This window comes from Physella acuta, unplaced genomic scaffold (assembly GCF_028476545.2).
Source record: "Physella acuta isolate Inbredline_101_S28 unplaced genomic scaffold, ASM2847654v3 ptg001415l, whole genome shotgun sequence".
Taxonomy (NCBI): Eukaryota; Metazoa; Mollusca; class Gastropoda; family Physidae; genus Physella; species Physella acuta.
The window spans coordinates 9,796-81,884 of NW_026732930.1; the positions used below are offsets into that span (position 1 = coordinate 9,796).

Consider the following 72,089-nt stretch of genomic DNA (forward strand, 5'->3'; position numbering starts at 1 on the left):
TTTCTACTTTTTTTGGTACATTATTATATAAAAGTTCGTTTTTAAAACGTTTTTTTTTTATGAAACATTTTTATATGACTAATAAAAGCTTGTTAATAAAACGATTTTTAATGAAACTATTTAGTACTTTACATGTTTTTATTAACAATATAGTAACATGACTAAAAACCATTGCGTAGCTATTGAACTTGATTAGGCACTTTTGCCGTGATGACGCGTCTGGATAGAACTGCCTACTAATTTGGTCAAAATTTTAACTATTTCATAAAAAATAAATCATGCGAACAATTAATTCAAATTTAATGTCATGATGCATTGTCTTCATGTCTTGACCCAGGTACCAATTACAAACCATATCTGTCAGTTAGAAGTGCCTGCAATTTCGCTCGGCCGTTCCGATCTAGACAGATAGACTGACGACAGAGGAAGTGAGGTTAATAAAAGCTTGTAAAAATCATGTTTATTTTCCGATTTGCCATCCCTGTTGTTTGATATAAGAATATTCGAGAAAGTTTAGGGGAGAGCACTCCCGGTTTACTAAGTTGAGAATCCTTCAGATCAAATATTTTCCTGTGTAGCCTAATTCGCTCTTAAAAAGAAACGTTTAGTAAGAGGGATTAAAAATTATCACGTGTTTAAAATATCACATTTTTTTTACATCTGGATGCACGTCTTAAAGATTAAATACGGCTTAATAGATTTAATTTTACTTTCAGAAATAAAATGTATTTATTTAAATAAAGGGGATAAAACCCATCTGCAGCAGACATCATTTTGATATATTTAAGTCTCCAAGTCGCGTTTACAGGCACACTTCAAATATAACAATACGGCGGATATATGTGTCTGGACGAAACGTTCACATAGAGAGATGTCCACCCAGCTTAATAACTGAGCACTTTTGTGCTAATTGGTGTATTAACACATTACATCAACAACGATTACATGTTTAATTAGGATTTAAAATAAGTAACATTACTCAAATTTAATATAGAGAATCACCATTAAACTTCCAGATTCATTCGTCTCCCACGATATCGCAAAAATATATCTAATTAAACAAAACGAGAGTGATTTCGCATAATCTTTCTCAAATATGTTTATACATAAAACTATGGGGATTAACAACTGGGGATTTAGGACATGATTTTAATAAGTTTTAAAATATTTACATTTTAAAAAATAGAATAGAATCTCGTAGAAAAAAAATTGCGCGCCAAGTAAACAGCAAACAATGTGTGTATCATAGTGGGCTACAGGACAATATCCCCCCCCCCCCCCGGAAATTATCCCCCGGACATTCCCCCCCCGCATTTACTCCCCGAAGCAATTACCCCCCTGTCAAATCCCCCCCCCCCCCCCTTATCAATTACCCCCCGCTCTCAAGTTAAAATCCTAAATCTAAAAAGAATTCTATAACTATATACTACATTAATCCAAACCTTAAGAAAAAGATCAAATCCTAAGCATCCACCTTAGCCTAAAACTTCACACAAAACCAAAACCAACACTAGACGCAACCCTAACCCTAGCCCTAGCCCTAAACATAGCCCTAACCCTAACCCTAACCCTAACCCTTAACCTAACCCTAACCGTAAATCTAGCTCTAACGCTAACCCTAACCCTAACCCTAAACCTAAACCTATCTCTAATCCTAACCCTAACCCTAACCCTAACCCTAACCCTAACCCTAACCCTAACCCTAACCCTAACCTTAACCCTAACCTAACCCTAACCCTAACCCTAACCCTAACCCTAACCCTAACCCTAACCCTAACCCTAACCCCAACCCTAACCCCTAACCGTAACCCTAACCCTAACCCTAACCCTAACCCTAACCCTAACCCTAACCCTAGCCCTATACCTAGCCCTAACCCTAACTGTAACCCTGTCCGGGGTAATGTCCTACTGGGCGGGGGGTAATTGACAGGGGGTAATTACTCCGGGGGGTGGGGGGGGAGGGGGGGGGGAATGTCGGGGGGGGGGGGGGGGGAATGTCCGGGGGGTAATTGACAGGGGGGAAATGCCCTGTTCCCATCATAGTGCCTTGTATATATATATATATATTATATATATATATATATATATATATATATATTATATATATATATATATATATATATATATATATATATATATATATAATATATATATATAGTATACATATATATATACATACATACATACTATATATATATATATATATATATATATATATATATATATATATATATATATATATATATATATATATATATATATATATATATTTATATTTATATTTATATTTATATTTATATTTATATTATATTTATATTTATATTTATATTTATATTTATATTTATATTTATATTTATATTTATATTTATATTTATATTTATACTTTATATTTATATTTATATTTATATTTATATTTATATTTATATTTATATTTATATTTATATTTATATTTATATTTATATTTATATTTATATTTATATTTATATTATATTTATATTTATATTTATATTTATATTTATATTTATATTTATATTTATATTTATATTTATATTTATATTTATATTTATATTTATTATTTATATTTATATTTATATTTATATTTATATTTATATTTATATTTATATTTATATTTATATTTATATTTATATTATATTTATATTTATATTTATATTTATATTTATATTTATATTTATATTTATATTTATATTTATATTTATATTTATATTTATATTTATATTTATATTTATATTTATATTTATATTTATATTTATATTTATATTTATATTTATATTATATTTATATATAATTATATTTATATTTTAATATTTATTTTATATTTATATTTATATTTATATTATATTTATATTTATATTTATATTTATATTTATATTTATATTTATATTTATATTTATATTTATATTTATATTTATATTTATATTTATATTTATATTTATATTTATATTTATATTTATATTTATATTTATATTTATATTTATATTTATATTTATATTTATATTTATATTTTATATTTATATTTATATTTATATTTATATTTATATTATATATTTATATTTATATTTATATTTATATTTATATTTATATTTATATTTTATATTTATATTTATATTTATATTTATATTTATATTTATATTTATATTTATATTTATATTTATATTTATATTTATATTTATATTTATATTTATATTTATATTTATATTTATATTTATATTTATATTTATATTTATATTTATATTTATATTTATATTTATATTTATATTTATATTTATATTTATATTTATATTTATATTTATATTTATATTTATATTTATATTTATATTTATATTTATATTTATATTTATATTTATATTTATATTTATATTTATATTTATATTTATATTTATATTTATATTTATATTTATATTTATATTTATATTTATATTTATATTTATATTTATATTTATATTTATATTTATATTTATATTTATATTTATATTTATATTTATTAAGTGCTCTGGTGCCCGATAAGGCACTTCCCTGCGCCGCAGTCGCTTCGAAATTAGGCAGGATCCTGCCTTGGGTAGACAGAACACGGGGGCCGGTGCCGGTTAGCCCTAAAGTCTACGAACAGTGGGGTCAAAACTGACTTCGACTGACCGGCGCCATATATGGGCTATGTATCGAAAACGAATTCCCACGTAGGAACATTTTCAGAACTTCTGAAGTTGTAGACCGACCCTCGGGGGTGGCAAAAAAAAGTATATGATCCGGAAAATTCCTGTAGAACCTTAGAACTGACCGGTCTGAATTTTCCCTATATAAACATTGCTGATTTTTTGAAAAATTATGACTATTTTCAAAACTATCTTTTGGAACTTTGGCTCTGAACATCTGGCTAATTTTTTGCATAGTCCTGGCTAAATGAATCGGCCTCATGGAAAAACTATCGATAGGCCTCTGCTCGCACGTCGAGGGCTAAAAAGTGACCGCGAGTGAAACTCTGCTTATATGAGCTATATATCGAAAACAAATTCCCACGGAGGAAATCTTTGAAAACTCTTGGGGGTGTACATCTGTTCCCGGGAGTCAGGAAGAAATACTGCTTCTCTCGGGAAAATTCCGGAACAAAGTTTTAACTGACCAGAGGCCATAATTGCTTAAATAAACATAGTACTGTTTTTGTTTTAAAAAATACAAAAAAACAAGCCGTACAAATCCAATCATAACTCCTAAGGTCGTAGAAATATCCGCGGGTGTCAATATACTGTAGGCGTTATCTTTTCCGGTAAATTCCGGAAGGGCTTTAGAACTGACAGGTCCGAATTCCCTATGTAAACATTGATAATTTGGTGAAAAACGATGACTATTTTCAAAACAATGTTTTAGAACTTTGGCTCTTTAGGCCTACATCTTGCTCATTTTTTTGCATAAATCAGAGTAAATGAATCGGCCTAATGGATAAACTATTGGTCAGCCTCTGCTCGCAAGTCAAGGGCTAAAAAGTGACCACGTGTGACATTCTCCTTACATAAGCTATATAAACAAAATTCGGAACGATCCCCCTGATATTTTGTGAGGTCGTAGACCGACCCTGGAGGGTAACAACATTTTTTTTTTCACGTTGGAAAAAACCTTTTATGGTCGTTAAATATGTCCAGATACCGTATCTATGAACAATAATATAAGCGGGCTTGTAGTGTGTCAGTCCGTATCGCTATAGATTTTGGGAAGTCTCTCCCTAGGTGCGGACGGCCGGGTAAACGTTTCGTCCGGTGGCCGTTTAGATGACCCCTGGACTCTACTTCACTTGTCCCCTAGACCGTCAGGTTTCAAAAGGAAACTTTACTTACTTTAAGCAAAAAACAATTGAAAAAAAATAAAATAAATTAAAATAAGTTAAGTTATAAACACATATTGTACATCTTATATGCATACATTAATTATACTATTACCGGTAATATAAAATAAATAGCAATTCATTAAGTTTTCCAAAAATAAAAAGAAGCATTATTATATTAAAAGACCATAATTTAAACAGCAAATGCATCCTAATATAAAAAAAAAACCTATGTGCGCACTTCTCTCTCTCTCTCACACCAGAATCTTCTGCGATATATGGAGAACTTGATACGGACTTTTGTTGAAAATAATATAGTAGATGTTTTAAATGTATAAAAAAAATTTTACTTAAAGAAGAAAAAAGAAATTAAAGGAATATTTGAATGTAGAAAAACAGTTTAAATTATTCAACCGGAAAAGTGTTCATAGTTATGAAAGTGCGCACAATGACGTCACATGCCAATTGCTCTATTTAATATTGTTCTAAACATACTGAAAGTATATTCTAAACACAGTCTGTCTGTGTGTAAACACGATAACTTGAGTACCGTTACAGCTAGGTTGATGAAATTTCATATATAAGTATTTTATATATATCGTGGATCCGTATCGCCTTTTGGGTGATTTCTGATAACCGGAAGTGGTACTTTTTCTACGTTGAATTTTTCAAAAGCCTATAACTTGAGTATTATTTCAGATAGATACATGAAATTTCACATGTAAGTAAAAGATCTAATTGTCAACCTTATGGTCGTTGTAATCGCTGTCGAAAGAATGATGGCGATGTTTTGTGTTAGTTGTTTATCTTTTTCCCAGTGCTCTTGGTGATATAGCAATGTACCTCGCTGTATTATATTGTATCCTACGTCCAGCACGGCATCGTTTTTTAACAGAAAAGAAAAATAATTCAATACAGTGCGGAATGGAAGGGAGATCACTACGATATCAGATTGTTGCTAAATGATTTTAATACATTGCTTCCCTTGTTAGATTTTTTAAAAAGTCCGTCCATCCATCCATCCATCCATCCATCCATCCATCCATCCATCCGTCCATCCGTCCATCCGTCCATCCGTCCATCCGTCCATCCGTCCATCCGTCCATCCGTCCATCCGTCCATCCGTCCATCCGTCCATCCGTCCATCCGTCCATCCGTCCATCCGTCCATCCGTCCATCCGTCCATCCGTCCATCCGTCCATCCGTCCATCCGTCCATCCGTCCATCCGTCCATCCGTCCATCCGTCCATCCGTCCATCCGTCCATCCGTCCATCCGTCCATCCGTCCATCCGTCCATCCGTCCATCCGTCCATCCGTCCATCCGTCTATCCGTCCATCCATCCATCCATCCATCCATCCATCCATCCATCCATCCATCCATCCATCCATCCATCCATCCATCCATCCATCCATCCATCCATCCATCCATCCATCCATCCATCCATTCATCCATCCATCGATCCATCCATCCATCCATCCATCCATCCATCCATCCATCCATCCATCCATCCATCCATCCATCCATCCATCCATCCATCCATCCATCCATCCATCCATCCATCCATCCATCCATCCATCCATCCATCCATCCATCCATCCATCCATCCATCCATCCATCCATCCATCCATCCATCCATCCATCCATCCATCCATCCATCCATCCATCCATCCATCCATCCATCCATCCATCCATCCATCCATCCATCCATCCATCCATCCATCCATCCATCCATCCATCCATCATCCATCCTGCGTCGTTCCATAAGTCAATACTGCGTCAATCCATCCATCCATCCACTCATTAGTCTTGCCGTGCAACCGTCTACCCATCGATCCTTCGAAATTTTTATCCGTTAATACGTCGACAGGTCGATCTGCACATCCTTGCGTACATAATTAATGTGAAAATCAAAGCCAATAAATAATTTTTGTTTTGAATTGTTGTTTACCTTTATGTTTCAATGACTACTGCATATGAAGAGATCGTGTGGTGACGCTATGTCCCGAGAACTTGGTGTTCCATACGTGAACCAGGTACCCATCAGAGCTGGGTGGACTCAGCGACGTCCAGCAGTCTCGAGTCTTAACCGAGATCCGCATTTGAAACCTTCGGGCTATTAGCCGAAATCTCCACAATTTAACAACACAATCTCTTAAAACTAAGTAATGAATATTAAACAGTAAAACAAGCAAAAAAAAAACATAGTTTCTTTACAAAGGATGGTCATCTTTTTTTTAAAACTAACTTAAATTTTGATTAATCATTTAAATTTCTTTATACATGAAGGCATATGAACAAATATATGAACAACATATTTGGTTGTCTCGCTCCCCACTTGTTCTCCCTGCTCTACCTTTTAATACAGTTCACTACATAAGAGCTTGTCAGGTTCTGTAAACGTTTTATTTGACCTATCCTACCATGAGCCAGTATTCGACAGGTCAGTCTCGACCACGTGTATATTGGATCTAACACGTGATCACTTCTTGATTTACGTTTGATCACTTAAGCTTGAAACATTCGATGTAAGCCTATGAATGATCGATAATCGATTAGGTTTACCTTACAATACCATAATTTTAAAAATATTTTAATCATTAAAAAACAAATTATTTTAACTTCAAGGAATAAAGAATGTTATGTTTCACTTTGTTGGGCGGCGTGATCGATTGGTAGAGCGTTTAGTTGCTAGCCCGTTGTTTTTGGGTATGGATTTAGGTTCGAACGTGTGACTGTAAGACGTCCTGTATTTCCTCCGCCGAGTACCGCTTACATTTGGATAGTGATAAATGCATAGCCTGATAGTTATACAAACTGAGACTTACTTTGACTTTTGTTAATAGTTAATACTTGATCAACGATTTACACTGATGTAAAACCTACGTAAATCTACAAGATCTAGATTTACATTTAGATCTAGAAATCTACATTATTGACTAGAGAGAAAAAGTTAAAAGTATGCCTGGTGCGTGGAAAGTAAATGATAGAATCTAGATCTAGAGATCTAGTAATTTTTCAGTAGCACTAGTATAGATTGACTAGATAGAAAGATATTATAAAGATAATTATTTCCGTGGCATATCTGTCCTTGAGGATCTATTCAATTTTAAATCTCTTCTATTTCAAATTGTTTGTAGATCTATATCTACAAGCTTAGGCTTAGGTCTAAATAGTCTAAAAATATACCAAAGCTACACATTATTCCTAAACTCTAAACTTAATGCCATTAATGGCTAAAATTCACTGAGCATTGCTGCACTTAAGACTTAAACGTAAGGCCTAAATACTAAATAAAATTATTACGTTAGCTTAATTTTCGTGACAGCTTTTCTCTTCTTTTTTGCCATGCTTAATTTAAGTCACTTTCAATTCATGTGCTGGTAGCTTAAAATAAAACTTGTTTAGGAAGTTTATTTCTTTCTCCCTTTCGTAATGCTGCAAATATGAGTAAGACGCTTATTATTTTATAATTAAATAGCTGCGATAAATAATCATTTGCATCTTTTTGGGGGTATTTCTTTTCCATGAACTGTGAAATATGGTATCTCAAATTTTGCGCGTAACTCAAAGCGAAATATTACTCGCTCAACTGCTCGTATTTAAAAAATCTGGTATGTCGCGGCACTAGAATGTTGAGGTACCACAGGATCCACTATGTATTGAAAGAAAACATAAATTAATTATAGAATAATAGGCCAATATAGTAATAAAGTATAGCTTTAGATTTTATTCAGCCTACTAATAAATAATTAAATAGGCCTAAAGTAGTACTAGATATTAGATAAATCACTAGTATTGTGTAGGGTTATTTTTATTAAAAAAAACAAATCACATCTTATACATTAAGGCGGGCTCCATAAAATAAAAATAATTTATTTAGGACCTAGGCCTATGTTTTGGAGATCTAAAATTCTAAATGAAAAATAAATTATTAATTAGACCAACAATAGGCATAGTATGCTAAACCTATTTTAGTATTTAAATTTAAGGCTCGGCCATCTACTAAAAATTTTATAACTGTCATAAAATGGCCTACTTTATTATAATTACTAATTATTATTAGGCCTTAGTTAAAACTAGACCTAGCCTATTTTATTAGTAGAAAAAGTATTAGCCGTTAGAGTTAAGATGTTATGGCCTTAGCCTTATGTAAATTAATGTAATCAGTGTTAGATTATGATATCGATCAAGCATTTATTATATAATATCGGAAAGGGGCCTAGCACTCTCTTAGTCATTAGTCTATTAGGTCAAGTAGTTTAGCCTGTTTATATATTATATAGGCTGTTATTTAAATTAGGCCAAAGGCTTATTAGGAAAAGGCTTAATAGGCTTTAGTTTTTAATTAGGCAACAAGGCAGAGGCTTAATGTTGCTTATAGATTTAATTTGAAATTATTATGATATACGCTACTCTGCGGCTATCACTTAACTATATACTACTATAGAGTATATTATAGCCTAGGCCTATCTAAATAAAATAATTCAACTCACTTAGCTTACCATAATTTTAAAAAATGTTTAGTTAAGTATTCAGCTCTCTATGTCAGCTAAGGCCCATAATTGAAATTATCCTACTGTTAGATCTATTAATTATTTAATGATTAGTAGGCCTAATTATAGGAATTAGGTCTGATACATTAAGTCCTATACATTGGTCGTAGAGTAATACTATTGGGCTTGTAATTTTATACAATATCTATACAAGCCTACTTATCGTTAATTTGGGAGTCTTTGCATTGACCTTAGTTTTCAGATGAAGCAGCCTAATTTTTTATCAGATTATACCATAAAATCAAAAGTAGACTTGTAGATCTTTTTAAAACAAGGCATGAAATATTAATTTAAATAATATAAACAAATAGCCTAAATAACAACTACACAAAGTTAAAGTCATAATAACTTTTTATAAAGGTATCTTGAATTTCAACTGGAGGTAGTTTTGATAAATATTAGTATTCTGAACATTAAAATAGGTAGACTTAACATAAATTTGTTCTGAAAACATATTTAGAAATTGGTTTTAAAAAATGAGGTTAGGATTGGGGTGATAACTAGTTGAGGATTAGATATGAAATTCATTGTGTTTATCCATGTTGTAATTTCTCTTTTACAGGTTCACCCAAAAATAAATACTAAATGACACAAGATGTTCTTTCTCTGTTACCTCTTACATTTGACATAAAAGCAGGAAAAGGTATGACAATTATTAATAAGCTGCTTTAAATTTTATAATTTGTTTTTTTATAACTTAATTGTACCATTTTTATTTCCAATGATGATAAATATAATTTAGTGTCATTTAGGCCTATATTTTAAAATATTTATATTATACTTGATATAATTTACTTCTATAATATTACTATCCAGGTCTAACAGTCTATGCCTACAACATAGATCTCCAGGACTAAAAGTGCAAAAAATTGCAATCAGTATATCACAAGTGTTATAACACACGCATCTAATCTGCTTCAGTGGCGAGAACTGGGTGAATCCTCTCAAACATTAATCAGGTAAGTTATCACAAGTTTGCTTTGGTTTATTTTGAACATGTTGATTGAGATAGATTTTTATTTGTATAAATATTGTATTTAAAAAGTATTTTACCTAGTAAAACCAAGTCAGTGGTGATGATTGATACAATATGTATTTTTTTAAATATTTGTTTTGCAAAATATGCTGATTTGCAGGAAGTATATATATATATCTATATATCTATATATCTATATCTATATATATATATAGATATATATATATATATATATATATATATATATATATATATATATATATATATATATATTACATTATCATTTAGTGGTTTGTCTTACAAATTTGAATTATTTACTTAATCTGTTTTAACTGCTCAACAGGAACTAGGCATACCTAATGAGCGTCAAGCTGATACAGTAGATGTACAGAAGAATTTTTACACAAGGTAAATATTGCTAAATTTTAAGTTTTCCTTTTTTAAGGTTACATGTAGTGTTTTGGGAGAAAGGAATTAAATTATTTAAATTAGGCCTAATAGTTTATTTCTCTAGCTTATGTTTCTCTTAAAATAACTAAAATTTTTCCCCCTTTATCACTAAAGCAAAATTTATAGATATCTATGCCATGATTGATCTCATTCAATCACTTTTTTCTTGTTTTGTTTTGATGTATTAAACTAATTTAAACTAAAGATTTTTTTTTTTGCTAATTTTATTATTTCAGATGGATGATTAAGAAAATCATTTTGTTTTGTTTCAGGAAGTGAAAAGTGATGTAGAAGGCAACTAATACTTCCATCTACCATAGTTAAACAAGAATCTGCAAATGGTGATAATTGCAATAATCTTGATATATTAATGTTTGGCTTTATAATTATATGCAATTGTCAGGTTTCATAAATAAATTATTTCTCAAAATTTGATGTATTTGGTTTTCTTACTTTGTACATAAGATGCAAGTGATTGAAAGCTGAAAAGGGTTGTATGTAGTTATAGTATTCCCAGCACAAGTTGACATTAAAACAGCTGAAGCCCTTTAAAAAAAAAAATAATAATAATCTAGGAATGCTGTTTCTATTAGCTGAGCATATATTTGGAAAAGAACTTAATTGTTTACCAGAGAATACTGTGACCCAGTTTGTACTCCAGGCAAAAAGTGCCTATGGTTAATATTATTAAGTTAAAGAAAAGTATCAAACAAACAGGATAATATTAATAAGCAAGACCTCCACACTAGAGAAGTATGGAATGAGTGTTGCATGGAATTCAAATCAACTTTGATGTTGCTAATTGCTACACTGGCCATAATTGGCCTACATTGACTTTTGCTGAGGTAGGCAACTGTTTTGTTTAACTTTAGATGTCGACTAAATAAAGAAGAAAACTGACACGCCAATGATCAATCAAGAACTTGTAAATTTCGTGGTTGCTAAACTGAGAAGTCCTGAAGTCCATCTCCGGTGTAGATGAGGCTCTATAGTTGGGGATAGCAACCCATCTTGGGGATACATCACTTGTTCTTGGATTGACAAAGAATAAGAAAAGAAATCTAGAAAGAAAAGCAGCTGAACGAAGAAGAAAAAGGCTGGATATATTCGGTACCAACTGTACAATTTTAACAGACACAGTTCAAACTACACATGCACTTCAATGACAAAGTTCAGTGAAGCCATAATGTTGAGTTTGACTGAATGAAGAACAACGATATTATTATCTCAAGCAAAGTTAAGGTTTATTGTCTTAAAGACATTATCGTGGATTGATTTAGATTAAGACTTCCAAGAAGTTGGTAAAAGCTCTATCCTCCCTGTTAAATAAGCCGGCAACGATGGCTCTTCTTATTTCTCTTGTCTTTGATGTTGCTTTCAAGAACTTGCATGAGCTTAGATTACCTACATAAGGCTACAAAGTTTAGAATCTTGGCTTTCTTAAAGTGGACCTGGCTACAGGACATTACCCCGCCCCACCCCGTCAATTACCCCCCCCCCCTCACGTATTTACCCTCCCGGAGCAATTACCCTTGTCAATAACCCCCTTGAAGAATCACAACCCACCCTCCGGCCTCAAGTTATGATCCTAACTCAAACTCTATACCTATGTATTTCCTTAATCCTAATCGATAAAAAAATGACCAAACCCTAAGCATTCACCTCAGCCTAAAACTTAACACATAACCAAAACCAACTTTAGGCTTAGGTTTCAGCCTAACCTTGACCATAACGCTAACCCTAATCCTAGCCCTAATCCTAACCCTGACCATAACACAAACTCTAATCCTAAATCTAACCCTAACCTTAGCCATAAGGCTAACCCTAATTCTAACCCTAACCTTAGCCCGAACGCTAGCCCTAGCCCAAACTCTAACCCTAACCCTAACCCTGGATATTTCCCCCCGGACATTCCCCCCCCCCGTATTTACCACCCGGAGCAATTACCCCCCTGTCAATTACCCCCAGGGGAATTACCCCCCCCCCCCTCTCAAGTTAAAATCCTAACCCTAACTAGAATTTTATACCTATATACTACTTTAATCCAAACCTTAAGAAAAAGACCAAATCCTAAGCATCCACCTTAGCCTAAAACTTCACACAAAACCAAAACCAAAGCTAGACACAACCCTAAACCTAATCTTAACCCTAACCCTAGCCCTAGCCCTAGCCCTAATCCTAATCCTAAACCTAAACCTAAACCTAAACCTAAACCTAAACCTAAACCTAGCCCTAGCCCTAGCCCTAGCCCTAGCCCTAGCCCTAGCCCTAGCCCTAACCCTAACCCTAACCCTAACCCTAACCCTAGCCCTAAAACCTAACCCTAATCCTAACCCTAACCCTAACCCTAGCCCTAACCCTAACCCTAACCCTAAACCTAACCCTAACCCTAATCCTAATCCTAATCCTAATCCTAACCCTAACCCTAACCCTAACCCTAGCCCTAACCCTAACCCTAGCTCTAACCCTAACCCTAACGCTAAACCTAAACCTAAACCTAGCCCTGTCCGGAGGGGGGGGGGGGGTAATGTCCTACTGGGCGGGGGGTATTGACAGGGGGGTAATTGACAGGGGGGTAATTACTCTGGGGGTAATGTCGGGGGGGGGGGGGAAATATCCGGGGGGGGGGAGGTAATTGACAGGGATTATATGCCCTGTTCCCCCCTAACCATAACCCTAACCCCAGCTGTACCTTAAGAGCTGTGTCTGCCTGTGTGTGTGTAGGGGTGAGGATGCAGTGGCGTAGGCAGGGGGGGGGGGTTATGGGGGTCATAACCCCCCCATAGACCCCTCGGTATATATAAAAAGTATGAGGGGGGGTGCAAATCGAAAGTTTGAGGGGGGGTGCAAATCGAAAGTTTGAGTAAGGGGGGGGGGGGGTGCAAATCGAAAGTTTGTCCCCGGGTAAAAATTGGAACCCCCCCCCCCCTTGAGACGATCCTGGCTACGCCACTGTGAGGATGTCGTCCTTGGCGAGGGGTAAATGACAGGGGGTAATTGCTCCGGGGGGGGGGGGGAGAACTAATAATCTGTAAGTTCTACTATTCAGTACATTTGGTTAACACAATGTAGTCACACATGTACAACAAAATAAGCAATGTTTTATTATTTCTATCCTTAAAAAAATGCAAAATAAATGCTACGCCATTAACTCAACCCTCTTTCCCCTCGTTACCTATCATCACATAAAGCCACCGCCCAAAATGATGGTGACGTCAATTTACAATCATAAAGTGATCACCCGTTAACGACGACTTACTCTTCAGACGATTTTGCACCCAACCCCCCCCCCCCCTTTCTCTAATTGTAACACATTTTCACAAAAAAGCACCCCTCCACTCTCTTTAAAAACATCACATCTCAACATATAACCCCCTCCGCCGTTCCACTGAAACTGCATTTTTTGTTTTATAGATTCTTTTCTATAATATGTACTGACCTCGATAAACATTGAAATAATCAATGAATTAATACCAATCTTTTAAAGCTAGAAATAACGGATGAAAGCAAAAATATGTCGTCACACTTTCTGATCACCCCTTCCCATAAATGAAAAAAAAAAGTCTGAACCCCTTCAATACTAAAGGAGAGTATGGACGTTGATGGAGGATCCCAACGTTAACAATTAAAACAGCGCAAAATTTCAGGAATCCATGTTACATATTATTATTTTCCTTAGGTATAAATAAGGTATTTACAATGTGTTTTATATTTTACAAGCCAACCCGCGGCTTGTCATACGCCGCTATTTAGTTGTTTTATTTTCTACTTTTCAGTAATTCATAATTTGTGAATTCGACAGTAACAATGCTGCCACTGAAAATATTTGCTTTAAAACACTATGAGTAGCTCGTTAAGGACGATAACACCCCTCCCCACCCTCCTTTCCCACAAACACTTACTCCCCCCCCCCCGTGAAAGCAGCCTCCTCTTAGTTACCTCCACTAAGTTTAAATTCGTTTCAAACTAAATTATCTGCCCCTAATAGCCGTCACTAAACCCGGCTCTACGATTGTAAACATTTAGCGTAAACCACAGCTCACCAGACCATGTGGGGATGGGGGTGGTAGGGATATGCCTAGAGAGGAAGAAAGGGGGCTGCTAGGCGCGCTTACAGCTTGGTGTTTTCTATGGTATCCATGAAGAGAATTATATATATATATAGAAGGAATATATTAAACCAGCGTACCCGTCCCGCGCGTTGCTGCGGTCTCAGAAGACAAACTGACGCAATATTTTAAGAGGATTCCATAAATACATTAGCAATCACGTATTTTTTTACGCTTGACCTTGATTTCTAATTTAAATTTAAATGTAATCAAAGCCGGTGTTATATTGCTTTCATCATAGTTGTTGCGGCGCAAATTCTACCGCACACAGTAGCCCATTGTATCCATAAAGTATCGCACTCTTTAAAATGAACGTAGGCGCAATAGTGTTTATGAGGGACCCACACAGGGGCGCTGGACCACACGCCAGTGGTGTTATTTCACCCCTGTGCAGGATGCCCAATCGTATTCTGTTCCCGGGCGACTAACGACGACACTTTTTTTCATTTTGTCATTAAATACAGTAGACAAAAGTTTCCCTACTGTAGGGCGCTCTTTAAAACTCATAGTGTTCCTCTGGAAGCGAGGGGCGCACCAGGTCAAACGAATTGTCATCGAATGTCGTGTGCCACGGAGTCAATATTGCAGAGTGCTCTTTAACACAACCTTAGGATATCCCAGGGCGCCAAATCGCATTCTGCCGGGGCGCCGGCAGACGCGCCTGATTCCATATAGTCAACGATTATTGTTGCCCATCCTGTCTTTAGTTTATAAATAAAAAAAACACGAACGTAGGCGTCATAGTGTTCACATGGTAGCATGGGGCGCTTCGGGTTACGTAATATCCGGGGCGCCGACGGGTGCGCTTACTGCTGCTTTTTTACCGCTGAGAATAGTAAGGCCCCTTAGCTCAAGTTTTAATATCGCCGCGCTGGAATTTTGGGCGCCAAGCCTTGTATTAACAAAAATCGCACCCTCCAGGGAAACGCCCATAATAAATTATAATTTTTGTTTTCGCAGAAACCTTCTCGCGAGTTTTTTCATTAACTCTCGAAAGTTTAACGGCACTCAGATGAACGATGTAAAACAGCATCCGTTTTGTTTTTTACAAACCATGTAGAGAAAAATTGAACCCTCCAGGAACGCCGCCCTTGTAAAATAAAAAAATAAAATTCTTACTGTAACCTCCCCTGAAGTTTTATGGCGAACGGATGAACGGGATTAAACCGCAATCTACTTTTACTTGTATATACCCTATATAGAGAAGAATCGAATCGCGCCCTGCTGGGGCACCGTCCATAGAGGACATAAACAAACCCACAAACAAACAAGCAAAATTTCATATATATATATATATATATATATATATATATATATATATATATATATATATAATATAGCTACATTTGGTGACTTCCCATTTTGCCCAATGGCGACAATTTTTGCACATAATCCACTTATTAATTCATGTGAAAAAAGCATTGTTTTGATCGTAAATTATTAGATTTTGGTATCAGCCCCTTTCCTGCCGGCGCTTAGCAAATCTGTTATCCTAAAACTCAACAAGCATGTATTCATCTGTACATTTTGCAGCTCGTGTCATCTCCCCTCACCCCCTCCCCCCCCCCCCCACCCTTGGGTGATAGTTTTTAAACGTGCACAGTTAATTGTAGATTTTTATCTGCAGTCAGTTATTAGTAGAGTTAACTCTCATTAGTCATTTATTGAACTGGCAAAATGCATACTTCTTCTATATATTTTGCTATTTTTCGCCATGGTGTCTCGCGAGTTTTTTCATTAACTCTCGAAAGTTTAACGGCACTCAGATGAACGATGTAAAACAGCATCCGTTTTGTTTTTTACAAACCATGTAGAGAAAAATTGAACCCTCCAGGAACGCCGCCCTTGTAAAATAAAAAAATAAAATTCTTACTGTAACCTCCCCTGAAGTTTTATGGCGAACGGATGAACGGGATTAAACCGCAATCTACTTTTACTTGTATATACCCTATATAGAGAAGAATCGAATCGCGCCCTGCTGGGGCACCGTCCATAGAGGACATAAACAAACCCACAAACAAACAAGCAAAATTTCATATATATATATATATATATATATATATATATATATATATATATATATATATATATATATATATATATATATATATATAATATAGCTACATTTGGTGACTTCCCATTTTGCCCAATGGCGACAATTTTTGCACATAATCCACTTATTAATTCATGTGAAAAAAGCATTGTTTTGATCGTAAATTATTAGATTTTGGTATCAGCCCCTTTCCTGCCGGCGCTTAGCAAATCTGTTATCCTAAAACTCAACAAGCATGTATTCATCTGTACATTTTGCAGCTCGTGTCATCTCCCCTCACCCCCTCCCCCCCCCCCCCCCCCACCCTTGGGTGATAGTTTTTAAACGTGCACAGTTAATTGTAGATTTTTATCTGCAGTCAGTTATTAGTAGAGTTAACTCTCATTAGTCATTTATTGAACTGGCAAAATGCATACTTCTTCTATATATTTTGCTATTTTTCGCCATGGTGTCACCCCCGAAATTTTGCCGCCTTGCGCAATCCGCAGCCCCGCCCCCACCTTGTGACGCCTCTGTTTAGGGATACTACTTGAGTAAAGGGGGGGGGTATAGCCCCTTGGCACACCTTGTACCTACGCCACTACATATTCATGTTCTAAGATTATATAGCACATTCTATGCATAAATTCCATAAAGATAGTTATTACGTATTCTGCAATTTTATATTTGTAATAACATATTGTAAACAAAATGAGTCTTAAATTCGATTAAAAAATGGGCTTTTATATTATGTATTTTTTTGTATTTTGCAATCATATCATGTATTACTTGCTGTAGAGCCTAGATTCTATAATAATATACTAATTTATTCTATATTCCGAAATCCTATATTTTATCGTTTAGTAATCTCTGCCCTAATGTTTTCTATACTGAATAATCAATATTCTGTTTCTAAATTCTGTATACATTAATCATACAATCTCTAAAGTAATCATAACTGTGATCACAATTAAACTCAGCAATCCACTGTATTAATTTATATTGCTAAAATAATTTAATTTTCAATTTTAAAGACAGAAGATACATTTTGTATAATATAAATGATTATTAATAATTTATTAGCTCTGTAAAATGAATGGTTGTTTAATTTTTCTTATATTAAATATCTTAAGCGTTTAATTAATCGAAATGGTTTTATTCCGTCAGCTAGTTTTTACAGTTTATAACTATAATTAGAGTCTCAACGACAGAATCAAATGAGAAAAAATCTATAGGCTTATTATATACCGACACTGTCGAATAGCAACTCAACGACACTGTCGTTGAGAATAGTGTAGGATCGGCTGAGCAGGTAGAAACAGATGCAACTGATGTTGACTTGCGCGGTACTCTCAACTCGAATGTCTATTATAGGTTGATTTGTTAGTAAATAAAATGGGCGAACAATTTATAAACAGCTAAATTGTCCATAGTAGGGGATGTAACTTGAATAAATAACACATCAATTGATTTGGAAATTGTGTTTATATATTTTATTATTTTGGAACGGTTAAACAATGGTTAATTTAGATTATAAGTTTAAATAACAGCAAAGCCCACAAGAATATGTTAAAAAAACACGTACAAAAACCATCAATAATAAAATAATAAAAAAATGTTCTGCTTTATAATCAAAGAATATTTCCGTTCGGCAAAAGAAATAACATTAGGTATTGATTATGTGTATATCATACAAACATATTAGAGAATTCAAATGTAAAAACACTATCAAGAACATTAACGACCAAACATTAATCCAGATGTCAAAGGGGTAAATAGGATAGCATTATATCAACACAAAAATTAACACCTTCAGACTAAAACATTTAAATAGAAACAGAAAACAGCCACACTACCACCCAGTAACACACTACTACATAGGACAAAGAATTCACGCTGTTCTAAAAGAAAACATTACTACAATACACTATGAGTGCCCATATTTAGGCCCATTTTATTTGCTGGCCAGCAGCCATTTGATCGGCCTGAATTTTGTTGGCCAGAGTTTTAAAATGAAGCTGAAATTGCTTCTGGATTATTTGACTAAACACGTATAACAGCAATCCTCTACGTAATTTAATTTTAGAAATTGGGTCTACAACACGTGCACATACTGATGTTCAAGGTGCCTAAAGACAAAGTCTGTAAGAATGAAAAAAAAATTCTTTGTGCAGAAATCCCAAATAAGCTGCTCACCTACGTCTAAATGAAATCGAACATATCTAAACACGACTCGTGTGTCTAGCGGCATAGCTACCGTAAAGTTAGTGTAAGTAATGCATAGAGTCCCAAGAAACCTAGGGCCCTTTTCGTTCTTAAAAAATAAAAAATAAAAATTGAACTGTATTATACAAAAAAATCAAATGAAAACCCAGTGTATTTTCTACAGAAGAAAAAAAATAAGATCCCTAGTTTTTTAATAGTGTATAGTGTGGTCGGGGGGAGGGGGGAGGGATCGAACAGGACCCATTCGGAATAATAATCTAAAAGCGTTATTCCATTGTTGGGCAAGCCATTGAGATAATTAACCACTAAATAAACTTAAAATTTAACTCTTCTGAGACAGGCATTTAGCACCCATAAATTTAAATCGCTACAAACATCACCCGACTTTGAATCTACTTACTCCATTCCTAACGACCTGTACCTCCCTTATAACTGCCTGCTCTCTCCCGAAATTCCTACCTACTAAATATAATTTACGACACTTGAGCCATTTTTTTGGGATGCATATCTCACAAAATTCAAAGTTCAAGTTTATTTATGAGTTAATTCTCTCAATTGCTTGCTCGACAATGCAATAAAGTCTGTAGGGTTTTTAATACGGTCCATGCTACAGCCTGATTCAATGGTCAAACCGAACAAGCACATCATGCGACCCGGTGCTTCCCAATGAGCACTACGACGCATATATTAGATTTAATGAGCGTCATAAATAGGTATACGTATGGCTACTGAAAAAACCTAGATACGCCACTCCACGTGGTTTGTTGTACACCAATTTAACATGAATGGAAACTGATACACGCAGCAAAGAATATCTCAAAAGATTTATGTGCTGAGACTAACAGCGATGTCAAGAGACAATCACAATATTATCAAAATCACCCGACTTTGAAATTCCCTACCCCACCCCTACAGACCTTTTACGAAGTTCTAAAAGTAAAAACTAGGTACAACTGTTTTTTAGATAACATTTCTTGTCAAAACTATAAAAAAATTTAACTCTGTTCAGTTATACAATTCTTATTCACAACTTGTATCACTTTTCAGTTCACTGTACATTTCTTGCATCTCCGTCGGTGTGTAAGGATGCCCTGAGATTCGACTCCTCATGTCTGATACATCATACATTTCGTAAGTAAATCGATCATTGTCTATGACCTCAACGCCAGCTTTCTTGGAGCACATCCCTGTGACGTACACATCCTCCCACCGGAACAACGGCAACCTGAGGGACGCCTCGAACAGCAGCCATGACGCCTGTGTAGACATGACGTAGGCCCCACCTGACACATAATCCGGATATCTGCTCTTAGGGTAATCAGCTTTAGATATGTACCACTTTGATTTAGTAGACCTTATTGGGGGTGGTTTTGGTTTGACGTATTTTGTTCCCATCACAAAAGCTTGTAGTTTAGGTTTTTTTTAACTTGATTGTTTTTTCAAACTATCAATTAAACAGTTGAAATTTATATACATGTCTTCGTCCGCTTTGAGGATATATTTTGCCATTGAACAGTAAGTAGAAACATACTTGATAATAGATACCGATTTTAGACTTAGGTTGTGATAACAGTCCAAGTAATCCTCCTGCAAAATATCACCATACTTGGCTGATTCTTTAAGAAGTAATTTCTGTTTTAAGCTTGCTTTTGGGTATCCAGGCTCCGGTTGACCAATGAAAAAAACTAGAATTGAGTTATGGGAGCTGACGTTAGCATAACTACCCCAGGTCTCTCGAATCGCCTGGCGACCTTTGAAGTTATCAAAGCGCGTTGCAACACCGATGAATAGTTCTATTTCGTCGCGGCCTTCACAAATAACATTGGGAGAGATGATATATTTGTAGTTATGTGAGTTAATGACTGGTTCATTAAGGAACGGAAATTTCTTGAGATCTTGCGCACTGTAAGTTGGCGGTGATTTTGTGGCGTTTTTCGGCTTTGTTTGGTTTGTTTTCACTTGGTTGAACCATACTCTTTGTGTAATATTACGCTCTAACTCCCAGATTGCATTGATACTTCACACTGAGAATACGGATAGGGGACTTCTTTTAGATGTATTGTTGATCAAAGCAGCAATGCCGCAGGCAAAGATTAAAGCAAAGCTAAGTTTCACATATTTGAATTGAAGCCGAGGTCGGATACCCAAGGAGATCATTCTGAAAGGAGTAGGTAGAAACGTGTGTCAGTAGAGCATGTTCAAAATGAGCTTTAAAATTTTAATTATCACAAAAATTACCATCTTAAACCAGGCGGTGTGGTCGAGTCGGTGAAGCTCATGGTTCGAACCCTCGTGCAGATGAGGCTCGATAGCTGAGGACAGCACATTTTTCTAGAAATAGGTCCCCAACCAACCTGACCTGAGATGTAGATGTGTGGAAACAAGTAAAGAGATACCCTGTTGTTTTAAGGCTAAGGCTAGGACATAGGTCCCTGATCTGGCTTTGATGGACTGAGACAGAACATTTTGTTTTTTGACATGAGGGAGGTAGAAGTGTTTTTAGTGATCAAGCCTGTAAGATAGAGTTAGAAACTTTGGAATCCTAGTCTTCTCTTGTTTGTTATAATGGTTGGATGTGTATCTGTGTAGGACTTAGAAAGTCTCGATTTGGTTGTGATCAAGTTAGGGTGTGTTAAGAAAACTGTCTTCGTCTTTTTTAAGTAATAAATGAGCGATCTGCAGACCAACTTTGGAATCATACTTACATTAGTCAAACTTATAGACATACTGATTTCTAATAGTAAACTATCGATGCATACAACCATTCCAATGTATGATGCCTATATGACATTCAGCCTTATGTCATGCCACATTTACTTTCAGTAAAGGGTTTCGGGTAGTTATCTTACCTTAAGACATTCCAATGCATTGCGACTTATTTTTCTTTCACAAATCACAGTTGTTTTTTGTTTGATTAATGAAACAGGCGTGCTATAAAAAAATAATAAATAGCACATATTTATAGACAGGACTAATTGTGAGGATTGTGACATTAAAGTAAAAACAAAAAATATATGCTCTGTAACCCAAACGAGATAGGTATAAACATTTTCAATGGCCGGATAGCAATATAATATTTTTATTCAACAACCACCCCGTCTCCCAACTATTCCCGATACCTAGTATCTTTGATTTTGCCCCACTGTCCATTGTACCAATACTTTGTTTGAATGTTTATGTATGTATATATATATATATATATATATATATATATATATATATATATATATATATATATATATATATATATATATATATATATATATATATATAAATGGATCCTCTTTAAGCTTTTTGCATAGTTATCAATATACCAAAGACAATAGTTTCAGTGCAATGGATACAACGTTAAATTTAAAAATAATCTCATGTGTCTAAATAATTTAAATATTTTCTCGATTTTCGTCCATCAGATTCCAACATTTAAAAAAAAGTAGAACAAAATTACAAACACGTGCTTATGGGAAAAACCATTTTAAACATGCATGAATGATCGACATCAGTAAGTAACCTACTAGCGACTGTGTTCACTCTCTTCTTATTGATCTCCATTATTGAACGTAAAATTGATATTTAAAACGTAAGCTGCTGAAATGTTTCTTTATTTAGGTCATATTAGTTACAAGCTTTTACTTAGCTTGCTTCCTTTTGATGGGCCAAAACTGCTGATAAAAATTAAACAACTTCTTACCAATTACTTGTAAACTTGGCACGAGGTTCAATACCCGAAGACAATGTAACACGCGAAGACAATGTAACACGTCATAATTTTTTACCCAATAGGATGCTTATTTATTCTAAATTTCCTATTTCAAGTAGTACTATTTATTTTACTATTTTACGCATGTTATTCGTGTTGAGTTAATGCATAATTATTTGTAGCCATGCAACCCTATTGTATTGAAAGATTTAAAGTACTGAAAAAGGAATAAAAACGTTTTTATTATAAGCTATTATTTAATGATGAAAACGGAGAAAATAGATATGATTCTTTAAATACGATCCTCAATAATAAACTGCTATTTAAATAACTAAAAACACGTGGGTCGCACAATAAATTCTAGTAAGGTTTTTAACAAATAATAAAGCGACCCACGCTTTTCTAAGCCGTAGCCGTACCGTAGCCGTAGCCATAGCCATAGCCATAGCCATAGCCATAGCCATAGCCATAGCCATAGCCATAGCCATAGCCATAGCCATAGCCATAGCCATAGCCATAGCCATAGCCATAGCCATAGCCATAGCCATAGCCATAGCCATAGCCATAGCCATAGCCATAGCCATAGCCATAGCCATAGCCATAGCCATAGCCATAGCCATAGCCATAGCCATAGCCATAGCCATAGCCATAGCCATAGCCATAGCCATAGCCATAGCCATAGCCATACCCATAGCCATACCCATAGCCATAGCCATAGCCATAGCCATAGCCATAGCCATAGCCATAGCCACAGCCACAGCCAAAGCCACAGCCACAGCCACAGCCACAGCCACAGCCACAGCCACAGCCACAGCCACAGCCATAGCCACAGCCATAGCCATAGCCATAGCCATAGCCACAGCCATAGCCATAGCCATAGCCATAGCCATAGCCATAGCCATAGCCATAGCCATAGCCATAGCCATAGCCATAGCCATAGCCATAGCCATAGCCATAGCCATAGCCATAGCCATAGCCATAGCCATAGCCATAGCCATAGCCATAGCCATAGCCATAGCCATAGCCATAGCCATAGCCATAGCCATAGCCATAGCCATAGCCATAGCCATAGCCATAGCCATAGACATAGACATAGACATAGACATAGACATAGACATAGACATAGACATAGACATAGACATAGACATAGACATAGACATAGACATAGACATAGACATAGACATAGACATAGACATAGACATAGACATAGACATAGACATAGACATAGACATAGACATAGACATAGACATAGACATAGACATAGACATAGACATAGACATAGACATAGACATAGACATAGACATAGACATAGACATAGACATAGACATAGACATAGACATAGACATAGACATAGACATAGACATAGACATAGACATAGACATAGACATACACATAGACATAGACATAGACATAGACATACACATAGACATAGACATAGACATAGACATAGACATAGACATAGACATAGACATAGACATAGACATAGACATAGACATAGACATAGACATAGACATAGACATAGACATAGACATAGACATAGACATAGACATAGACATAGACATACACATAGACATAGACATAGACATAAACTTAGACATAGACATAAACTTAGACATAGACATAGACATAGACATAGACATAGACATAGACATAGACATAGACATAGACATAGACATAGACATAGACATAGACATAGACATAGACATAGACATAGACATAGACATAGACATAGACATAGACATAGACATAGACATAGACATAGACATAGACATAGACATAGACATAGACATAGACATAGACATAGACATAGACATAGACATAGACATAGACATAGACATAGACATAGACATAGACATAGACATAGACATAGACATAGACATAGACATAGACATAGACATAGACATAGACATAGACATAGACATAGACATAGCCACAGCCACAGCCACAGCCACAGCCACAGCCACAGCCACAGCCATAGCCACAGCCACAGCCACAGCCAGAGCCACAGCCACAGCCACAGCCACATCCATAGCCACAGCCATAGCCATAGCCATAGCCATAGCCATAGCCATAGCCATAGCCATAGCCATAGCCATAGCCATAGCCATAGCCATAGCCATGGCCATAGCCATAGCCATAGCCATAGCCATAGCCATAGCCATAGCCATAGCCATAGCCATAGCCATAGCCATAGCCATAGCCATAGCCATAGCCATAGCCATAGCCATAGCCATAGCCATAGCCATAGCCATAGCCATAGCCATAGCCATAGCCATAGCCATAGCCATAGCCATAGCCATAGCCATAGCCATAGCCATAGCCATAGCCATAGCCATAGCCATAGCCATAGCCATAGCCATAGCCATAGCCATAGACATAGACATAGACATAGACATAGACATAGACATAACATAGACATAGACATAGACATAGACATAGCCATAGACATAGACATAGCCATTGACATAGACATAGACATAGCCATAGCCATAGCCATAGCCATAGCCATAGCCATAGCCATAGCCATAGCCATAGCCATAGCCATAGCCATAGCCATAGCCATAGCCATAGCCATAGCCATAGCCATAGCCATAGCCATAGCCATAGCCATAGCCATAGCCATAGCCATAGCCATAGCCATAGCCATAGCCATAGCCATAGCCATAGCCATAGCCATAGCCATAGCCATAGCCATAGCCATAGCCATAGCCATAGCCATAGCCATAGCCATAGCCATAGCCATAGCCATAGCCATAGCCATAGCCATAGCCATAGCCATAGCCATAGCCATAGCCATAGCCATAGCCATAGCCATAGCCATAGCCATAGCCATAGCCATAGCCATAGCCATAGCCATAGCCATAGCCATAGCCATAGCCATAGCCATAGCCATAGCCATAGCCATAGCCACAGCCACAGCCACAGCCACAGCCATAGCCATAGCCATAGCCATAGCCACAGCCACAGCCACAGCCATAGCCACAGCCATAGCCACAGCCACAGCCACAGCCATAGCCATAGCCACAGCCATAGCCATAGCCATAGCCATAGCCATAGCCATAGCCATAGCCATAGCCATAGCCATAGCCATAGCCATAGCCATAGCCATAGCCATAGCCATAGCCATAGCCATAGCCATAGCCATAGCCATAGCCATAGCCATAGCCATAGCCATAGACATAGACATAGACATAGACATAGACATAGACATAGACATAGACATAGACATAGACATAGACATAGACATAGACATAGACATAGACATAGACATAGACATAGACATAGACATAGACATAGACATAGACATAGACATAGCCATAGCCATAGACATAGCCATAGCCATAGCCATAGCCATAGCCATAGCCACAGCCACAGCCACAGCCACAGCCACAGCCACAGCCATAGCCATAGCCACAGCCACAGCCACAGCCACAGCCATAGCCACAGCCATAGCCATAGCCATAGCCATAGCCATAGCCATAGCCATAGCCATAGCCATAGCCATAGCCATAGCCATAGCCATAGCCATAGCCATAGCCATAGCCATAGCCATAGCCATAGCCATAGCCATAGCCATAGCCATAGCCATAGCCATAGCCATAGCCATAGCCATAGCCATAGCCATAGCCATAGCCATAGCCATAGCCATAGCCATAGCCATAGCCATAGCCATAGCCATAGCCATAGCCATAGCCATAGCCATAGCCATAGCCATAGCCATAGCCATAGCCATAGCCATAGCCATAGCCATAGCCATAGCCATAGCCATAGCCATAGCCATAGCCATAGCCATAGCCATAGCCATAGCCATAGCCATAGCCATAGCCATAGCCATAGCCATAGCCATAGCCATAGCCATAGCCATAGCCATAGCCATAGCCATAGCCATAGCCATAGCCATAGCCATAGCCATAGCCATAGCCATAGCCATAGCCATAGCCATAGCCATAGCCATAGCCATAGCCATAGCCATAGCCATAGCCATAGCCATAGCCATAGCCATAGCCATAGCCATAGCCATAGCCATAGCCTTATTTTAAGGAAAATTATTTTAGTATTATCACAAATCACAACACAATATCACAAATGAAAAATAATGGACAAAAATATGGAATAATAATTAATAATAAAGATTGGTGTAACCATACCAAAAGTATTTTCTGGTATGACAAAAAATAAAAAGAAAAGGCCACGGCGTTCATTTATACAAGATGTAGGACTATTCCTTGTAATAACGATATCGTTAAAAGGTGTACAACCTATAACATATAAGATGAATTTTCATTGTCCATCATTTCAATTGACTGTGTGATTTTTAAATGTAATAAAAAAGTTCCTAAAAAAATAATATTTTGTGATTTGTTTTCCATTTTGCTGTCATTGTGTAGGCTAAGAATAGAATATGTTGCTTTAAAATCCATCCAGTAGCCTGCGATTTTTTAAACTGAGCTACCTGCCCCTAATTTCGTTTTGGTCGACGAACATAATTTCTTCCAGGCATCTCTTCGGATGGGCTCCACCCCCCCCCCCCCCCGAAGAAAGTCTGCAGCCCCCCCCCCCCCCCCGAACGAGATGGAATTTACATAGTAAAAATATACTTTTACTAGTGTCATTTAACAACTCCCCTTCAACCGAAAATATCGAGTGCCCCCCCCCCCCCCCAAAAGTAAAAAGTATGGAAGAAACACTGTAAACGAAATCAGCGATCCGTAAACTGAGTTCAACCACAACGATCTTGTTATCAATAGATCTCGAGTATTAATGTATCTTATCTCCCCTTTTAGTATTGAAATTAGTAATTTTTAATTCATTTTAAATATTAAATTTTCCAATTAAAATTAGCATGCTTGTTTCATCATTCAACCTCTACCATTGTGACGAATGTTAGCTCAGACGGACAATGTGAAGTGGCTTAAATTTAGAAAGCATAGCCACAAACATACATACACATACAACCCCCCCCCCCCCACACACACATACACATACACACATACACACAATGAGCAAGTTAAATACAACTCTTTAATAAAAGCTTGTAAAATGCCCACAAGCCACTTGCCAGGAAAAAAAGTTAATAAATAAAGTTCACAATATTGGTATATCTCAATTGTACATTTTGCTAATTAACACAATTCTAAGCTTAAAATACAGAAAATAAATGTATATTATATATTTCCAAGTACACATTTACAGTCATACGTATATGAATATAAAAGTGAAAATGTTTTTTTTCTATTAAAGAAAAAAGTACCATACTGTTACGTATTTTAAAAAAAAAACACCTACAATTCTTAATTCTTTAAAACGTTATCTAAACAAGGTACATTAAAAGAAAATTTAAAAAATGGATACTACCTTTAATTTTAAAATCCTCCGACTACAATTTGCCTCTCTCTTTTGTGAAATGATCACCAACCAACATATGCTTAATAAGGTCATTCAAATGGAAGCGCTTTTGTTCAATATTGCGAGACGTCATGACGTCTACATAGCTTCTATAACTACTGAAACACGTCGACCAAAACGTTGATCAAAAGGATGAAAGGACACTCAAAACAACCTTTTCATATACTGAAGAATAAAGATATTTTATTCAATTAAATATTGACATTGTTTTTTTGGGCAAACGGCCTCCAGCCTCGTGACATTGGCCGCATTTGGTATATTGTGGCGTTTGCCGCATTCGGGCAAAATTCCATTCGGTAAAACTGGGCATCGTGAAACTGCATTCCAGCAAGTGTCTTTCGGCTAAAGATGTTTGTTTTGATAATTTCAAATTCTTTGACATTTTAAGTGGAAACTCGACGGTCAACCATCTCAGCATCAGTTTATTAATCGACATCTAAAATTGTTTATATTTTACAAATACTTATTCTAACAAATCATAAACAGTTGAAACCTAAAATTAAATCTCGTAGTTAATGTTTACATAAAGTCTAAATTGTTGGAAGCAATAGCACCAGCTATGTAGCCCTTGCAGAACAGAAGAAGGGTTAAAAGAAGAGTATAACACACTGAACAGGTTAGTACACAATTGGTAAACTTGGACAAAAATTAACACTTTAACCCCCATGGAGGGCTGCTACAGCCTTGCCCCTGGGCGTATCTTGCCATATAACAATAATTCCACTTCCACTGCGCTAGTCACCCATACCTCTAAAATGTTGTACCAAACCACTGTGTAGCCTCTGGGGTCGTTCGGATGTGTTATGTCTTCTATCACGTGTTGACCTTGTGACTTCAATTAGCTCATTCTCGCGTGCATCTTGTGACATATTTATATTCGAAGATCGATTTGTTGTTCCTTTCAAAATCCACGTGTATCGTCGGTTTCAAGTTTAAAAGAAAATAGAGTTATTAAGCTGTCCACATTAATCAAATAACAAATAGTTGGTCAACCGAATACAAGGGAATTGATTATTTTACCAAATAATAAAATGAACTAAGCATCCAAGTAACGAAAGTATCCTAAGATAACATAGTTTCCTATGTGTGTACACCTCTTAACTTTACATTACCAGTGTCATAAGCAATAACTTAAAAGACTCACAGTGGCTACATCAAATTACCATTTGCACATACTTGGTAAAAGAAGTGTTGTTTTCTCTTGTTTTTATTGTTGTTGTTTCCTTTATTATGCCGTGGTATTTTCCTGATCTGAATATCATTACATTAACATACCAATGTATAGCTTAATTATAATGTACAATTAAAATTCAGTTGCTTTTAAATTAGTTATTAATAAGCATTATTTAAACATCGGATTTTACTACATCGTGTTAACTGTAGTGTCTTGTATATTATTCATGCCGCCTTTTTTTTTTAGATAACAATTCCTCTCTATTTTGTTTCTGGCTGAGAGAAAGAATTGTCTTTTAAATTATAATTGTGTAGGACCTATTCATTAAATTAAAGAAGCTGAGTGTACTGTTTAAACTTTCAAACTTCAGCCATCTTTGTTGGTACTGTTTTCACCTCCTGTGATTGTATTGCGAGAAAGATGACGTAATTTGAATTATGAGGGTGACAAAATCTTTTGTAATGACAGTATCCACAGTTTTAAAAATATATCTATATGATTTAGTATTTGGTTTCTGTAGCAATAACCTTGTAATGCCAACACGACTTACCAGTTTTAATTCTAACTTTCGATTGTTTCACAAAATATGTGAACAAAAGAAACCACAACATAAAGCCACCTGCTGTTGTTTGTTGCGTTTTGAGCCTCAACTTTGTGTTGTATACAAGCAGGCTTTGTTTTGGAAATGATTTTAAGCTGAGTCATGATGAATTAAGAACAAGTCAACCCAGCTGTCTTTTTATGTGTTTGCTTTTATATTCTCTTAAGTGAGCACATCAAGAAGTATCAATGTTTTGTTTTATCGGTGCATTGATTTTTTTTTAATTTGGATATTTTCAAATGGTTAATTTAAATCTTTTTTTTTATCCGAAACGTTTTTAAATTGTACGAGTAAAAACTTTTTTTTTACCTCTCGCCGTTTGACTGATGTTTTATCTCTAGCCGTTTGTCTTAAGTTTTACCCCTCGCAGTTTGTCTGAATTTTTACCTCTTGCTATTGTCTGATGTTGTGTATATCACCAAAACTGTATTTGAGCGTATTGCTGTGTAAACAATGCGCATTGTTTATTAGTTGATCAATGAAGAAATGATTATTTTAAAAATATTTAAAATTTAATAAACATTTTAACAATTGCAAATGTAAAACGTTTTTTTTTTTGGTGTAAAATCAAGGAAACGTAAATATAATTCGAAATGTGAATGTTAATGCATTTCATGGTTTTTCTTAAAATCTTGTAATTGTTTTGTGTAACCCTCTTCGTGCTGACGAAAAAGCACGAATTCATAACCTTTAATAAACCTCACGTTCCGCATTTTAATGATATTAAAACAAAGGTTTCGAGTGGTGTTAGGTCTAAGCTTTCTCAACTTAATTCTTGAGGAGCTCATTAGAATAAAATATAATATATTTATTAATGAGAATCTATTAACTGATCTTCTACAAAAATATGTTTCTATACGTTTCTATACGTCAGATGAATATACATACCTAATTACAAATCTAACGAACTACAAAAGCACGGCTTAACATCACGTATGCGTATAAAAAAAACGGGATTTGTGAGATCAATGACCAAACACACCGTAAAGGCGATTAAACACGAAAGTAGAGGCAAGAGCCTGTCGAACGTAGCTTGACAATATGTTTTATCATCGGTTTCTTTGATAGACGGATTACAAAGCTAATAATTTAACACGAACGTTAGAAGATTTATCTCACACGATCAGAGTTTCATCCAGGCTTCTCGACCATTTGTGCCCCAAGTGTGCTTTAATCAAGTCATGGAAAATAATTTGTAATTCAAGTTATTTTTTAACGAAAGAACCTATAGTATGAAACTTAACTAGTTCACGGAAAACCAATATAATTGCAGAAGCCAAGAAAACAGAAGTTTTGTTTTAGCCTTTTCAGCCGCCTCCTTACAAACATAACTCAAACAAAAGTACTGAGCGTCGGTGTTGTGAAGACCAAACTGTCCATCAACACACGAGTACCCTTGTATGTCCAACTCCTGCTTGTGCCGGAACTCTGGTGAGTACATCGCTCCAATGATCTGCTTGTCTGTACTAGACATGTTGGCTTTGAGCAACTCTTGTAATGTAGCTTTATATGACTTGACGAATGTTCTTAAAACCTGTGGATTCGAGTTTTTCTGTTAAAGAATCTGCGACAAATACCTGAATATAAAGACTTACATTTTAGTGACAGTTACTTCGTTACAATTTAGGTTAATATTTACTTTACCAGCACCTACTTGGTGTTTGCCCATGACGTAACCACCAGCTAACCACACGTAGCTATTCTTAATGCAGTCCCAAGGGCTGAACCTGTCCATTGCATTTCTTGGAACCACCTCAGTAAAACCAACTTTACTGTTATTGAAATTTTGGGAGATCTCCAATCTGAAGCTTCAGTAGTTTTGTCCCATTCTATCATTGAGTAGTTTCCTACTTTCGCAAATAAATTTATCTGTGAAAATGTATATGCGTGCCTTATGTTTCTTATTGTGAAAAAAATGTTAATTCCCCCTAGCATTGGTATGAATATTCATTCGGAAATGACGGTTTGGTGTAGATATATTCTTTCTAACCTTAACTACCTTCGTTGAATTTCGGCCGTTTCTAGTCACCGTGATTACTAATCAGAACAAGGGTCATTGCAGATCAAAGCTATGGCTATAGTTTAATATTGATCATATCCAAGTAGGCCCATACCTTTACTTGGTAAGACTAATGTCCATCCACGCCATATACGTTGTCTGTACCAGTTTGTGGTCCATTGCCAAGATCAGGACGTCGTATTTAGCACTCATGGTGCAGCTGTAGTTAGCGTCGATCATGGTGGGCGGTAGCGTAGACTAAGCATGGTTATCTGTAATTTAGGAAGATACCCACGTATTTCTTTATAGTAATTTAAAGAGTAGTGTGTTATTAAATATTCAACGAAAATCATTTATTTTCCACTTGTTAGTGCATTATTACATAAAATTATTATCAAATTAAATTATTAAATTATTATTAAAACATTTTCTATGATTTTTTTCCGTATTGTAGTTTTTTTAATGCAATAAATTTGCATGACTAAAAACCATTGCGCACCTCATGAATGTGATAAGGCGCGTATAATTTTGTGGAATAGTTGGATAAGACAGCTTTTTCTAATTTGGAAATTTTAAAAATTAATACATCTATCTATATATATAATTCTCTTCTGGGAGCCGCTAGAAAACAAGCTGTAAACGCGCTCCCTACCATCCCCACCCCTACATGGTCTTAGTGAGCTGTGTTTACTCTAAATGTTTACAAGCAGAGACAATGATTTTAAACGTAGGGGGGAGGGGGAAGGAAGGGGGGGGGGGGGGGTTATGGTCCTTAACGAACTACTTACAGTGTTTTAAAGAAATATTTTCAGTGGCAGCGTTGGTACTGTCGAACTCACAAATTATGAATTACTAAAAAGTAGAAAAAACAACAACTAAATAGCGGCGTATGTTATGCCGCGGGCCGGCTCGTATATATATAATTCTCTTCTGGGATCAGTTAGAAAACAAGCTGCTAGCGCGCCTTTGCAGCCCCCTCTCTTCCTCTCTATCATTATCACTACCACCCCCACCCCACCCCCACATGATCTGGTGAGCGGTGTTCACTCTGTTTACATTTTACAATCATAGTGACGGGTTTGGTGACGGCTATTAGGGGCAGATAATTTAGTTTGAAACGATGTTAAACTTAGAGGAGGTAACTAAGAGGAGGCTGCTTTCACGTGGGGGGGGGGAGGGGGGAAGGGGGGTTTAGTGTTTTTAAGCAAATATTTTCAGTGGCAGCATTGGTACTGTCGAATTCACAAATTATAAATTACTGAAAAGTAGAAAAAAAAACTAAATAGCGGCGTATGATACGCAGCGGGTCGGCTCGTAAAAAATAATTTAAGCATACCATTATGTCAAATTTAATGTCAGATTGTATTGGTTTCGTGTCTTTACCCACGTGCCAATTTTGAACCAAATCTGTCAGTTAGAAGTGCCCGAAATTTCACTCAAGCGTTCGATCTAGACAGACTGAAGAATGACTGACCACAACTAGACAGACTTTACAGTTAAATCAAAGCGTGTAATAATTAATAGCCGCCATGAAGACACAATTTGACAAAAGGAAAATATATTACAAGCTTTTATTTACTTTCCTTGTCATGTTGCCGTGTTGTCTTAGATCAAAATGGACGAGCGAAATTATTTAATTTAAACTATTATAAAGAAATGTTTTTCTTAATAGTTAATTTAGAAAGAAGTGCTGTATTATATATTTTAAAAAAAAAAATAGTATTTCCACTTTTTAGTGCATTACAGAGGCGTAGCGAGGGGGGGGGGGGGGGGCGGGGGGGACATATGTCCCCGGGCGCCGACCTTAGGGGGGCACCAAATTGAAAGTTTGAGGGGGTTGCAAATGAAAAGTTCGAGGGGGGGGGGGTGCAAATCAAAAGTTTGAGGGGGGGGGGGGTGGGGATGCAAATCAAAAGTTCGAGGGGGGGATGCAAATCGAAAGTTTGTCTCCGGGCGCCGGGAAGGGTCGCTACGCCTCTGGTGTATTATTACACAAAAGCGTGTTATTAAAGCGTTTTTTATGCATTTTTAAAAATTCTTACAAAAACAAATGCTCGGATGTTGTATTTATTTAGCTAATACATTGTTTTGTCCATTTTTAACTATTTTTACCTATTAATTTTTTTAAAGTTTAGATTTTCAAAATATTTCAATCACTAAAGGAAAAGAATCAAATAAATTGCCTATAACATGGACTCACCATTCGCTTACAGCACAGATAATCGTGTGCAGTTTTTCTTCCAGACTTTTTTCTCCGAGGGGGCACTTGAAATCTTCGGGGGGGGGGGGCGTGTTACGTTCTGGGTTCGTTTCAAATCAACAACAACACTTCGTGCATAACTTCACTCCTTTTATTCGTCTCAATGCATTCAAGCGTACCAGAACAGCTCTCGTCCTAACCGCTACTAACCCGCTGACTGACCACACAATCGTTCACTCGCCCTTTTATACCCGCATTCGACCTTGGGATTACAAGACATAAACACACAAGGGTAACTACACAGTAAGGTGAACTCCACTCACACAGGCACTCTCCCCTAGTTCTAGACTATTCTAACCTATTCTAAACTAACCTACAACTGGCTTGTAACACTACCCCCCACCTAAGTATTTGTAGTAATAACTACAAATACTGACTAACAAATCCTAGCTAAATTAAAAAACACAAAGCCTTTCATACACATACACTAGTAGACAAGTTAAAAATATACATTCCGAAGAATGTATATGACAGATTGTATATACAATGAAATACATAATGACAACATACAGAACTGCTACAATTTCGAGCTAGCACAAATCATCCGTGTAACTAACAAACAAAGAAAAAATCATACACACCCAGTTGCATCGTACCGAATCTAAGAACTTTCCAGACCACAATTTTTTTGAGTCTACCCTGTGCGCTCTATGGCTACACTGGTGTACGACTCCTACCTATATCTCAACCATTCTACATCACAAAAATTTGAGTCAACCTGCGCTCTATGGCTACACTGGTTTACGACTCCTACCTATATCTCAACCACTCTACATCACAAAAAATTTGAGTCAACCTGCGCTCTATGGCTACACTGGTTTATGACTCCTACCCATATCTCAACCATTCTACATCAAAATTTGAGTCAACCTGCGCTCTATGGCTACACTGGTTTATGACTCCTACTCATATCTCAACCATTCTACATCACAAAAATTTGAGTCAACCTGCGCTCTATGGCTACACTGGTTTATGACTCCTACCCATATCTCAACCATTCTACATCACAAAATTTTGCAACTCACATTCGATGTTATTACATACTCTGTCATACAGCTATAGCGTCGGGCTAACGGCATCCCCACAGCATTCAACAAACGTCAGGACAGCAACCGGCAAACATCAGGACAGCAACCGGCAAACGTCAGGACAGCAACCGGCAAGCATCAGGACAGCAACCGGCAAGCATCAGGACAGCAACCGGCAAACGTCAGGACAGCAACCGGCAAACATCAGGACAGCAACCGGCAAACATCAGGACAGCAACCGGCAAGCATCAGGACAGCAACCGGCAAACATCAGGACAGCAACCGGCAAACGTCAGGACAGCAACCGGTAAACATCAGGACAGCAACCGGCAAACATCAGGACAGCAACCGGCAAACGTCAGGACAGCAACCGGCAAACATCAGGACAGCAACCGGCAAACATCAGGACAGCAACCGGCAAACATCAGGACAGCAACCGGCAAACATCAGGACAGCAACCGGCAAACATCAGGACAGCAACCGTCAAACATCAGGACAGCAACCGGCAAACATCAGGACAGCAACCAGCAAACATCAGGACAGCAACCGGCAAACATCAGGACAGCAACCGGCAAACATCAGGACAGCATCAGGACAGCATCAGGCAAACGACAGGACAGCATCAGGCAAACGACAGGACAGCATCAAGTTTATGCTTCTACTTGATTCATACTGGTCACGAGTTGTTACGTTCTGGGTTCGTTTCAAATCAACAACAACACTTCGTGCATAACTTCGTTTTGTCGGCCTACCTTGTGTGTTTTTTCTTATTTCTTCAGAGTGCTACTTTTAATTTATTTTACATCATAGCGAAGTAATGACATACAGCTAGTAATTATATATATATATATATTATATATATATATATATATATATATATATATATATATATATATATATATATATATATATATATATATATATATATATATATATATATATATACGTTTATAGAACGTGTTAAAAATTCGGCGCCTTATTTTGCTCTTTTTGCTCCCCCTACAACGAAAACCTGGATACGCCTCTGCTTAGACCTAACACCACTCGAAACCTTTGTTTTAATATCATTAAAATGCGGAACGTGAGGTTTATTAAAGGTTATGAATTCGTGCTTTTTCGTCAGCACAAAGAGGGTTACACAAAACAATTACAAGATTTTAAAAAAACCATGAAATGCATTAACATTCACATTTCGAATTATATTTACGTTTCAATGATTTTACACCAAATTACGTTTTACATTTGCAATTGTTAAAATGTTTAATAAATTTTAAATATTTTTAAAATAATCATCTCTTTACTGATCAACTAATAAACAATGCGCATTGTTTACACAGCAATACGCTCAAATACAGTTTCGGTGATATACACAACATCAGACAATAGCAAGAGGTAAAAATTCAGACAAACTGCGAGAGGTAAAATATCAGACGAACTGCGTGGGGTAAAATATTAGACAAACGGCTAGAGATAAAACATCTGTCAAACGGCGAGAGGTAAAACATCAGTCAAACGGCGAGAGGTAAAACATCAGTCAAACGGCGAGAGGTAAAACATCAGACAAACGACCAGAGGTAAAACATTAGACAAACTGTGAGAGGTAAAACATCAGACAAAAGGAGATAGATTAAGCCTCATGTCTACTGTGACGTGTACTGTCTGTTGCAAACACAAGAGAAATACCATAATGCCTACAGTACTAGGTACAGCGTTATAGAAACATCGTCGTGTAGGATGTCTGAAAAAAAATCATCTGAAACGACTTCAGTCATATAGCATCACGCAAGCACGGCATGTACAATGTGTTAAAACAGCAAAAAGACCAAACATTTTTTAAATCTGAAAATCTTACAATCAGTGGCGTAGCCAGGATCGTCTCAAGGGGGGGGGGTTCCAATTTTTACCCGGGGACAAACTTTCGATTTGCACCCCCCCCCTCAAACTTTCGATTTGCACCCCCCCCCCTCAAACTTTCGATTTGCACCCCCCCTCAAACTTTCGATTTGCACCCCCCCTCATACTTTTTATATATACCGAGGGGTCTATGGGGGAGGTTATGACCCCCCCTAACCCCCCCCCTGCCTACGCCACTGCTTACAATATTTTGTGTTGTTTAAATTTCCTAAAAGCTCGTTGCGTTAACATTCGGTTAATTATATAATAATAAGGATGTTTTATTTGATTTGTTTTGTTTTAAAATAAAAAATGTGTTTTTTTTCTAGTAACTGGTTTGCAAATCGCCTCCATCCAATTAATTTTATGTTGTGTGTTTTGAGAAACTAATTTCCTCGATTATATTAAATACATATTTATTTGTTTATTTCTTGTTTTGGTGTATTACATTATACAAAGCAACCAAAAAGTTTTTACTCGTACAATTTAAAAACGTTTCGAATAAAAAAAAGATTTAAATTAACCATTTGAAAATATACAAATTTAAAAAAAAATCAATGCACCGATAAAACAAAACATTGATACTTCTTGATGTGCTCACTTAAGAGAATATAAAAGCAAACACATAAAAAGACAGCTGGGTTGACTTGTTCTTAATTCATCATGACTCAGCTTAAAATCATTTCCAAAACAAAGCCTGCTTGTATACAACACAAAGTTGAGGCTCAAAACGCAACAAACAACAGCAGGTGGCTTTATGTTGTGGTTTCTTTTGTTCACATATTTTGTGAAACAATCGAAAGTTAGAATTAAAACTGGTAAGTCATGTTGGCATTACAAGGCAGCTTCTTACTTAAAAAAAAAAAATTAGGTTATTGATACACAAACCAAATACCAAATCATATAGATATATTTTTAAAACTGTGGATACTGTTATTACAAAAGATTTTGTCACCCTCATAATTCAAATTACGTCATCTTTCTCGCAATACAATCACAGGAGGTGAAAACAGTACCAACAAAGATGGCTGAAGTTTGAAAGTTTAAACGGTACACCCAACTTCTTTAATTTAATGAATATGCCCTACACAATTACTACAAGACAGTTCTTTCTCTGTAGCCAAACTAATGTGCAGAAATTATTTTCTTACAAAAGACAGCATGAATAATGTACAAGACACTACAGTTAACACAATGTTGTAAAATCTGATGTTTACTTTTAAATAAAGCTTATTAATACCAAATCTAAAAACGACTGAATATTATACGATTTTAATTTCAAATTGTAATTAAATTATAAAATGGTATTTTTAATGTAGTCATATTCAGATCGGGAAAATGCCACGGTAATAATAATAAAGGAAACAAAAAAGAACAAGAGAAAACAACACAAAGCAACACTTCTTCGACCAAGTATGTGCAAATCGTAATTTGATGTAGCCACTATGAGTCTTTTAAGTTATTGCTTACGACACTGGTAATTTAAAGTTAAGAGGTGTACAAGAATAGGAAACTATCTATGTTATCTTAGGGTAGATGTATTTCTTAGATATTTTGTTTATTTTATTTTTTGGTTTAAATAATCAATTCCCTTGTTATCGGTTGACAAACTATTTGTAATTTGATTAATGTTGACGGCTTAATATCTCAATTTTCTTTTAAACCTGAAACTAATAATTTACGTGGATTTAAAAGGTAAAACAAATCAATCTTCGAATATAAATATGTCGCACGATGCACGCGAGAATGAGCTAATTGAAGTCACAAGGTCAACACGTGATAGAAGACACAACACATCTGAACGACCCCAGAGGCTACACAGTGGTTTGATACAACAGTTTAGAAGTATGGGTGACTAGCGCAGTGGAAGTGGAATTATTGTTACGAGCCGACCCGCGGCGTATCATACGCCGCTATTTAGTTGTTTTTTTTTCTACTTTTCAGTAATTTATAATTTGTGAATTCGACAGTACCAATGCTTCCATTGAAAATATTTGCTTAAAAACACTACCCCCCCCCCACGTGAAAGCAGCCTCCTCTTAGTTACCTCCTCTAAGTTTAAAATCGTTTCAAACTAAATTATCTGCCCCTAATAGCCGTCACCAAACCCGTCTCTATGATTGTAAAATGTAAACAGAGTGAACACTGCTCACCAGATCATGTGGGGGTGGGGTGGGGGTGGTAGTGATAGCGATAGAGAGGAAGAGAGGGGACTGCAAGGAGGCGCTTGCAGCTTGTTTTCTAACTGATCCCAGAAGAGAATTATATATATAGATATGGCAAGACACGCTCAGTGAGCAAGGCTGTAGCAGCCCTCCATGGGGGTTAAGTGTTGAGATTTGTCCAAGTTTACCAATTTTTTCCAACCTGTTCAATGTGTTATACTCTACTTTTAACCCTTCTTCTGTTCTGCAAAGGCTACATAGCTGGTGCTATTGCTTCCAACAATTTAGACTTTTGGTAAACATAACTACGAGATTTAATTTTAGGTTTCAACTGTTAATGATTTGTTAGAATAAGTATTTGTAAAATATAAACAATTTTAGATGTTGATTAATAAACTGATGATGAGATGGTTGACCGTCGAGTTTCCACTTAAAATGTCAAAGAATTTGAAATTATCAAAACAAACATCTTTAGCCGAAAGACACTTGCTGGAATGCAGTTTCCCGATGCCCAGTTTTACCGAGTGGAATCTTGCCCGAATGCGGCAAACGCCACAATATACCAAATGCGGCCAATGTCACGAGGCTGAAGGCCGTTTGCCCAAAAAACAATATCAATATTTAATTGAATAAAATATCTTTATTCTTCAATATATGAAAAGGTTGTTTTGAGCGTCCTTTCATCCTTTTGATCAACGTTTTGGTCGACGTGTTTCAGTAGTTATAGAAGCTATGTAGACGTCATGACGTCTCGCAATATTGAACAAAAGCGCTTCCATTTGAATGACCTTATTAAGCATATGTTGGTTGGTGATCATTTCACAAAAGAGAGAGGCAAATTGTAGTCGGAGGATTTTAAAATTAAAGGTAGTATCCATTTTTTAAATTTTCTTTTAATATACCTTGTTTAGATAACGTTTTAAAGAGTTAAGAATTGTAGGTGTTTTTTTTAAATACGTAAAAGTATGGTACTTTTTTCTTTAATAGAAAAAAAATATTTTCACTTTTATATTCATATACGTATGACTGTAAATGTGTACTTGGAAATATATAATATACATTTATTTTCTGTATTTTAAGCTTAGAATTGTGTTAATTAGCAAAATGTACAATTGAGATATACCAACATTGTGAACTTTATTTATTAACTTTTTTTCCTGGCAAGTGGCTTGTGGGCATTTTACAAACTTTTATTAAAGAGTTGTATTTAACTTGCTCATTGTGTGTATGTGTGTATGTGTATGTGTGTGTGGGGGGGTTGTATGTGTATGTATGTTTGTGGCTATGCTTTCTAAATTTAAGCCACTTCACATTGTCCGTCTGAGCTAACATTCGTCACAATGGTAGAAGTTAAATGATGAAACAAGCATGCTAATATTAATGGGAAAATTTAATGTTTAAAATTATTTAAAAATTACTAATTTCAATAACAAGGGGGAGATAAGATACATAAATACTCGAGATCTATTGATAACAAGATCGTTGTGGTTGAACTCAGTTTACGGATCGCTAATTTCGTCCACAGTGTTTCTTCCATACTTTTTACTTTGGGGGGGGGGGGGGCACTCGATATTTTCGGTTGGGGGGGAGGGGGGTGGGACGACACTAGTAAAAGTATATTTTTACTATATAAATTCCATCTCGTTCGGGGGGGGGGGGTGCTGTAGACTTTCATCGGGGGGGATGGGTGGAGCCCGTCCGAAGAGATGCCTGGAAGAAATTCTGTTCGTCGACCAAAACGAAATTAGGGGCAGGTAGCTCAGTTTTAAAAATCGCAGGCTACTGGATGGATTTTAAAGCAACATATTCTTTTTTTAGCCTACACAATGACTGCAAAATGGAAAACAAATCACAAAATATTATTTTTTTAGGAACTTTTTTATTACATTTAAAAATTACAAGGAATAGCCCTACATCTTGTATAAATGAACGCCGAGGCCTTTTGCTTTTTATTTTTTGTCATACCAGAAAATACTTTTGGTATGGTTACACCAATCTTTATTATTTATTATTATTCGATATTTTTGTCCATTGGTATTTCATTTGTGATTTTGTGTTGTGATTTGTTATAATACAATTTTCCTTAAAATATGGCTATGACTATGGCTATGGCTATGGCTATGGCTATGGCTATGGCTATGGCTATGGCTATGGCTATGGCTATGGCTATGGCTATGGCTATGGCTATGGCTATGGCTATGGCTATGGCTATGGCTATGGCTATGGCTATGGCTATGGCTATGGCTATGGCTATGGCTATGGCTATGGCTATGGCTATGGCTATGGCTATGGCTATGGCTATGGCTATGGCTATGGCTATGGCTATGGCTATGGCTATGGCTATGGCTATGGCTATGGCTATGGCTATGGCTATGGCTATGGCTATGGCTATGGCTATGGCTATGGCTATGGCTATGGCTATGGCTATGGCTATGGCTATGGCTATGGCTATGGCTATGGCTATGGCTATGGCTATGGCTATGGCTATGGCTATGGCTATGGCTATGGCTATGGCTATGGCTATGGCTATGGCTATGGCTATGGCTATGGCTATGGCTATGGCTATGGCTATGGCTATGGCTATGGCTATGGCTATGGCTATGGCTATGGCTATGGCTATGGCTATGGCTATGGCTATGGCTATGGCTATGGCTATGGCTATGGCTATGGCTATGGCTATGGCTATGGCTATGGCTATGGCTATGGCTATGGCTATGGCTATGGCTATGGCTATGGCTATGGCTATGGCTATGGCTACGGCTATGGCTACGGCTATGGCTACGGCTACGGCTACGGCTACGGCTACGGCTATGGCTATGGCTATGGCTATGGCTATGGCTATGGCTATGGCTATGGCTATGGCTATGGCTATGGCTATGGCTATGGCTATGGCTATGGCTATGGCTATGGCTATGGCTAATTGCTCTAATTAAAATACGATCTATATATAGGATTCAGGTGATACTTACTAAATCACAAAATAACGTATAATTATATGAGTAAAGATATCTTTTGAATTATAAAAACGTAGTGTTTCAATTTTATTGTCAATGTAATATTTAACTCTAAATTGATTCAAATAAAGTTACTTTCTAACAAACTTACTTGAACCAAAGCACCGACGTTTCTACACATGCAAATTATACTACAGTACTTTCAGCAATATACTCGCCACCAAAATATAATATTTACAACTTATTTGTCATATATTTTTCTTACCTAAAATTCCTTAAAAAGTTTAGCAGAGAGATACAAAGTAGTACCACAGAGATTTTTATATACAGATATTTCATGATGTAGGACCATTTAAAACATGTTCCAAGAAACGCACCCTGCTATATTCTGTTAGAAAAGGAAACATAATAAACCATTGTATGAAATAAGTAAATACAAATATTCTTCTGGTGTATAGAATGACTTTTTGACACTGTAATGTATTTTCAAAAGACAAAGATCATCTTACTAGTTGGGGCTGTTTTTATGCCATTCGATGTATATATATATATATATATATATATATATATATATATATATATATATATATATATATATATATATATATATATCAATTTCGTGTGTCTTTTTAACTGAGGTTTTTTTAACATTTTGATACACGAAACTCTAATTTTATTTTATCATTAATTACTACATGGAATTTTCTTCTTTTACTTTCTCGTATATACGAAGTATAGAGAAAGTCTTGTAATCGTGCAAAAAAAAAAAATCGAAATTTTTAGAAATCTCGACTTTTCACACCTCACTGATACTAAAAAACTTAATTTTGCAATCTTGTCCGTATGTCTGTGTGTCTGTCTGTGTGTCTGTCTGTCCGTGTGTAAACACGATAACTTGAGTACCGTTACAGCTAGGTTGATGAAATTTCATATATAAGTATTTAATCAAAATCGTAGATCCGTATCAACGTTTGAGCGATTTCCGATAACCGGAAGTGGTACTTTTCCTACTTTGAATTTTTCAAAAGCCTATAACTTGAGTACTATTTCAGATAGATAAATGAAATTTCATATGTAAGTAAAAGATCTAATTCTCTACCTTCTATTAAATTTTGAGTCATTTCCGTTGACTGGAAGTAGTACTTTTCGCTACTTCCGATTTCTCAAAAAACTAATGTAAATTTTAAAAGTAATAATAATATTGCGCACCATTATGCGCTTTTTTATTTGGCGTTCACTTGGTGTGCAATTAATTTGTCTACAAGATTTTATTCTATTTTTAAAACTTTAAGTATTTAAAATGGATTAAAAATCATGTCTATAGCCCGAGTTCCCATCCCCTGTTATTTTATATAAGAATATTCGAGAAAATTTAGGGGAGATCACTCCCGGTTTATTTCTGTATGGTACGCGAATAAAGGTTTTCCAAAGTGTGAGTTAGTCCCATTAAGTTCTCCAACATACCAAAAGTGTAAACATAGCATATAGGGATCTCAGGGCGCTAAACCACACATTTCAGTGAGGCGCTGCCACCTCAATATACAAACAAATCTTAGACCAATGCCAGACAATTCTGCGAGGTGCAACTATATGTGACCAGGTCAGGCGTTAAAAAAACCACGTGACTTTAGGGCCATCCACAAATGACGTCACGCTTTTTAAAAGGTTATATGCGCGTTTTTACTTACTGTCAAATACCAGAAGTATTGTACTCGTGCAAAATCGTACACCTCACTTAGTCGGAAAAACATAGTTTTGCAATTTTATCCACGTATGTGTGTGTGTGTCTATCTGTAATACGATAACTTAAGTACCGTTACAGCAAGGTTGATGAAATTTCATATAAAAGTATTAAATCAAATGTGTAGTTCTGTTTAAAAAATATCAGTGATTTCCGGTTAAATAAAATTTCAGATGTAAGTAAAAGATCTAATTCTCTGCCTTCGGTCCAATTCGAATAATTTCCGTTGACCGGAAGTAGTAATTTACACTAACAACTATATTATTAATATCAACAACTGATGCAATAAATTATTATTTAGTCTCTGATTCATTTGTTTCTTTTTTAAAATAAAGCGGGAGTGATCTTACTGGAATTTTCTCGAATATTCTTAGATAACACTAATCTGGATGGCCACTCCACTGTAGTCAGGTTATACAAATTAAAACAAAAATCAATTGTTTAATACCTACAATCTAAAGTAGAATATAATCTTTTAGAAAAGGAAAAATAGCCCTCAATAAGAAGAGCAATGCATACGTGTATAATAGTGCGGAACCATAGTACATTTTAAAAAAAAACATTATTAATTTTCTAAGAGTTACTTAATCATCTAATAAACTAACAGTTTATGATACATTGCGTTCGATTCTTGACCTATGTGAAAAGTTTAAGCAAAATCGGCTAGGGAAAGGATTTTGAAATTCTGCTCGCAATTTTCAAACTTTCAATGCCAGAGCTGCAAAATTAAAACTAAATTTATAAGCGGTTGTTGAGAAATAGGAAAAGGGAAAAGTACTACTTACGGTCTCCAGAAATTACTCAAAATTTGAAAGAAAACAGAGAGTAAGATCTTCTACATACAATTGAAATAACATTTATCTAATTGAAACAGTACTTAAGTTGTAGGATTTTGAAATAATAAAAATAAAGTTCTAAAAAAGTTTTAATTCCGATTACCGGAAATCTCTTAAACATTTGATAAAATTCTTATTTCGTCCAACTAGATGTATCGCAAGTTCTTGTGTTCACAGACAGACACAGAGATATATACAATTGCAAAACTAATATTTGATTGTTTACACGATTACAATACTCCCTTTATTCTCTTATTGCGAGAAAGTAAATATACATCTGCAAAATGATTTTAAAGTGATTTTATAAAGTGGATAGTTGATAATTATACTGCAAATTGGTCCTGCTTCTATACATCAAAACTGTGTTTGCTAGGACAATAGTTTGAAATTAATTATCTTTTATACTTAAATTGAGCGGCATAAACAAATACCTAATGTAGGCTAATTCAAATTACGCTGCAAAAACGCACTCTCGAAATTCTGTTTAAAAAATTAAAAAAAAAAGATTGTATGCTTTGTGTGAACTAAGTAAATATTTTTTTCCATGGCGCAAAAATACGTTTTTTGGCATTGGAATGTATTTTCAAAAGTTATAGGTCATCTTGTTGTTATGAAGGTTTTTAATTATTTTGTCTTATTATCTCAGATACACATCAAATAACTAGACATACATGTGACAAATTTTCATACATCAAACGATTGATCCTTTTTTAAACTGTCAGCAATTTAGTAGAACACATTGTCTTGTGCACTATATGTGTTCTGTGCTGTCAAGAAGACTAGATATAAATAACACTGAATGCAAATCAAAGACGTGGGTTGCTCCAATTTCTTCACACTTTTAACCACATAAATTAGATGGAACAGCACGCATCATTTTAAGTAGTGTACATACAAGAATTACTTTGTAAATAAATAAAATATGTTAGAGCAATGTTTTAAAACATGAAAAACCAAGACGAGAAAGATGCGGAAAAACATTTGGTACAATATACTCACATTTATTTATTTCCCACCACACAATTAAAACAAATACATAAGTTAACAAATAATAATAACATCTGATGACGTGGGTACGTAGCTCAATAGCCTCTCTATTCTTTTAGCCAGCGTGTATTGTCTAATCTGATTGATCTCTCGATTGAGCGTAATGTTGATATCTACTCAGCTAAGCTACTTCATCTACCGCTGTGGGAGGCCCTCGCACTAAATGTACACACGCGTTTAAGTTTAGGCCCGCAATACTATAATAAAAAACTGTGTCACAACTCACAATAGACAAGTACAATCGTCACTAAAAACCCTCAATTACGCACACACACATCCATTTTTAGCACAATAATTTTTATCAAACCTCTTTAAAGAAGCTGGAACTACCAACCAGTCCTGATGAGGGAGTGAGAGTAGGCGGAGGTTGTATATATGTGGGTGTGTATCTCTCCCTATTATTCAGATTGTATCCCTTTAAAACATAAAAAGCCTAAGACTTGATCTAACCTTAACTTATTCGAGGGCTTATAGAATGTTGTTTATCTTGAGACTTGAGACTGTTTTAATTAATATTAATCCTTTTTTTCCCTATTTCTTTATTATGTGAGACTTCCAGTTCTATGGCATAAGTTTCCTTCAAATATTTCTTTTAAGTCAACGTCAGAGTGTTTTTAAGAATCAAATCCGATATTTTCCTAACATTCCAAAGAGTCGATCTATAAATATTACTATTAATTTTATTATATAATATTTTAAGCCCATTAGATTTGAACTAGCAGCGTTGTACAAAATCAGCAACCTATTTATAAACTAAGGTACTTTTCATAATGGCTTCGTGTTACACATAATTGCTAATTATATTATTTGTAATATACTTGTAATTTTATATTCGGCACTGTTAAGATTTAGCTTAATTTCGGTGCGTTTTTTAAAGATTTGTTTATCCTTGTATTATTAAACTTCTCATTTATGACGTTGTAGAATTATGTTAATTAATTATTTAATTACTAAAACTGATTATGATTTTTTACCTTTTACAAAACTCTTTTGACTAATGGTGGAATCTTAGTTTTCTGTTTTGGGATATTCTGCAAAAATCCAAGACACTGTCTTCCATTTAAAATTTGGCAAACAGAAGCTTGATCGTAATCAACTTACAACAATAAATAACAATTTTACTTCTATAATCTCGTTATAGATTGGACGCCGCGGACTACCGATGTATTATAGGTTAGATTTAAGTACTCTACCAATAACGACAGATGTTAGACTAAAAATACAAGGAGATAAATCGATAGAAAAAAAATATTAATATAAATTAATATATTAAAAAATAAGCTTTCTTAAATAATTTGTTTCAACTTTTAACAATATTTTAGTTAAATTAGCAACAGGATATAAGTTAGTATTGTTATGAAATTTTAGGTCAAATTTAAGTACCCTATTAATAGTAACATATGGTAGATGAGCTTTGCAAAATGCTAGGGTATAAATCCATATATAAAATAATATGTGGTACGTCTGTGATATGCTGGGTAAGTCACTTTACTGAAACAATGGTTTAAACTTAACAGCATATGAAACAGTATATATATATATATATATATATATATATATATATATATATATATATATATATATATATATATATATATATACAACATATCACTGCCGTTATCTCTGATCCTGTGTCCTCTATTCGGTGTCATTTTAACTTAACCTTAACTTTTTATCCTGAACTACTGTAGAAAATGTTGTCTCTTGCTCTGAAACCGTGAATCTTTTTAATTTATTTTCCCAATTTTATTTTTAAAATGGTGTTTTATTTCTAACGTTTTTCTCAGAAAGTTTAATTTATACATAACAACCTACAACGGACTAATAACAACAAACCCGCACACTATAACATTTAACCATAATACACCATTTAAAAGCTACAAAATATTTCAGCGTCCTATCTCTATATTCTGCTGGCTATTTTCTTTATAGACTTAATCTCTAAAATATAAAATCAATTTTTCATAGATCTTTACCAGGTGTCTTACGGTTATAAAAAAATCAATTAACATGAGGTTTAGATCAATAATATACAAAAAAATATTCTAATAGTTGTGAGATCAAAACGGGAAGTTTTTTAAAGTGTTTTTATACAAACACGCTTTACGCACACAATTTACCAGCTACTTGATATAAAAAATAGTTGATGGGCTGTTAACGTTTTTTTTTTGTAATTTTTAGCACGTCTAAATCTTTTACATTAGTAAAACATTTTGAAGGTGAATCTAAAATATTCTCAGGTTCAAATCTCGGGCTCATGTACTTATGACAACACTGGCTCCCTAACTGCCTTTAGTGAACGCAAAGGTGACTGGTCATAGTACTGACCAAACTGCCCCTTTGAACTATTATATTTACAAAATGGAGCGCAATGGACAATGGGGTAACTTCATACACACAGCCTGGGCTCTAAGGTAAGAAGAGCCATATGTTGCCCTTGTATCACAGTTGATGGACCCAGGGGACAGTACTTTACGTGTACAGCGTGGTTGCATGATCTGCCGAAACCAGAGTTAGTCATCCTATAGCCTAAGAGACTTAACTCCTGTTTGATTCCTAGATGGGTTGCTATCGGGTTAGCTACCATGTGCTAACCTTCCGTACTACTCCGACTGCAAACGTGAAATTGAGTGAGAGGTTTAAATATCTTGTTTTGTAAACTTTATATAATTATAATTACAAGCTTTAATAAATGCACTAAAAAGAAGAAAATAATACAATTTTTATTAAATATAAAATAATTTTTAAAAATATAATAAATCTGAGGTATATATATATATATTTCAACCTGGTCAAAACCCAGCACACAATAAACTCACATACCTGCACTCTATCTAATTAGTAAGTTGTCAACCAATCTTGTCATTCTAAAAACAATAGTCTTTAACTACTTAAAGGTTCATAGAATCGCGTGTATTTTTGTCTAAAATAAATGTACATTCTGTAAATACGATCCATATTGTGGCAGCCATAAAATATTTTTCAAACTAAGTTTTCACTATTTCATTAAGATATCTGTTGCACTGCACTTCATGAGATGTTTTAAAAAATTGATGTTAAAATGTGCATGTGTAAGTATAGTGTTATCAAAAAATAACTATGGGAAAATAGATTTCTTAAACTACATAAAAAATAATAATAATAAATTTGAGGTTACTATAAATTTAAAAAAAATTACTTTCTTTAAATATATTAATGCACTACTATTTATATCACTATAAAAAAGCGTGGGCCGCTTGTTTAAATACTTATTATTACATCGGCCAACGCTTTTTATATACGTCGAAATACTTCAATCGTTCGAGTCTTTTGAAGTACTAAATATATCATCTTTTGATAAAATAAAGTCGTTACAAAAACATTGATGTGACTACTAATCCAAGTAGCCTCGTACTTATACGATCAGCGGTTCTCCATCTAATGTGTATCACTTGACCTTAATGAACATTGTATTATATTTACAATCACCAGGTGTGCCTTTTTTGTTTTGCTTAATTAATGACGAAACACAGTTACCTAGTCAATGATCAAATAATTCTTCAGCTATTTGTTTTGGGTTAACATAGCGATTTTCTTTTAAAGTTAACATCTTCAAGAATTGTATTGATATTTAAAAGTTGACTTTATAATTTACATATACAATTATACAGGTATTAATTATGTTGCCAGATCTAGTTCTATGTTTGGATTGTCATTTACAAGAATATTAATGTCTGAAGAAGTTGAGTATAAAAATACTGCTGTAGAGCCGTGCCCTGTTTGACGATAACAAATTTTCGTAATACACGATAGATATACGACCGTTAAGATTTGGAATCCGTGGTCAGGAGTCTGTTATATGTCCAGTTAATGATGGTCATCAGAATCAAGTCGATGAAAAAAAAAAACGACTAATCATTATACTGATCATACAATTTCTGCACTTGATAATAATAATGTATATACACCGGATATCGTGAAGATCAGAAAATTTTGTAATTATTTTACTCTGTGTCCAACCCCTCATACCTCCCCGCTACAACAGCCTGTTGTTACAAAGTTGGTGGTTATTCCTTACTTGTTACCTCCCCGCTCTAACTGCTTAGGGCTACAAAGTTGGTGGCTATTCTCCCCTTATTACCTCCCCGCGCTAATTGTCTTGGGCTACAAAGTTGGTGGTTATTCTCTCCTAATTACCCCCCCCCCCCCTCTTACTGCCTGGGGCTATAAAGATGATGGCTATTGGAAAAGGGAAAAGTGTACTTGCGGTCATCGGAAATTACTCAAAATTGGAAAGAAAACAGAGAGTAAGATCTTATACATACAGTTGAAATGCCATTTATATAACTTAAACATTACTTAAGTTATAAGGTTTTGAAAATAAAAGAATACTTTCTAATACTGATTACCGGAAATCGTTGAATTATTGATAGAGAAATACACACTTGATAAAATACATATTTCGTCCACCTAGATGTAACGGTAGGCCCCTACGCAAGTTCTTGTGTTCACAGACAGACACACAGATAAATTAAATTGAAAAACTTATACATGATTGTTTACACAATACTTCCTTGATACTCTTATTATAAAAAAGTAAATATACATCTGCAAAATGATTATAAAATGATTTTATAAAGTTGATAGTTAATGTAGTACTGCAAATTGGCCCTGCTTCAAAACTGTGTTTGTTAGATAGGACAATAGTTTGAAATTAATAATCTTTTATACTTAAATTGAGCGACGTAAACAAACAACTTACGTCGGGAAAAAAAATTTAAATATAAAAAGGATTGTTAAATACACATTCCTTTGAATTTTTTGCATTAGTGCTGGTTTTTATTTACCACAATTTTTCAACAAGAATTTAAACATATGAGACATTATAACCGAATTACAATTTGATAAAATATCAATGCTTATGTGATTGCTAATCATAAATGACTTCTACAAGGCTACAATATACAAAAAGAAACAAATGAACAACATTTTAAATTGCATAATACATTTTAATAAAAAAAAATTAAAAACTAGCTTTTTATAAAACAGGTTACTTCTGAAATATATTAGTTTTTCTTTAAATATTAAAATTTGCTAAAAACGGTCAGGAAATTTATTTTCGAAAACCATTTAAAAATGCTTATTAATTAAATATGTGTTCTGTAATGCTTACATGCTTCTATCCGTCCATTCGTCTGTCCGTCCGTCCATTTGTACATTCGTAATTGATGTGAAAAAATAAGATGCATACACCATATCATGAACTTAATTATCTAAGCCCACCCAGCCAGGAGGGTAGTAATCCGCCATATTGAGATTGACATCAATTTGTGAACCCGGGCTGGGATAACCCTTAAAATAAATTGTGAGACCTTTTGTCAGCCACGCACACCACCACCCAAACGTTCCACTGGAGATTATCACGTGATCGTTGCTGGACAAGATACTCATGTGGTTTTGTGCTGAGTCCGGCTCTAACAGTTTCACGTCTGTGTCATTTAGATTTCGTCTGCACCATTCCACGTCGTCACTGGCAACAAGAAACAGTGTGTTGTTTGATAGGATATTCCTCATATAATTAAACGCTTTTATAAAATATGACCTTTTCGGTACACCGTACCCTCTAACAATATTTTTATTCTTTACAAAGTCTGTCCTCCTTACATGAACACCGATGAATATCGTGTCTTCGTTTGTCTCCCGTAACCGTCTGTAAAAATTGGCAGTTTTCTCCTGTATGCTTGGAAGAAATGGGAACTCTCGTCGAATATCGTTCTTAACGTATACAAAATACTTCCAGGACTGAAAATAGCCTGAAATGGTAACGTTTACTTTGGGTAAGTTCATGAACGATTTATCAAAGAAGCCGTATCTACTAAGGCTGATAGCGGTCCAGCTGAAAAAAAAGTAAACTTTTAAAAGTAGAAAAGCTATGATAATTCAATTACTCTAAACTGTTGTTTTCCGGTTGAGTTTTTTTTATTAAGTATTTATATCTAACAATCGTTAATAAAGTCGTACCAAAAACAATTTTTAGAATTTAACAAGTGTACATCCCTTCTCTCCGGAATATTAATTGCGCCCCCAACTCCGAAGACTCAAGTGACCCGTGACCCCAAGTAAAAAGTATTCGAAAGTTTAAAAAATTCTTTTTGCGGCATTGGTACTGAACAAAACTAACGATTGGGGGGGGGGGGGGGAAGGAGGGTATTCCCATAAGAACGTGGAAATAATTATTAAACTTAAATAGTTGTCACTATGGATATATCGGGACTTTTTGTTACTGTTAATATATGGGGACTGGTTACTAGAGATGTATCAGGACTGGTCACCATGGATGTAGGTAGACTATTCAGTTGGGATGTATTTGGATTGGTCACTGGGGATATATGGGAACTGGTCACGAGGGAAGTATCTGGACTTTTTCTTGTGGATGTATTGAGACTGTTCACTATTGACGTCATGATACTTGTTACTGGGGAAGTCATGTTACTGACGGCTAAGGAATTCACGATCACTTGAGATATCATACCACTTGCACTAGTCGCTACGGACGATGTGGTACTAGCTTTTGCATAAAGTGCAGTAAAGTTTAATGACGATTTCAACAGATTTGTCAATGTAGAATTTATTGCGTTGTCGATTATATGCGAGTTGTAAAAAGTGCTGTTTTGGTTTACCATACTCATTAGAGAAGGCCAGAAGCTGCAATTGAAACAGTAAAGAATTCTTAAAACAAATCGATTTTTCTTAATCATTCATTCAGTTTTATCGAAGCATTATTGCATACATTTTATTGTGTTTAATGTTAGAGATGTATGTTATAGCATATATTAAATTCATATAAATCGTATTAATTTAGCATAACCGAAATGGGCACATAAATGATTATGGATCAATAAATGGAGCTATGGCTAAACAAACTTCGGCATAGCAAAAAATCGACATTCAAGTTACTCCTTCTAAGCTAAATTAAAAAAATAAGTTCCTTACGCTTCAGGATTTTATAGTGAAAAACCCTAAAAAAATGTATTCAGTAAAAATGATTATGGAAAAGTAGTACTTACAATAATTAAATTATAAAATTTAAAATAAAAATACAGGCATGAATTAAATTTAAAAGCGCTACAATAATTGTAGCCCCATCCGCCCGGTGTTCGAACTTTTCGATTCAGCAACCATGATCTTAACTAAGCTGACCTCCTTTACACAAACAAAGAATACAATTTTTAAAAATACACACCATCAACACGTGATAGTTACAACTTATTTAGCATAGTATGATCTTACCTGAAATCCTTGATAAAATTTAACAGAACGATACACAGAAGTACCAAAAAGATTTTTAAATGCAGAGATTTCATGATGTCGATCCATTCAAATTTCGCTGCAAAAACACACCCTTGAAAAATCTTTTTAAAAAAAAAACAATTTTGGCACTGGAATGTATTTTTAAAAGTTATAGGTCATCTTGTTGAAATGAAGGTTTTTATATTTGTTTTATTATCTCAGATATTTATCAGATAATTATGAATAAATGTAACAAATGTAATATTAATCGGGCAAAAATAATAAATGCAGATTTATTAAAATTTCGGTGTTCTATGCGTAATCGAGTCGGACAAACTGGGCTTTGCAATTAAATTGGATAAAAATCATGTCTATATCCCGAGGTGCCATCTCCCGTAGTTTTATCTTGTCTATAATTATAGTCTCACTGGCTGTCTATTTATATATCTATCTATCTATGTATCTATCTGACAAGAACGCTGTAGAGAAAACACAAGCAGTGTAAAAACTTTCATAGTAAAACGAAAACGAAACATGAAGTCACATGGAGCATCATTGATTCTCGAGTAAACATCGAATTAAAAGCCAATTTTGTCTAATCTTAAAAATGGTGTGCGTGAAGAGTTTCTTACTTACAATTCTTCGGGTAGGGGCAAAGCCGCACCCCCGGAAAAGAACGTCTGAGCTGCCCCCCACCCCCCCCCCCCCCAACCCCAACTCAAAAGAAATGTCGTCATCGATACTCTATAATACAATTACCGCCTCATTCGTGTGTCTAATCTAAAAAGTCGTTAGCTTGCAGAGTTTCTATCATGCATCTCTTCGGGTAGGGGTGCAGCCCAATCAACCTCTCCCCCCCCCCCTCACGGTAGAACGTCTAATCCCTCCCCTTAAAAACGAAATATAATTTATATAGAAAATATATTATACTTTTACCAGTGTCGGCCTCCCCCGCATCGGATAATTTTATTCACCTCTGCAAAAATTCAAGTGCCCCAACCCCAGAAAAATATCTGAAAGAAACACTGTCTGTGAGAGTGAGGTTTATCGTCTAAAAGTAGGAATCGAGGTCTAAATTTTCGAAGTAGGCTCTACCTTTAGTCTGTATGATCAACAAACACGGTCAGTGTTTCTTTCAGACTTTTTCCTCCCCTGAGGTGGGGGATACTTGAAATAGTTGGGGGTGCGTGTGCACTAATTTTTTTCTGGCAGGGGGTGGATATGGTGAAGTATATTTTCTATATAAATTATATATCCTTGAATGGGAAGGTAGATGTGCTTTGAGGTGTGTGTGTGTAGGGGGGGGGGGGTGCAAGTAAAGTCGCCTAAAAGAAACTCTAAATGCGACTTTTATCATGATCGAGATTATTTGCAAGGTTTATGGGGAACGGCTACAGCTATATTTAGTATCAATGTGCAGTAACTACGTGGAGATCAAGCTTAAATCCGATTAAAGTACCGATTCTTGATAAAAAAATGCATCCGTTTTCAATGTCATTTTTCGTTTCTGGTTAAATTGAATTAAGGTGGTGATTTTGGTTTTTGTTTCAGTTTAGAGAAAATAGACAACACTATCAACCTAGTGCCCGTCGTATCCTTTCTCAACGGGCCATTTTTCGCGTCTATAATAATAGTTTTACTGTCTGTGTATCTATCTATCTATGTATCTGACAAGAAAAGGTATAGAGAAAACACAAGCAGAGTAAAAACTTGCACAGTAAACGAAAACGAAACATGCCGTCACATGGAGCATACAGTAGGAAAAAGTCTAAAGCTGGGGGAGTGCACACAATAATATGGCGTCATTGATTTTCGAGTAAACATTGAATAAAAGCCAATTTTGTGTTTCTTTCATGCAATTTTTCGGGTAGTGGCGAAGCCCCACCTCCGCGTAAGAACGAATCTTATAAGCGTTTTACGTGTAAAGTTACTTTCATGCAGTTCTTCGGGTAGTGGCTAAGCGCGACACCAGTGTTTCTTTCAGGTATTTTCCTCCCCGGAGGAGGAACTTTTTCTAATCTAAAAAGTGTTTTGCGTGCACAGTTTCTTTCATGCATCTCTTCCGGTAGGGGCGAAGCCCTGCCCAGGTTCTTCCTTTAAATTGTATGATCTACAATTGCGACCAGTGTTTCTTTCATACTTTTTCCTCCCCGGAGAGATAGCTGGGGGTACTTGACATTTTCGGGGGCGGGGGTGGAATTTTCTGGGAGGGGCGGACACTGGAAAAAGTATATAATTGTATTTCGTTGAATGGGACGGTAGACATGTTTTGGGGTGTGTGTGTGGGAGGGGGGGGGGGGAGCCGATAACTACGTGTAGATCAAGCTTAAATCCGATTAAAATTTCGATTCTTGATCAAAATCAGTTTTTAATATCATTTTTTGTTTCCAGTTCAATTTGAGTAAAGGTGGCTTCGTTTTTTTAGTGTTTAAAGAAAAGAGACAACACTACCAGCTTATCGCCCGTTGTATCTTTCCTCAACGGACCATTTATCTCGTATAAGAATATCCAAGAAAGGTTAGGGCAGGTCACTCCCGGTTTATTTTACTATGTGAGAGTTCCCACTCTATACCTTAGGTTTGCTTTAAATATTTCTTTTCAGTCAATGTCGGAGTATTTTTTAAAAATCAAATCCGATGTTTTTCCTAAAATTCCAAACAGTCGATCTTTAAATATTACCAACTTTTAATTTTTTTTTTACTTTTTTTAATGATGTTATATTTTAAGCCCATTAGATCTGTACTAGCAACATTGTACATAAGCAGCAACCTATATAAAAGCTAAGTGTAAGGTAATTTTTATAATAGCTTCGTGTTACACATAATTGTAATTATATAATCTGTTATATCTATAATATAAGCGGGCTGAGCGTGTGTTAGTCCTTCTGTCATCGCTATAGATTTTGAAACCATAAAAGTAAAAATCGCACCATACTGTGCTTTTCAGTGCACTGCAGTGTCTTATTATAAGAAATAGAGTAGGGTTTGTTTATATAACAGCATAGAGCTATTTTATAATTGCCACCGTTTTTACTTTTTTGCATAACGTAAAGAAAATATTAAATACACGCACATTGCTAAAGCATATTAAAAGGATCAATGTCAAATATAATTTTCGTTTATATTCCTAGAAAAAATGGATACATTTTCATAACATAATAACAGTAGGGTAGAAAAATCTAATTAAACTGCTTAGTAATTTTGCCAAAGGAGGTAATTTAAAAATAAATTGAACTCGCGCTAAAAAGTGAATGCAAAATCTGCAAGACGGAATAATTGTTGGAATAATATAATTAGCAAAATGTGAATGCAAATTATGCAGACGTGTAAGAGTACATTATTGTTGGAATATTATAATTAGCATTGATTGATAAAAGGCTATATTTTATTTATTTTATTCACTGAATGTACTGTTTACTAATTAAAATTTTTAATCAACTATTCTCGAATAATTATATTAAGTCATCACGTTCATTAGGTGCGCAATGGTTTTAGTCATGAAACTTTATTGTAAATTTTAAAAAGTACTGAAAAAAATGCATGAATTTATAAAGTGCAATATGGTCGGTAAAACACGGATATTCTAAATACTGCGTTTAATTTATTTTATACACTATACGTATTGTTTACTAATTATTATTTTATCTTTTGGTTTCTGGACAAGCTAGGGGTTTTATAGCAGAGGCGTAGCAAGGGGGGGGGCATATGTCCCCGGGCGCCGACCTAAATGGGCTGGAAATACAAATTGAAAATTTGCGGGGGGGGGGGGAGGGGGTGCAAATCGAAAGTTTGAGGGGGCGGGGTGGAAATTGAAAGTTTGAGTTTGTCCCCGGGCGCCGGAAAGGGTCGCTACGCCTCATTCACGGAGTCAGACGCGTCCGCCGGCGCTCGGAAAGGGCACGATTTGGCGCTACGGGCTAGACTGTGAGCAATATGCCTTGATGATTGCATTTAAATTGTTTTTATTGTATGAGTGTTGTGTTTTTTTTTTCGTTTGTGATTTTTTTTGCGTTCATTTGTGTTGTGTTTAGTTTTGTTCTGTTCCCAAGTTAGTACATTTAAAAAAAGATTTACCGTGGCGGAGCACGGGATGGAGCTAGTATAACTATAATTGTATGCATGCCAGTGTAAAGATTATCCTTTATTTAAATGCGTTTTTTAAGAATTTCTTTATCCTTGTATTATTATGCTTCTCATTTATGACGTTGAAGAATTATATTAATTATTTATTGAATTACCTAAACTGACTATTCTTTTCGACCTTTTACAAACCTCTTTTTACTAATGGTGTAATCTCAGTTTTCTGCTTTGAATTTATCCTGCAAAATACCAAGTCACTGTCTGCAATATAAATTTTGCTAACCGAAGCTTAATTGTAATTAACTTTTTTTTTCATTAACTTAAATCTGTGGGGGTTGGCGTTGGGAGAAGAATGGGTTCAGTTAGAGCACCTCAGAAACAGGAAGATATAAAAAAAATCATTACATATATCTAGAAACCATTGCCTCGCCACATTCTCAAAAATCCCAACCCTAACCTTTTAGTGTTTTTTATATATCTCTCTAGTTGTGTTTCCTTTTAAGCAAGTTCTCCTTTCCGACCATATTGACCAAAATATAATGCTATATTTCACGTTTTTTTTTTAAATTATTTTTCGTATATATACAATTATATCATAACGTGGATCATGAAATTAATTGATTTTCGATTATCTGTAATTCGAAAGTAGCACACTTCAGTGAGCTGGTCGAAAAAAAGAAGTATTTACCTGTTAGTTCTCCTAAAAAAAAGTCTCCTACGGTATACGGGAAATGTACCACGCTACAGTGAACTTGTCGAAAACAAGAGTTTATCACCTGTTGGATAATTCTAAAAAAAGTCACCTACGGTTTAAGGAAAATGTACCCAACTGTCACACACAGAATAACTTGGCTAGATCACCCGATCGACCCTCTGTTGCGAAATTGACAAACCGTTAAAATAAACAAAAGCCACCCCCTGCACCTCTACTATACAACATTCACCTCTAAAATCAAAGTTGACTAACGATATCTAATTACGGCTATAAATGACAGTTTCACTTCTATATTCTCCTTGTTGATGGGACAGCGTAGCGGAAATTTATATTTTAGGTTAGATTTAATTGCCCTATCAATAACGACAGATGTTAGATGGTAGAGGGCCTTTGCGAAATGCTAAGGTTAAAATCGATATAAAAATATTTATTAACATAACAACGACTAAAAAAAACTACTCTTTCTTAAGTTAAATTATTAAAAAAAATTTGTTTCGACTTTTTAAAATATTATAGTTAAATTAGCAACCGAATAAACGTAAGTATTCGTATTATATTTTAGATATACTTTAAGTACCCTATCAAAAAAGTGACATAAGTTAGATGGTAGAGGGTTGTTGTGGAATAATTGGGTATAGATCGATCATCAATATAGTACCCGTACCCGTAGTCCATTATACTCTGTCCGGTGCCATTTTATCAACATTACACCAAATTTAGGGGTCATCCATAAATGACGTAACACTCGTTGGGGGGAAGGGGGGGGGGTCCGTAATTTTGTGACGATGTGTAATGAAAGGGGAGGGGGAGGTTCAGAAGTTGCGACGTCACATTTTTGCATTATAAAAAAGCAATGTTAGAAAACGAATTTTAGACGTTATTTCGCGTTTTAGATAACTGTTTTAATAAATTGTAATAGTTTAGACACGATTTTGGAAAAATATCGATGTTTATAAAAAAAATTCAACTGCAATTTTGAGGGGGGTTGTAGGTTAAGGTGTGACGTCATTTTAGGGGGGGGGGGCTGGCTTTTTGTGACTACGTGTGACGGAGGGGAGGGGGGAGGTAAAAGTCGTCCAAAAAACGTGACGTCATTTATGGATGACCACTTAGCCCATCCTTGTACTTTCAGCTTAAAAACGTTATTTCAAATGTACTGCATGGAATAATGACGATTTCTATTAACATTTAAACATAATTACTAGAACTAAATATTTATTAGTCAGCTTAATAAACATATTCTTTTTTATCTATTGAACAATAATTGCTGAAAAATTATTGTCAAAAACAGTTAATTATTTTTATTAGATATAATAAATGCTGAGAAATGTATCTGTTTATTTTATTTAATTTTTTAAATTGAGTTTCATAGTGTTGTATTTTAACACATTAAAAACAGTCAAAATGTAAGTTATTCATGACAACTTATAACGGACTAATAACACCAAACACTATAACATTTAACCATCCTACAGCATTTAACTGCTACATAATATTTCATTGATCCAGTTCTATATTTAACCAGTGTATCCTCTGGATAGTCTTCGTCTCAAAAAACGTAAACAATTTTTTTAAGCGATCCTTTCCAGATGTCTCGTTGTAATTTTAAAAAAAAACGGCGGCATTAAAACAACTAATATGAGGGTTGAGTCAATAAGATTTAAAAAATCATTCTACTAGTTATTATGTCGAATCTTGAAGTTTATCTTTGTACCAAATACAATTCAGGCAAACAATTTACTATCTACTTGATAAAAAAGTTGATCGTTTACATCATTAAAGAAATCGAAACACTTTGAAAGCAAATCTAAAATATTTAGATCGGACAGCAGTGCGTACGATTGCTAACCCTGAAGTCTAGGGTTCAAAACTCGTTCGGAAGTCCGTATGACATCCCTGGCTCTCTGACTTACGTTAGTGAAAGTAAAAGCGGCTGGTCATAGTACTGACCACGCTGTCCAATCATCTGTCGAGGTTAGCTCGACAGATGATGGGATATCATTTTATTTTACATTTAAAAAACTGTCAAAAAATCAATACTTATAAAATATTACTTCAGTCTCTTGAAATGACTTAAATGAAAACGTCTTTGACTTCATAAAGTATTTTTGTTTACTAAGAAATCTTCGAGTTATTTTAATCATTTTAAATTGTTTACTTATAATAATAGAAATAATTTCTTCTTAAGTTATGTTTAGACATACTACTGATTTTCAAACAAAAAAATTACTAACGAAACTATACAGTATATCATTGGTATGTGTAACCTAGATTGTCATATTATACATCAAAATATTTCAATCGTTTGAGTCTTTTGAAATACTAGATATTTTATCTTTAGATAAAAATAAAGTAACAAAAAAAATTAATGTGACTTTTAATCCAAGCCCTTCATACACAGTCAACGGTTCTCAATTTAATGTGTATAGCGTGCCTTAAAAAAAGATTTTTTTAAAATTTACAATCACCGGGTGTGCCTTTGAATTTTTTGCTTAATAAACCATCACTATCTTGACAAAAAATTACCTTGTTAAAGATCAAATAATTCTCCAGGAATAATATAATCAGAAAAAAATTGTTTTGCTTTAACACTCCGAGATTTATTTAGCTATATCATGTTCATGAATTTATTGGTATTCAAAATTTGACTTTATAATTTACATATACAGGTATTGGTTATGTTGCCATATCTAGTTCTATGTTTGGGTTATCATTTACAAGAATATTATTGTCTGAAGAAGTTGAGTATAAAAATACTGCTGTAGAGCCGTGCCCCGTTTGAGGATAACAAATTTTCGTAATAAAATCGTACAATTGATTCTACAATGTTCTCTACCATCGAACATGTGTCGTCATTGATTTTAGAGCGTCACTGTATCTATCTGTAGACATAATGTAAGCCTACTACACGATAGCTTTACTTCCGTTTCGAGTTGGACTCCCTTGTCATGAGTCTGTTAGATGTCCACGAGTTAATGATGCTCATCTGAATCAAGTCAGTAAAAATAATAACGACAAATCATACTGATCATACAATTTCTGCACTTGATTCTTACTTCATATACACCGGATATCGTGAAAATCAGCACATTTTGTAATAATTTTACACTGAGTCAAACCCCTTATTACATCACTGGGGCTTCAAAGTTGGTGGCTATTCTCCCCTTATTACCTCCCCGCTCTAACTGCGTGGGGCTACAAAGTTGGTGGCTATAATTCCCTTATATTTTAAAGTAGAATATAATCTCTTAGAAAAAAGCCCTAAAAAAATAAGAGCAAAATGTAAGTGAATAATAGTGCGGAACATTAGTACTCTATAAAGAAAACAATGATTAATTTTCTGTGACTTAATTAACAATCTAATTAAGTAACAGCTTATGCAATAATACATTGCCTTCGAGTCTTGACCTACGTGAAAAGTTAAAACAAACTCGGTCAGGTAAAGGATTTTTAAATTTTGCTCGCAATTTTCAAACTTTGAATGACAGACTTGAAATAATTAAATTTGTATGCGGTTTTTTGAGAAATTGGAAAAGGAAAAAGTACTACTTACGGTCACGGGAAATTACTCAAAATTTTAAAGAAATCAGAGTAAGATCTTCTCCATACAGTTGAAATGCCATTTATCTAACTGAAACAGTTTTTTAAATTATTTGCTTTTGAAAAATCAAAGAAACACCTTCTAATTTCGATTACCGGAAATCGTAGAAACATTCATAGAGAACTACACACTTGATAAAATTCATATTTCGTCCACCTAGATGTAACGGTAGGCCCCTACGCAAGTTCTTGTGTTCACAGACAGACACACAGATAGACTAAATTGAAAAACTTATATATGATTGTTTACACAATACTTCCTTTATACTTTTATTACGAAAAAGTAAATATACATCTGCAAAATGATTATAAAATGATTTTATAAAGTTGATAGTTGATGTAGTACTGCAAATTGGTCCTGCTTCAATACATCAAAACAGTGTTTGCTCGATAGGACAATAGTTTGTAATTAATAAACTTTTATACTTAATTTGAGCGACGTAAACAAATAAGTTATGTCGGGAAAAAAATTAAATGTAAAAATGATTGTTAAATGCACATTCCTTTGGAATATTTTTCATTAGTTCTGCTTTTTATAAACCACGTTTTTAACTAGAGTTTAAACTTGTGAGTCATTGTAACCAAATTACAATTTGATAAAATATCAATGCTTGTGTTTTCAAGCAAAAGCAACGGATACAAAAATGTTCTATTCTGCGTATATAATTGCTAATAATAAATTACTGCTACAATAGACAAAAAAAGAAACAAAATAAATTTTAAAAAAAACAATTTTCAATTACATAATAAATTTTTATACAAACATGGTTTAACTATTGTCTAAAATAACTAATTATGTTAGCTTAAATAGTTTACTTCTGATCTATTTTAATTTTTGCTATAAATATTAAGCTTCACTCTGCGAAATAGTGTTGATTTAAAATAAAAAATGCTGATAAATTGAATAAAAGTTCTATTATCCGTCCATGCGTCTATCTGTCCATTTGTCCATCCGTCCGTTCGTCCATCCGTCCAACCGTCATTGTTGTAAAGAAAATATGTAATCAATTAGCATACACCATAACATCAACTTAATTATCTAAGCTCACCCAGCCAGGCGGGTAGTAATCCGCTCTATTGGGATCGACATCAATTTGTGAACCTGGGCTGGGATAACCCTTAAAATAAATTGTGAGACCTTTAGTCAGCCATGCACACCACCACCCAAACGTTCCACCTGAGATTATCACGTGATCACTACTGGATAAGATACTCATGTGATTTTGTGCTGAGTCCGGCTCTAACAGTTTTACGTCTGTGTCATTTAGATTTTGTCTGCACCATTCCATGTAGTCACTGGCAACAAGAAACATTGTGTTGTTTGATAGGATATTTCGCATGTAGTCAAACGCTTTGATAAAATATGACCTTTTCGGTAAACCATAACCTATATTTTCCTTCGTTACAAAGTCTGTCCTCCTTACATGAACACCGATTAATATTGTGTCTGTGTTTGTCTTGCGTAAACTTTTGTAAAAACTGGCGGTCTTCTCCTGTATGCTTTGAAGAAATGTAAACTCTCGACTAATCTCGTCCTTAACATTAACAAAATATTTCCACGACTGAAAATAGCCTGATATGGTAACGTTTTCTTTGGGTAAGTTTATGAATGATTTATCAAACACGCCAAATCTTATAAGGCCGATAGAACTCCAGCTAGAAAAGGAAAAGTAAACTTTTAAAAAAGAAAAAAAAATTATAATTGATTTATTCTGAATTGTAGTTTTATAAAAAGTAAACATTTAAAAATAGAAAATTTATTATAATTTTAATTACTCTAAATTGTTCTTCTTTGGTTTAGTATTTTATTAAGGATTTATATCTAACAATCTATAATTATGTGTCATGCCAAAAAAAAAAGAATTAGAGTTTATTAACAAGCGTATGTCCTTTAACCCCGGAATATTTAGTACATACTGTCCCCAGGAGAGAAGTCTTTGTAACTTTTGTTAATATTATTTTGCGTCCATGGTACTGAACAAAATTGAGGTGGGTGGGTGGGTGGGGGGGGGGGGGTTATATCCATGAGCGCGTGGAAACAATTATTAAACTTTAATATTTTAAGCTCCAAACTATACCAATTGTAGTTTTCGTAAATAAGTTAAATGAAGTACCTACCCTGTGGAATCAATCTTATGAATATGACTAATACTAAACGCATCCTTTAACAACTGACCATCGTCTACACAAGGTATCCTGTTCTGTATCCTGGCTATGCCAAGTAGGGCAGCATACATGAACATTTGGTTGCCGAGTCTGCCGTATAGAAAAGCTGATTTCACATACAGTGGTAGGTCGTCGTAGTGGACACTGGCTGTAATCGTCGATTGACCGCTCAGTACACTTGTCGATTTACTAGCCTCTAGTGATGTATAGTAACTTGTCACTTGTATGTGTACTGGTCAATGTTGATATATTGTGTCTGGGTACTAGAGATGAATTGGGACCAGTCACCATAGATGTATGTGGACTAGTCATTTGGGGTGTATTTGGAATTGTCACTGTGGATATATGCGGACTGATTAATAGGGATCTATTGGGACTGGTTTCTGTAGATGTATAGGCACTGGCTACTACTGACGTCATGATCCTGGTCATCGGGGATGTCATTTCACCGACAACTAAGGACGTCATGATCAAGGGGGCATCTGGGTACTAGACTCTGCATAAAGGGCAGTCACGTTTACGGACGATTTCAATAGGTTTGTCAATGAAGAATTTATAGCGTTGTAAAAAGTGTTGTTTTGGTCTATCATACTCAACAGAGAGGGCCAGAAACTGCAATAAGAACAGTAAAGGATTTTTAAAAAAGAATCGACTCTTCTTTAATCAGCTATTCAGTTTTATCGAATCATCATTGCATACATTACATTTTATTGTCTTTAATGTTAGAAATATATGATATAGCATATAATAAATTTATATAAATCGAATTAATTTAGCATAGTAACATAACCGAAACAGGTACATAAATGATTATGGACAAAAGATAGCTCTATTGCTATTTTCTTTTAAATTACTCGCGCTGAAATTATAAGCATTTGTAGCGAAAAGCTGTACATTTTATGACATATTAAATAAAAATTATGGGAAAATAGTGGTTATAATAATTAAATAATACATTTTAAATATAAACATAAAGGCGTGAATTTAATAGCGCTACAACAATCGTTTTATAAGTAATTTAAAAAAAATTGAAGAAACGCTTACGTTTTTTACGTCTATCAAATTAAAATGTGGTGGGTGATACATATATTTGATTTTACAAATTACCAAAGTAAGCATTAGTTCCCTAGGATGTATCCACGATTGTACATTCTTGTTCACGTGGAACACATAAAATTAAAAGACTCCAAAAAGGAAGTTTCTAAAAATACATCTTCCTTCTTCTTCGTACTTAATTCTAGTATTGAAAAGTTTTCCCTCCAAAGCCATTAAGTATTATTTGTCAACTTGTTATGCGCCATATATGCCGTTGACTTTGATTTTAGACTGACTTTCTTGTTGGATTTACTTCCATAACCAATGTCCATCCAAGAACAATCTACAAGGCATCATTTGTTTATTTTTTTTGTTATTTCTCCTAGATGAGCTGCTATCCGCAGCCATCGAGCCCCATCCGCCCGAGGGTTCGAATTCGGGACCGTCGTTTCATCAACCATGACCTAACTAAGCCGACCCATTCTACACATACAAAGGATACAAAGTTTTTTTTTTTTAAAAACACCATCAACATGTGATAGTTACAACTTATTTATTATATTATGTCCTTACCTAAAATCCTTAATAAAATTTAACAGGACGATACACAATAGTACCAAAAAGATTTTTAAATGCAGAGATTTCATGATGTAGTCCCATTCAAATTACGTTTAAAAAACACTCTTGTAAATTCTGTTAAAAAAACAATGATTGTATAAATTAAGTGAATAAAATGTATAGTATATGTTTTTGACACTGGAATGAATTTTCAAAAGTTAAAGGTCATCTTGTTGTAATGAAGGTTTTTATATTTGTTTTATCATCTCAGAAACACTTCAAATAACTAGGCATAAATGTGACGAATTTTCCTAAGCAAAGAAGACTAAATATAAAAAACACTGAATGCAAAGCAAAGACATGGGTTGCACCAAATTGTTTATACTTTTAACAACACATATTACATATTATATATTAGCACGCATCATTTTAAGTAGTGTACATACACGAATCAATTTCTATGTAAATGAAACCAAGTAGAGAAAGATGCGGAAAAATATTTGGTAAAATATACTTACGTTTCTTTATTCTCAGTCACTCAATTAAAACATAAACTTTAGTTAAAAAGTAGCAATAACACCTGGTGACGTAGGTACGCAGGTCGATCGCCTCTCTATATTATTTCAGCCAGCGTGTCTTGTCTAATCTGATCGATCTCTCGATTGAGTATGATGTTGATATCTACTTACTTAAGCTGCTTCCTCTACTGCTGTGTGAGGCCCTCGCACTAAATGTACACACGCGTTTAAGTTTAGGCCCGCAATACTATAATAAAAACTGTCACACAACTCACAATAGACAAATACAATCGTCAGTAAAATCCTACCATACACACAATCATTTTTAGCGTAATAATTATGGTCTAACATCTATAAAGAAGCTTCAACTATCCGCCAGTCCGGATGAGGGAGTGGGGTGGTGGGGGAAGGGTAGAGATGTGTATATCTCCCTTTTGAGACTGTCTTAAACAATAGCCTACAACTCCAACGCCCCTCCAAAATTCTAACTCAGAACTTTTAAGTGTTTTCTTTTTTAATGTATCTCTCTAGTTGAGATTCTGTCCGTAGCCCTACAAAGCCTAATATACACGGGGATTTGAATTCGGGTCTCAAAATTGGCGAGGAAAAATAAATATTTGAAATACTGCCATTTTTGAGAAACTCTACAGTGTGGTGTGATAGATGAAAAATTTAAAGGATTCTGTGCATATTGAATCTCTTGACAACGAACTGCGGCGTTATTTTCCCCGAGCTGAAAAAAAAAGAATCTGCATTGTCACCCATTCTCTGCTTTCCTTGATGTTACCAGCATTTCCGATGAATAACACGATGCATTTTTAAATTTGCTAAATTTAATTGTTAATGCTAGGTAATGCTTGTTAATAGCATGTAATTTTGCTCATCGTATTAGAACAGTTATCAAAAATAATTCATATTGAAAGTCTACTAGAATATATTAATTTAGGGCTTATTATTTCCTTTACTAATTTCGACTTGTTAATTATATGGGGGTCGCGGGTCACTTACGTTTTATGAAAGGGGGTCGCCACTCGAAAAAGGTTGTGAACCACTGTCTTAAATGCTTGCATTGTTGTCAAATAATACATATATAAACCACTGATATATACAGTACAGTGTTAAGTAACATAACATAGAGTGGGTACAAAGAAGGGGTGTGGTCGTAAGGGGTGGGGGTAAGGAGGTGGGGTCATGAAATCAGAAGCGATGTTATGTGACTTTTTGTGTCAGCGTTTGAGCTGAGGCTGGTAGGATTGGTGTGTTCAATTCGTGTGTACCTATTTGGCTATCTTGGGCTGTGGGGTTACAGTGGAGTTTCCTTTTAGAGGTCAAAATTTAGCTGGAAGTGTTTTCATAAGAGAGTTCAAGTAAGTTCATATAAAAGAAATAAAAGAAAGGGGAGGGGAAGGTCTTGAACTATAGCCTTTGTAAGTAAACAGTACACGAAAAAAATGAGTACAAGCCTTTTTCCTTAATAATGTTCATCTTAAATGCTTGCATTTTAGTAAGGTGATACATATATAAACCACTGATGTATACAATACAATGTTAATTAACATAAAATAGAGTGGGTACAAAGAAGGGGTGTTCCTAAGGGGTGGGGGTAAGTAGGTGGGGTCAATGCTGTATTTTTTTTTTAAATACTTTTATTTGCAATTTAAATTAAGTACATGAACATCAAATTCTTTACATAATTTCGAACATCAAATGAAAACGAAATTTTTTACAAAAGTACATAATACATTTTTACATGATGTCATGTATGTGATTATACAAAATAAAATTGAAAGGGATAATAGTAAAAGGGGCGAAGGTCAAATGAAAGTGTCGGAGTCCGCGTGGGGAGTGGAAAAGAAAATTGTTCAAAGAGGGAGGGGGGGGGGGGGAGAGACTCAATGGGACAGTGAAGCCATTCCTATGTTCAGAAACAAATTATGTTGATCAGTTCAAAGAGTGTTTATTTATATATTGATCGCGTGGAGTTTTTAAAAGATTGCTGAGTTAACGATGAGGGGAAAGAAGCAAGATTTAGAACTTTATATATCTAATGGATTCAGTGGCTCTGTTGGCACGAATGTGATAACGGACTAAATAAGAATCGCTATAGTTTAATACACTTAAATTGTTTATCTAAATAATAAATTTAAAAGAAATATAACATAAGACTATTAAAAACAAATTTTCCAAACGTATAATGTTAAATAAACAAAGTAAAAGAATATGTATCATCCTTCACAAACATTTTTAAACTGTAAAAATTATTAAATTATGTTTCTTTATTGCCAAATACTTCCCTTGATAGGAAAAATTTAACATCCCTTTAAATAAAACAATACATCAGGGAAAAATACTTTTTCTCTGTTTTGGTGTAGGAAAAAAATATTTATATAATTAGTAATGATTGAAAAGTGCATCGTGGTAGGTAAAACACGGATATTTTAAAATACTGCCTTTTATTTATTTTATACACCGAACGTACTCTTTACTAATTATTATTTTTAATCAATAGAGGTTTAGAAGGCGCTACTAAATATTCTTTCTGTTTGCTTCTATTTTACGGCTGGCTGACACGCTGGGGGTATTAAAGTAGTTCTCTAAATCGAATCAGGCACGTTCGCCTTCGCACCGGTAGGGTTCGATTTGGCGCCTTGTGATATTTTGTGAGCGCTATGGTGTATACGTTCGTTTTAAACTCTGCGATAGACTACGGGTAAGAAATATTACTATAGTCATTAACAGAATAGAATCAGAGCGTCCTGCGGCGCCCGGACAGGGTGCTATGTAGCGCCCCGGACTTTCCTGTGAGATCAATCGCGCCTACGTTCGTTTCAAACAGTGCGATAGACTATGGATCGATTATACTTAAGACGGCTTACTAAAGTTTATCACATCAAACAATTTTGCTTTCTTGTCGGGACTTGACGTGACACGGGGCAGGTGTAGCAGAGCTCACCTGTTTTTGTCACATGATAATATGAATGGATAGTTTGTCAGACCCATGGTCAGCGGAAATTGTTGTTTTTTACTTTCTCGTATATACGAAGTATAGAGAAAGTCTTGTAATCGTGCAAAAAAAATCGAGATTTTTAAAAATCTCAACGTTTTACACCTTACTGATACGGAAAAACATAATTTTGCAATATTGTCCGTATGCCTGTGTGTCTGCCTGTCTCTGTGTGTCTGTGTGTGTGTCTGTCTGTGTGTAAACACGATAACTTGAGTACCGTTACAGCTAGGTTGATGAAATTTCATATATAAGTATTTTATCAAAATGTTAGATCCGTATATCTTTTGAGCGATTTCTGATAACCGGAAGTGGTACTTTTTCTACTTTGAATTTTTAAAAAGCCTATAACTTGATTACTATTTCGGATAGATAAATGAAGTTTCACATGTAAGTAAAAGATCTAATTCTCTACCTTCTGTCAAATGTTGAGTAATTTTCGTTGACGGGAAGTACTAATTTACGCTATTTCCGATTTCTCAACAAACGCATGTAAATTAAAAAAGTACAAATAATATTGCGCACTATTATACACATTTTTGTTTTGGCGTTCGCTTGGTGCGCAATTCTTTTTTCTACGAGATTCTATTCTATTTTTAAAAGTTTAAGTAATTAAAAATCCTGTCTATATTCCGAGTTATATAAGAATATTCGAGAAAGTTTAGGGGAGATCACTCCCGGTTTATTAAAAGACAAAATCATATTGGTTGAGGTGTGATGTTTTTATGGATGACGATTTTATCTTTTTGTAACGGTTAGGAGGGGGGAGGGTAAAGATTAAAATCATGAAACATATGTGACTTCTTATATGGATGACCCCCGAAACCAACATTTAAACATGGATAACGGGTAGTAGTTCTAAAGAAATGTCCATATTTAGTGCCATCTCTCTTTATTTGGTCCATCATTATCATGTGCCGGTTGCTTAGTTAACATGCGTCTGTCAAGTTCCTTAGTCATTTTTCTTTGCTGTCGTCTAATTCAGATCAAAATAAAATGTCTTTCAGCTAGATCGACCGTCTGATCAACATAACTACAGCAACCAGTTGAGCACAATAACCTGAGTCATGGCACAGAGGTGTATCACACTTGTAAAGGTATGATAGAAATTATTTTTTTTTCAAGTAAAAACAAAGCGACAAAGTTAGATACGAAATAGTTTCTGTTACAAATTATTTGTTTTATTTTGGAGTGAAACGTCTGTTATAGTTGGATAACTGGCCATAGAAAGTGAATGCGCGAGCGATCAATAACTGTAATGTGCATGCTTTTTGTTGATCTCGCTCACTGATGTTGGCAGAGGCGTAGCGACCCCTCCCGGCGCCCGGGGCGAACTTTCAGTTTGTTGCCTCCCATATATATATATATATATATATATATATATATATATATATATATATATATATATATATATATATATATATTGTAATATAGTGAGACTTGTGAAGTCAAGGGAACTCACTCTTCTTGTATTAGTATTATATTTATACTGTTATCTTGAGTGATGTCCCTTACATATATATAAATAATTGTCTCTCGTCACTTCCGTCCTCTCTCTCGTTCCATCATGTAGTTAGACCCAATAAACGTTTTATATACAACCACATGCTTCTATCGTCAATCCATTACATATATATATGTGTGTGTGTGTGTGTGTGTGCGACAGTTCGGAAAAAAAAAAATTACACTTTATGATTGTCGTTCTCTAAAACATTACTCGACCCCAATTAAATTCCCCTTAAGATGCATAATCCTTTAAAAATGATGATTAGTAATGTCAGAAAAAAATAAAAAGTTCTAGCAGGGGCTAATTCGTTTAGGACAGTCTTTTTATGTTTTATTTTTGGAACAGTCTCTGTTATGATATAGTACATACTTGGATTGTAAGTTTGTTAGATCAAGGTCATACAATTGACATACAATAGCAAATTATTTTTCACACTGGAATACGATAGGGGTATTTTGTTGACTGGTTGATTGTATAATGAAACAAGCTAGAGGAATCAAACTGGAATCCTACGGACACAAGAGCTCGAAGTCTTGGATTTATCAGATGTGCGCTGCCTTCTCGCACACAGTCAACAACAAATTCAGAACTAATTGTACTGGTTGAAGACGCAGTAATAACCGGTTTAATGATAGTAGCTTAAGCCCATGACGTTCTGATTAGAATCAGCAGCGATAAAATGCGTATTAACATTCTAAGTCGATGTGGAATTCAAATGCATTGTCAAAAAAATTCAATCAGGATCTTTAGCTGCTAAATATGATGTATCTTTTACTGTATGGCTGGGAACTAGGTTAAAGACAGTGGAGAATGGAAAGGTGGTGGTTAGAACACAATATGAGAAAGACGAAAAATAACATCACTATGCATGTGCTTGTGTGAAGTCCACGGGGAAAGAGGAATAGAAGGAGACCAAATAAGTCCTGAAGGAACACGTTTGAAATAGAGAAGGGGAGGCTAGGTTATTATGGTTCGATCTTTATAAAAATTAAGTGAGTTGACGAAGTATTGCCTACGCCTATGTTCCTTAAAAAAACGGAAACAAAAAAAAAAGAAAATCAAAAGAGCCAAGAACAGTGGGTTCCGTCGAACCCGAGAGGTTCGGTAATTCAGTCTCTGGACTTCCGCGGAGGTCAAGACACACAGCCGACTCATATGATTCACGATCGGATTTTGTAAGTGTGGACGATACAACTATTAAGAAGGGTTCGGTGGTTGCGTATATATAACTGGTGGGGTTCGGTACCTCCAAAAAGTTAGGAACCACTGCTATTTTACGTATCGGATAAAGATACAATAATCCGTGATGTTTATTTCTCTTAATGAAGTGATCCTGGAAAGATGTAATGCAATTAAGTAAAAGTATCTGATCTCTCACGATGAAGTTGAGAGAATCGTAAGAATCGTACAAAGAACTTGTCGCGTTATCACTTAGCAAAACTGGCTAGTGAAATCGTACATTAAGCATTAGTACAATTGGTTCTTTTCTAAGTGTTAAAAGAGTTAACTAGTAACCGATCCAATACAAATCCTGCGGTATTTTGTTGGTGAAAAAGCGCCCCCCCCCTTATCTTGGACAAAAATGGTAGAGCGGATTTTAAACATCACTAACACTTTTTTTATGTTACACAAAATACACTTTAGTAGAAAGG

The 72,089-nt window shown here is 35.1% G+C and overlaps 1 protein-coding gene and 1 long non-coding RNA gene across 2 annotated transcripts; one reads left to right on the top strand and one right to left on the bottom strand.

Annotated features, from left to right (window-relative positions):
• Window positions 1-9,528: 9,528 nt before the first annotated feature.
• LOC131927549 (uncharacterized) lies at window positions 9,529-11,357 on the top strand. Its single transcript, XR_009383656.1, has 4 exons — window positions 9,529-10,032; window positions 10,206-10,348; window positions 10,709-10,773; window positions 11,088-11,357. It is a non-coding gene; the product is annotated as an uncharacterized LOC131927549 (long non-coding RNA).
• An 8,845-nt stretch (window positions 11,358-20,202) lies between these two features.
• LOC131927546 (beta-1,3-galactosyltransferase 1-like) lies at window positions 20,203-31,798 on the bottom strand. The gene is made up of 4 exons (XM_059283251.1): window positions 31,718-31,798; window positions 31,387-31,597; window positions 20,628-20,990; window positions 20,203-20,585 (listed from the first exon to the last, which is right to left on the bottom strand). Exons 1-4 carry the CDS (start codon window positions 31,796-31,798, stop codon window positions 20,203-20,205), a joined length of 1,038 nt encoding a protein of 345 aa, XP_059139234.1.
• Between the last annotated feature and the right edge of the window lie 40,291 nt (window positions 31,799-72,089).

Coding starts and splice junctions, on each gene's coding strand:
- LOC131927546 (XM_059283251.1), bottom strand. CDS start 31,798: ATGGACAGGTTCAGCCCTTGGGACTGCATTAAGAATAGCTACGTGTGG. Junction 20,991..31,386: donor CTTTTGTTTGAGTTATGTTT/GTAAGGAGGCGG, acceptor TTATTTGTGAAG/GCCGCGACGAAATAGAACTA. Junction 20,586..20,627: donor TTTCAACTGTTTAATTGATA/GTTTGAAAAAAC, acceptor CTAAACTACAAG/CTTTTGTGATGGGAACAAAA.